We start from the raw sequence: 68,289 nt of genomic DNA on the forward strand, positions 1-68,289 counted from the left end.
TGTCGATACTACCCAAAGCAATCTACACATTCAATGCAATCCTAATCAAAATAGCACGAGCATTCTTCACAGAGCTAGAACAAACAATCCTAAAATTTGTATGCAACCACAAAAGATCCCAAATAGCCAAAGTAATGTTAAAAAAGAAAACCAAAGCTAGAGATATCGCAATTCCAGACTTCAAGCTTTATTAGAAAGCTGTAATCATCAAGACAGTATGGTAATGGCACAAAGACAGACACAGAGATCTATGGAACAGAATAAAGAACCCAGAAATGGACCTACAAATGTATGGCTAACTAATCTTCAACAAAACAGGAAAGAATATTCAATGGAATAAAGACAGTCTCTTCAGCAAATGGTGCTGGGAAAACTGGACAGCAACATGCAGAAGAATGAAACTAGACCACTTTCTTACACCATACACAAAAATAAATTCAAAATGGATGAAAGACCTAAATGTGAGACAGGAAACCATCAAAATCCTACAGGAGAAAACAGGCAGCAACCTCTTTGACCTCAGTTGCAGCAACTTCTTACTTAACATGTTCTCCAAAGGCAAGGGAAACAAGCAAAAATGAACTATTGGGACCATGTCAAGATAAAAAGCTTCTGCACAGTAAAGGAAACAATCAATAAAACTAAAATGCAACTGATGGAATGGGAGAAGACATTTGCAAGTGACATATCAGATAAAGGGTTAGTATCCAAAATCTATAAAGAACTTACCAAACTCCACACACAAAAAACAAATAACCCAGTGAAGAAATGGGCAGAAGACATGAATAGACACATTTCCAAAGAAGACATCCAGACAGCCAACAGACACATGAAAAGATGCTCAACATCACTCATCATCAGGGAAATACAAATCAAAACCACACTGAGATACCACCTCACACTGGTCAGAGCGGCTAAAATGAACAACTCAAGAAACAATAGATGTTGGCGAGGATGTGGAGAAAGGGGAACATTCATGCACTCTTGGTGGGAATGCAAACTGATGCAGCCACTCTGGAAAACAGTGTGAAAATTCCTCAAAAAATTAAAAATAGAATTACCCTATGACCCAGCAATAGCACTACTAGGAATTTATCCAAAGGATATAGGGGTGTTGATTCATAGGGGCACATGAACCTCAATGTTTATAGCAGCACTATCAACAATAGCCAAAGTATGAAAGGAGCCTAAATGCCCATCAACTGATGTGTATACAGACATACACACACACACACACACACACACACACATTGGGGGGTAGGTAAAATGGGTGATGGGCATTGAGGAGGGCCCTTGTTGGGATCAGCACGGGGTGTTGTATGTAAGTGAATCACAGAAATCTACTCCTGAAGCCAAGGCTACACTGTATGTTAGCTAATGACAATAAATTATTAAAACAAAAATCCACCTAGTTCTTCAGGTAATAAATTCTTGTCCTATACTGTCATCTACTTGGAGGCAAGCAAATCTGTCTAATAGCACCTTTCCTGGATTTTCTATCAAGTATTTGTTGAGCATTATTATGTTCCAGGTATTATTCTAGGTGCTGAAGATACAGCAGTAAACCAAAAAAAAAAAAAAAAAAAAAAAAAAAGGTAAAAATCCCTGCTATTGTTTCCAGTGGAGGGAAACATACATTATAAAATTAAATAAATGAAATACATAGCTCAGGAAATTGTGTTGTTGGAGAAAAATAAGCCAGAAAAAGAAAATAAGAAGGACTTGGGGAAAAGTAGAAGCAATTTTAAATAGGTGGTCAGGGAAGGCATCACTGAAAAGATTCATTTGAACAAACTGGAAGATACATATAAGATGCCCTTTCAGAAGCATTTTGACTTCATGTCATTTCTTCTCTAAAGACATATTCTCTGTGGTGGTTTTAAGGAAACATATTTTTGGCACAAAAACAGACACAAAGACCAATGGAATAGAATAGAAACCCCAGAACTAGACCCACAAACGTATGGCCAACTCATCTTTGACAAAGCAGGAAAGAACATCCAATGGAAAAAAGACAGTCTCTTTAACAAATGGTGCTGGGAGAACTGGACAGCAACATGCAGAAGATTGAAACTAGACCACTTTCTCACACCATTCACAAAAATAAACTCAAAATGGATAAAGGACTTGAATGTGAGACAGGAAACCATCAAAACCCTAGAGGAGAAAGCAGGAAAAGACCTCTCTGACCTCAGCCGTAGCAATTTCTTACTTGACACATCCCCAAAGGCAAGGGAATTAAAAGCAAAAATGAACTACTGGGACCTTATGAAGATAAAAAGCTTCTGCACAGCAAAGGAAACAACCAACAAAACTAAAAGGCAACCAATGGAATGGGAAAAGATATTTGCAAATGACATATCGGACAAAGGGCTAGTATCCGAAATCTGTAAAGAGCTCACCAAACTCCACACCCGAAAAACAGATAACCCAGTGAAGAAATGGGCAGAAAACATGAATAGACACTTCTCTAAAGAAGACATCCGGATGGCCAACAGGCACATGAAAAGCTGCTCAACGTCGCTCCTCATCAGGGAAATACAAATCAAAACCACACTGAGATATCACCTCACACCAGTCAGAGTGGTCAAAATGAACAAATCAGGAGACTATAGATGCTGGAGAGGATGTGGAGAAACGGGAACCCTCTTGCACTGTTGGTGGGAATGCAAATTGGTGCAGCCACTCTGGAAAACAGTGTGGAGTTTCCTCAAAAAATTAAAAATAGACCTACCCTATGACCCAGCAATAGCACTGCTAGGAATTTACCCAAGGGATACAGGAGTATGATGCATAGGGCACTTGTACCCCAATGTTTATAGCAGCAATCTCAACAATAGGCAAATTGTGGAAAGAGCCGAAATGTCCATCAACTGATGAATGGATAAAGAAATTGTGGTTTATATACACAATGGAGTACTACGTGGCAATGAGAAAGAATGAAATATGGCCCTTTGTAGCAACATGGATGGAACTGGAGAGGGTTATGCTAAGTGAAATAAGCCATACAGAGAAACACAGATACCATATGGTTTCACTCTTATGTGGATCCTGAGAAACTTAACAGAAACCCATGGGGGAGGGGAAGGGAAAAAAAAAAAAAAAGAGGTTAGAGTGGGAGAGAGACAAAGCATAAGAGATTCTTAAAAACTGAGAACAGGGGCGCCTGGGTGGCTCAGTCGGTTGAGCGTCCGACTTCGCTCGGGTCACGATCTCACGGTCCGTGAGTTCGAGCCCCGCATCAGGCTCTGTGCTGACAGCTCAGAGCCTGCAGCCTGCTTCAGATTCTGTGTCTCCCTCTCTCTCTGGCCCTCCCCCCGTTCATGCTCTGTCTCTCTCTGTCTCAAAAATAAATAAATGTTAAAAAAAAAAAAAAAAAAAACTGAGAACAAACTGAGGGTTGATGGGGGGTGGGAGGGAGGGGAGGTTGGGTGATGGGTATTGAGGAGGGCACCTTTTGGGATAAGCACTGGGTGTTGTATGGAAACCAATTTGACAATAAATTTCATATATTGAAAAAAAAAAGGAAACATATTTTACAGCCTGTGGATCACTTTACATAAATTCAAATATGCTAGCTCAAAGATGACCACTCTCACCATTATTATCTAACATTGTTCCAGAGGAGATAATAGCCAATGAAACTGGTCATTAGAAATTAGGTATAAACATAGCAAATGAGGAGGTAAATATCACAATTTGTAGATTATCTATCAATTGCTTCACTTAAAGGCAAGGCGGTAGGGAACCAATTACAACCAAAAGAGAACTCAGCAGTGTGAACAGTTACAAAATTAATATACAGACTTTAGTTGCCTTCACATGTATTAATACAAACAACAACCAGTCTAAAAATACAAAGGAAGATAAACCCCATTTACAATAAGAAATAAAAGATGGCAAATACTTAGGAATAAATTTGACCAAAAAATGTGCAAGAACTATGAAGGAAATTTTGAAAAACACCACTAAAAAGTACAAACAACCATGAACACATGAAAATTAGTATCAAACTCATGATTAGGAAGATTCAACATCATGAAGATAGCAATTCTCCTTAACTTAGTTATATAGATTTAATACAATCCCAATGAAAATACCATCAGAATTTTTGTTGGAAAAATAGGTAAGTACATTTAAAGTGCATATGCGAAAAGAAAGCCAAAAGACTTTAGAAATATTTTTATATCTGAAAATATAAAATTAATAATAAAAGGGGAACAAGTCTACTTTATTTTTTTTTGAAACTTAAACAAATAAAATAGTGTGGTGTCACTGAATGAGTGACAGGTGAATAAAACATAATGGGAGGTCTAGAAATAGACATCAATATATTAGGGAATTGAGTATAAAGGTGGCATTGCACATCACTGGGAGAAAAAATGGATTATTAAGTAAATGATTTTAGAACCACTAGGTTAGTCATCTATAAAAAAATGTATGTCATATCCTTTATACTAAAATAAACTTTTGGTACGTAAAAGTTTTAAACTTAAAAAAAAGCACTAGAAACAAGAAAGAATTTTGCAAAAGTAGGTAGGGTCTTACTTACTAAGTATAACACAAAACCTGGAAATCATTAAAAACTGATAAATTCAGATACATAAAAATTTAAAATTTCTGCATGGCAAAAACTTTCGCAAAATTAAAAAACACACACACACACAACAGATTTTCAACAAGTATAGAAAGAAACATCCATACATTGCTGATGGAAGTATAAACTGGTACCAACTCTACTGAGAGCAATCTGGTACTCTTAAATTTTTAAGTGTATGTATCTTCGACTCAGAAATTCCTTCTAGGATTGTATCTCATTTGATGCATGTGAGAAAATATATGTCCAAAGATATTTATGAGGTATTATTTAAAATATCAAAATATTGGAACAATTGGGATATATCTATATAATGGAATTATATACAACCTTTGAAGAGTGAGCTCCAAGAAGAATGATTTGAAGAATCATTGAGGATGATTTGAAGAACCTTTGAAGAATGATCTGCAAGATCACAATTATCTTCCCTTAGCCCAGGAGCAGAAGCAGAGACCCCAAAACCCAATGGATTAAGTGTGAGACAGAAAAAGTATGGATGTATGCTTCCAGTTTTTTTTGTTTGTTTGTTTCTGAAGAATAAACATGCCTGAAGCTGAGATCAGGGCAAGTGGAGATGGAGAACAGACTTGGATGGAGTCCAGGACTGGAGGTCCTTTCAAAGTGGGGGTGGGAACTTTTTAGTTCCAGGAACAAAGAAAAGGACTCAGTGATGAGTTATTCTTAGTGTGGACCTCACACTGATCCTTTGCCTGTGGACATTAACTATTTTACCAACCTGGATACTCTTAAAACATCCCTTGAAGAGAAAGTGGGACTTAATGTGGTGACTTTGGACATCCTATGTAGAGATAGATAGCTAAGGGAAAATTCTGTCCCCTGACCAATGTGGAATTGAGTGGAACAATTTGGGAATTTGTTTTTAAGAAGCAATGGATACCCCACAACTGTTAGATATGTCATCCCAAAGAATCTGAACATACTCCCAATTCTCATGATGTCTTCTGGGAAAAGCACTGTTAAAAACAGCTGTCCTGATGAAACTCATTTATAGTGGTGGAATCAGAATAGTGGTTATCCTTCGGAGTAGGTAACATAAGGGAGGGCATATCCAAGAGCCTTTCACAGTACTGAAATGTTCTCTATTTTGATGAATGGTGGTTAGATGAATATGTACATACTTTAAAATGTTTGCTTAAAACTTGCAAGCTTACTATATATAAACTGTACCCCAATTTTTAGGGATATCCTTCTATTCGACCACAACCTACATGGGCCTGGGTTATCCACATTCCTCTTTCTCTCCCATAAAGAATAAAACTAATCTATTCAGCAAAATTTCAATGCCAGACAGTACAAATGCAAAGTCACAAGGAAAACAGAAACACAAATATATTTAGCTGACAGAGAGATCAAAAAAAAGTAAATAGTGACTGTGGCTTCATCAAACATTTACAGAACAGTACGGGCCACAACAAAGTAGCTGATAATCAAGATATATGTTAAGATTATATTTGCTTTAGGGCAATTTATTTTCAAATTTGCAATTGGTTTTAAAGTCTTCATTTAAATCTTAACATTTTGTTAAGAGATTACGATAAAATTTTGGTAAACTGTGGGTTTAGAAAACTATAATCTTTTAATGCTTTAAAAAGTACTGTTTAAAATTTTTGAAAAACACTTTCTCAGTTCTGAGATTTTTGCATTTGCATTGCCCTACAGTCCAGGAACAGCTGCCAAACACTCTAGTGGGACTAAGAAAATAAAGTTTAATTCCTTTTCACACTAAATTTCCTTTTCTCTGCATGTATGGAATACTTCTCCACTCTCGGAAGGTATTGTGATTTGCTTCCTTTAATACTGGGTCTCTTCCTGTTTCAGTCAAAACCAAAACACTCCCCACTACCCTATTCTCATTCCCCTTCTCAAAAGAAGTAAATTTTGGCAGAAGAGTAAAGAGCAAAAGTAAGTCATAGGCCAAGGGTGACCAAAGTCAATGACCTCCAGGGCAAACCCACTAAGCTCCCTCCTACCAGAAGCCACAATTTGAGGGGTGTGGGATAAACAAAGTAACTGCAAAACAAACTGCTACAAAGAAGGAGACTGCTGTAGGAAGAAGGTGCTCATCAAATTCACCCAACAGCACCATTTTGTCCCATCAGCAGTAGTACCTTCTGTAAGGATCCTATGAATTCTGAGCTGATAGCAATAGGAGGCCAAGAAATAATCAGACATCAAAGAGAAGAACTTGATAATATTAATAGCAATTACTCCCAACTTTACTTACTTTTCTTTTTGAAAAAAAAAAAAAAATGACAAGGAAAATACAGAATTTATTCCAGCCCTGCTAAAATACATCTACCTGAAATTGTTTCTATTATTTATGAATCAAAAACTCCTTATCAGTTTTTATATTTTCAACATGTAACCATTTTTGTAAAGACTTTACACCTTTGAATCCTCCAGAACAAGACAGCTGTGTTATTGTGGAAAGGGAATTAAACCTAGATCCAGAATATCTCATTTGAAAACCATGGCTTTGTCACTTAGGAAATATGAAATAGGAGAGAATACCTGACTTCACAACGCTGTCATAAGGAGAAAAAAGTTTTATAGCCTGTAACAAACTATACAAATCTAAAGTATGAGACAGGCAGCATTAAGAGGAAAGAAGAGAGGCTTAGATCCAAAGAGATCCTGGTTCGGGGCCCCTGGGTGGCTCTGTCAGTTGAGCATCGGACTTTGGCTCAGGTCATGATCTCACGGTCTGTGAGTTTGAGCCCTGCATTGGGCTCTGTGCTGACAGCTCAGAGCCTGGAACCTGCTTCGGATTCTGTGTCTCCCTCTCTCTCTGACCCTCCCCTGTTCACGCTCTGTCTCTCTCTGTCTCAAAAACAAATAAACATTAAAAAAGAGAGAGAGAGAGAGAGATCCTGGTTCAAATTTCAGTAGTATCACTTTGACCACGTAAGTTCTCTGAACTCAATTGCCCCGTCTGGATTGTTACAAGGATTAAATATTAACTTATGGAAAGCCCCAGTCACTTAACAGACATCCAATAAATGACAGCTATTATTTTTAAGCTTTTTTCCCTTTCCTTTAGTAATTTTTCATTCATTTATTCAACAGTTACTGAGTAAAAGGCACTGTGCTAGGGTACAATGTTAAGTAAGACATATACAACTCCTATTTTCATGGAGTTGTCCTCTAGCAGTGGGCACAAACAGAAAATTAAAATATAATTTTATGGGGAAAGTATAGGGTCCTAAGGGAACCCAGAAAAGAGACATTTAATCTAGTCTTAGGTTAGTACTGCAGAGGCTTCTCGGAGAAAGTGACACTGCACCAAAAACTGAAAGATGAATAGGAATTAACAAATGGAGGAGAGGTGATAAGGGAAATTTTCTAGGCAAAGATATGTACAAAGACCCAGAAGCAAGAGAAATCACGTTTGTCAAAAAATACCTCAAAATACCTACCAACACATACCCTCTGTTCTGGGATTAGAATACAAATACTACCATATAAGTCTTTCTGACCTTTCCTTGTCCACTGACATGTCTTTCAGCCTTTCATCTGATAAACAACCATTTCTCCATTGCAGACCTCTGAAGAAAATTTATTTTCATCAACCAAAATCCTATCACAACCGATCACCATTATCAAGTATAAATTCCTGGTTATGTGGTCCAATAATTCACAACATCTATCCTTATTCCAATCTACTGTTACTATAAGCATAGCCTCAGACTAGATGATGATGAATAAATACCACTCTCCACTCTCAATGAGTTTAACGGTCCAATTAGAAAAATAAAATATAAAATAGATTATGCCATAAAACAATATGTGATTAAATATCAATCACAACTGAACCATAAATGTAATAGCCTTTGGTTGGACAATAAATGTGATAGAAATTTAGACAAGGCTAGATCATGATAAAAATCTTATAAATGTCAGTGCAGCTCGGGAGTATTTTTTCACATCATTCAGTGAGGCCTGTGGACTTTTATATACAGACACTGGTAAGTTCATTTGTTTAGTCTTTCAACAAATATTTGAGGGTCTCCTGTTATATGCGCACAACAGGTACAAAGGCAAAACAAAGGTCTTACCGTACAGATCTTGTATTTTTGTTGGCAGAGGAGGCAATAAACAGAACAAAAAATAAAAACTTTACATGTATATCTTATTCAATCTTTGAAACAACTTCACCAAATAGGACTTATCATCCTCCTTTCACAAAAGAGACATGGGATGTCAAATAATTTGTCCAAGATCAGAAAGTCGTGTAGCCAAAATTTTAACCTGTATCTATCAGACTGTCAAACCCACGTCCAATGTGAGCCATTCCACTCCACCGCTGAGACTTCCATTTCCCTGAACCACAGAGATTGCTGGAGGCTTCTGTGGTACATGGTTGGTCCTGAAATGGTGTGTCCAGGATATAGCCAAGTGATTCTCATACTCTCCCTCCCACTGAACTAGGTTGTGAGCTATTTCTTACTCCTGCAGTGTTCTTTCTCCCATCTGCATTGCTTTCAATTGTGATTTTGGTTTCCACATCAATGTATATATCCGTGGGCTCCATTCTATGCAATTCCCTTCTCTGCTTTTAACATCTTCAACAAATTCTCCATTCATTTTCCTCATTCACCCAAAATACCAGATTCCTGGTATTCCTCATTCACCCAAATTCCTCATTCACCCAAAATACTAGATTATAGCACTGTACTCCCCTTCAAAGTTATGGCACTAATGGGCAATGTAGCAACTGTGCTATGTTGGAAGGACTATTGTCTTTGGACTTATACCTATTAACAATAGCTCTACCATGAAGCAGTTAAGTGCCTGGTCCTCTCCTACACTATCTCATTTCATCTTTTCAATAACACTGTAAATTATTAAAAACTGTTCATGTTTTACAGATGAGGAATGAAGGTTCAGAGAGGCTGATTACTTGTTGAAGGCCAAGGTATAGTAAATACACGTCTTCCCATGTGCTTCCTACTATACCATGCTGCCTCCCACCTAAAACTACAGAAGTCAAGGAAATGTTCATTTGAAAGATCTTTTAGGGGCACCTGGGTGGCTCAGTTGGTTAAGCGTCCAACTTCAGCTCAGGTCATGATCTCACAGTCTGCGAGTTCAAGCCCCGCATTGGGTTCTGTGCTGACAGCTCAGAGCCTGGAGCCTGCTTCAGATTCGGCGTCTCCCTCTCTCTGCCCCTCCCCTGCTCATACCTCTGTCTCTCTCTCTTTCTCTCAAAAGTAAATAAACATGAAAAAATTAAAAAAAAAAAAAAAGAAGAAAAGAAAGATCTTTCATAAGATCCTTTCCGGTGCAGACATCATACAGGCATCCTTTCTACAGAGCACTTTCCAGTGATCCAGTCTCTTCAATTCCTGGCTTTGTCACATACAAATTGGAACCACGGTGAGCCTGTTTTCTCATCTATAAAAGGGAATACTACTATTTACCTCACAGAGTTATTATGATGATTTAATGACAAAGTATGTAAAAGTCCTTTGCAAACAATAAAGCAACTTACAAATAAAATGTTCCTTAAACTTCTTTTACAAGTTAAACCTGTAAAAAATCTCGTCTTTGAATTTGTCATTGTAAATTGATTCCCCTTTATATACATATACATATATATATACATGTATATACATACACATATATATACACATATACATATGTGCACATATATACATGTATATATATAATAAATATAAATTATAAATTACAAATCAGTGATATATATACATATACACATATGTATATATATCACAAATCAGTGATACATACATATATATATATATGTATGTATCACTGATTTATAATTTCAGATTTAGAGGGTGCCTGGTGGTGGTTCAGTTGATTAAGCGTTGAACTCATGATTTCAGCTCAGGTCATGATCTCTGGTTCTTGAGTTTGAGCCCTGCGACCGGCCGTGTGCTGACAGTGCAGAGCCTGCTTGGGATTCTCTCTCTCCCTCTGCCCCTCCCCTGTGCGCATGCATACTCTCTGTCTCTCAAAATAAATAAACTTTAAAAAATAATAATTTCAAATTTAAATAGAGCAATATATCCACAGCTTTTCCTACTAGGCAAACTTGTTTTACATTACCACTAAGACTAACCTTGCAATATAAGTTTTCCTCAAATTCTTTTAGAAATGGAGGAAAATAGTCAACTTTGGAACAGCTATAAGAAAATGAATTTCATCTTAAATGTGCAGTTATATAAATTAAAATGGCCTGCAATAGGCCTAGTTTTCAATCAATTTTCTTATAGTTTTATTAAAAGTTACACATATATTTAAAATGCCAATATAATACAAAACATTCATTAAGCACTTAACATTTCTTAATCCATTTAATAAAGTTCTTCAGTTATAGGAAAAGGATAATTTAACAAAGAAAAGTTTAACAGTTAAAGGAAAATTAGTGTAGAAACTATAAACTATAAAACAATATAGTCCAGAGAAAAACTATAGAAAGTATAGATAAAATAGATTACATTTTATTACCTATAAAATGCCGACACGTATGCTCATTTAAAACTGATCCATGGGTATTATATTATGTCCCTTTATTCATGTAAATGGAAAATTAGATCTATTCACCTTCTATTTAGTTAGCTTTCAAATTCATTTTAGTATGTTAATCTTAAAGTCTGTCATTTCCAGGATTGTTTTTGTGCTTCTTTCCTTGGCATTCATATTGTTTCCCTTTCTTTTCCAAGAATTTTATTCTAAAAAGCACATAAAAATGTGTGAGCAAATACATATGTGTGTGTGTACATGCACAGTATTTGCATCTTTTTCTAAATTAATATTTTTATTGACAATATAAATCAAATCAGGACAGAAGGTTCATCCCTTCCTCACCCCCCATTAAGGCAAAAAGGTGGAAATAAATGTCTTTTGTACTGCATAAGCCCATCTCATTAAATGAAAACTCTTAGTGTTTTACTTACAGCTAATGTCCTTCAAACTGCTTTGTGGTGATATGTTTTTTCAGCAATGACATCTGGAAAATCAAAGAAATTCAGTTTTCTACCTTTTAAGCTTCTTATATCTCTCTGAATGATGCAGGCTCAAGAGTTGCCAAATGAGATGGGCAAAGGCAGCCAAACAGGGCTTCCTAGCCAACCTAAAAATAGCAGGTGGTGGTGGGCAGATATACCATTTCTCTCTTGCTCTTTTTCTTCTTTTCCCTAAAGCTAGGTACCATAAATACGGCTTATTCAATATTAAAACAGTACAAAAAGAACTATATTCTCTCTTGTCCTAATCTCTAAACATGTGGTCAGTTAGGAAAATTTGCACATTTTGCTAAGGAAGATGAGAAAGTCAGGGCAAAGCTATATTCTGTATTTCTTACAGGAAGGTTTCCTTCCATACCCAACTTCCATTTGTTCTGAAAGTAAATCAGACCATAACTTCTGGAATCAAGAATTGCCTTTGCCTGTTGGAGCACTTTGAATAGTAACTATTAACATGTGTACGTTTTATAGTTTAAAAAGTCTTGTCACTGATTTTATGTTATTGGCTCCTTACAACAAGCTTATGCTTTGGAAAGGTTCTAGCATTACAATTTGAAAAATGAGACAACTGAGGCTCACAGAAGTTGTAGCTTGCCCAAAACTATCCAGATTAAAAAAAAAAAAGGTAGATCTTCTGTTTTTCGATTCTACTTTTGTGACACACACACACACACACACACATAAACACACCTCCCTAAAGATTCCAACATAATGAAATTTAAGGTTTTAACTTGTAAAGTTTCACACATATGTATGTACATACATATATTATAAAATTGATATGTATATCAATTATGGGGAAAAAGTTTTCCTTGGATTAGCAGTCCTTTACAATTCAAAAGTTTAAAAAAACATGAAAATATGAATTTACTAATGATATTAAGCATAAAATGATTTCTTTAAAGAAATTCATTTTTTAACTTATTATCACTTGTGCTTGCTTCAGCAGCACATATACAAAATTATTATCATTTAACAAAAGAAATAAAATAAGGAGTTATGGGCATTTAAGTTTTGTTTGTTGAAGATGGGAGAAAAGAGCCTAGAAGGAAATACTAATGTGCGAGTTGGTTATCTCTCAGTGGTAAGATTACAAAGACTTTTTTCTTCTCCTATTTTCTGCACATTTCAAATTTCATATAAGCAAGAAATTATGGTCGTGATTGCATTTTCCTCTTTTCTTTTAAGTTTATTTGAGAGAAGAGTGTGTGCAGGGGAGGGGAAGAGAGAGAGAATCCCAAATGGGTTCCACTCTGTCAGTGTGAGCCTGATGTGGGGGTTCAATCCCACCAACCACGAGATCGTGACCTGAGCCGAAACCAAAGAGCTGGCCGCTTAACTGACTGAGCCACTGAGGCTCCCCATTAATCGCATTTTCAAAAATAATTTAGACATAAAAAATTTTCTACAATATAAGGGAAAAAAGCAGGACACAAGATTGAATCTACAATACGATCTCAATTTGGTTTTAAAAAAATGTGGTTTTCTTGGTAGATTCAAGTAGCTAAAGCTGGAAGGTAACAGTTTGCTAGGATAGTGTTACCTCTGAGAGGATCCAAGAATTATCTTCTTTTTAAAAAAAATTTTTTATAAACATTTTATTTATTTTTGAGAGAGAGAGAGAGAGAGAGAGATTGTGAACAAGGGAGAGGGAGAGAGAGAGAGAGACACACACACACAGAATTCTAAGCAGGCTCCGGGCTCTGAGCTGTCAGCACAGAGCCTGATGTAGGGCTTGAACCCACAAACTCAAGATCATGACCTGAGCCAAAGTCGGATACTCAACCAACTGAGCCACCCATGCCCCTAAGAATTATCTTCTTATTTGAACATCTGTGCAATCTGCAAATTATTCTAACAAGCATATTGTACTTTTATAAAGAATAGGACAATGTTTAGGTTTATTGTCATTTAATTTCCAATGAAAATTAAGTGGAAGTAAAAAAAAAAAAAATCATCCCAAATTATAAATCAGCAGAAAAATATTAGTATACCCAAATTGTAATTTTTAAAACTTTTAGCTTTATGTCCATTAAGTTAGGTACAGTTATCTGTCACTAAACATAAAAGATGAGGGTCAATATATTTTGTCAACAACCAAATCTTTAAAAAACTCTGAATGAGGGGCACCTGGGTGGGTTGAGCATCCAATTTCAGCTCAGGTGGCGATCTCACCGCTCAAGTTCAAATTGCGCATTGGGTGCTCTGTTATCACCAGACCCTGCTTTGGATCATCTGTCCCCTCTCTCTCTGCACCTTCCTTGTTCATGCGCTCTCTCTCTCAAAAAAAATTAACATAAACAAACAAACCTGGTTACATTTTCAATATGGAATTCAGGATTTAGAGTCTGAATGTAAACAAAAGCCCTCTAAAGATCACAAATATGTACAAATATAGAAATTAGGTCTATGTATATACATGTGCACACACATGAGAATGTATACACAGTGGATGGGTGTAAGGAAGTGGAATTTCTAGTAGACTGTACTTTTTTCTTTATAATTTTCTAGATTGTTTAATTTTCCATACTAAACACTGCTCTAGGACCCATGAAGTTAGGAATGCTCCTTCTCTCCTTTTCATTGATTACTTTGTTTGCAATAAAATAGCAACTGCAGAAGACCAATAGAGATGAAAGGTTTCATTCACTTTCTTTTCAGTCCCTATTTAATAATATCAATTATTACCTTGGTATTACCTGCACTGTTCCACCAAAGATGGCATTCATAAACTGTCTGAATAGTACTGAGGTCCTGACCAGGTAAGAAACCAATGCAGGATTTTTGCCTGCAGCCTACAACCATGCCCTTGTAGGAACAACTGGGTGACAGTTTGGGTGGGATGGGGAATAGTTTTTATCACTAACCCAGGGAAGAAATATTAGACTCATAACACTAACCATAATATTCTTTTATTCAAATAAGAGAAGAGTAATAGGCTTCTCACTTCTACAAAAATAAAAGAACAAGGGCAATTTCAAACAGACTTTAAAGATAATTTATACATACTGAGAGTTCTTTTTTGCAACCCATGTTCTAGTAAGGAGTACAAAGATCTGTATGTACTTTGTTTAAAAACAATGCATAAAAGCATAAGCTATTAATCTCATCTACTTCCCAAGAGAAGGAAGGTCTCTTGGTGTTAGAGGAGTATCAAGTATCATTTCCCCTGAGAGTTTTCCATAACAAACATTTATGGTTTTTATAACCTGAATACAATAAAGCTACTTGTATATTTTAAAATATACTTTTATATTTTAAAATATACTTTTAAAAGTAAAAGAAAAATATCAAGAATGTAGGTAGCAATCTATCTCCTTTATGTACCTTCCAACTTCCTCAAGGGGGAAAGTAATTCCTTTTCAAAAAAAATTTTTTTAAATGTTTATTTATTTATTTTGAGAGAGAGCACGTAAGAGAGCAGGGGAGGGCCAGAGTGAGGGGGAGAGAATCCCACTTGTCAGCACAGAGCCTGACACGAGGCCCAATCCCACCAATCATGAGATAATGAAATGAGCCCAAATCAAAACTCAGACACTTAACAGACTGAGACACCCAAGTGCCCCCAAAATATATATCCTCTTTTGTTATTAGTATTTTTTTTATTTTTTATTTTTAGTAAAACCAATTCCTAACAACTTACGAATGTAGGAGATTAATAAAATATTTTCAGAATGATGAATTTAATATTAAATGAAGTGCCTAAGTTTTAATTTTTATACCAAAGACATTCTCTGGAGAGTCTCAACCACCACTCCAATCCCACTCACCAGAGGTAACCACAATGAATGGTTTGGTGAATCTCTCTCTACACAAACATATACCATACATACATACCATATACCGTAAAACCTTGGATTATGAATAACTTGTTCTGAGAGTGTCCCACAAGACAAGCAAACATTTCTAATAAATTTTAACTTGATAAACAAGCAACATCTTGCAATACAAGTAGTACGTGATGCCAAATGTCATAAGATCACAACCGAGCCAATGGTTCTTGAAATTCGCTTTGATATACGAGTGCTTTGGATTACAAGCATGTTTCCAAAACTAATCAGGCTCACAAACCAAAGTTTTACTGTATATATGTATATGTATGTATAGAGGCATATAGAGATACATACTATCTATAGTAATTGATGGATATAGATCTATCTCTATATCTATCTGTCTATCCATCTATGGAGAGAGAAAGGGGATCACACTGTAACTATTCCACTTAAAAATATATAGTGGATAGGGGAGCCTGGGTGGCTCAGTCAGTTGAGCATGGAACTCTTGATTTTGCCTGAGGTAATGATCTCACAATTCATGAGTTTGAGCCTTGTGTCAGGCTCTACACTGACAGCATGGAGCCTGCTTGGGATTCTCTCTCTTTGCCTCTCCCCTGTTTGCGTGTTCTCTCTCAAAATAAACATACACACACACACACACACACATATATCCATATGTATATACATACATATACAATTTCATATACAATGGATATCCTACCATAGTTCCACCTTATTCATTCTTCTGTAATAACTCCACAAACTTACCAATTTTCCAGATGCTTTCAGCCACCAAGACACTGAATGAAAAGAAATAACAGTACTAATAGTAATAGCTAACATTTATTGAGAATTGTTCTAAATACTTCACATATACTACACATTAAAATTGCACAACTTTACAGATACATACTATTACTTATGTCCTTCTTATAGGAAATTAAAATATATTACCTGTCCAAGGTTATAATGACTTTCCCAAAATTAGTAAGTTTAAGGGCCAGGAATTGAAGCAGCAATTTGTCTTAGGAGCCTGTGTTCTTCACCAATACTGACTCTGTGATGTTAAAAATATTAAAAATAAATTCTTACTTAACAATGACTGACTGTTGGTATGTATCAGATGTAAAGATAATAGAACACAGTGTTTTGGTGTTTTAAAAACTATACCAGAACCTTCTATACTTAGTAGTGCCTTCAAAGTAATCATACCAAGAGGTTATATACAGTTTAGAATCTGCCATTAGTCAAAACATTTGAATTAGTTAAAAACATACAAATTTGCTTTACATATATTTCATAGACTGAAAAAGGAAAGAGATCTAAGTGTCTTACTATTACCTTCTTTTATGGCTCAAAGAGGCTTTTTCCCAGTTTTACCAGCCTTTTAATTCACTAAACTGTCACTAAATGATTTATGGTCATGAAAAAACAAAAAACAAAAAAAAACTATATAGTCACAGAAAAGATCCTGAATCACATTTTTGAAATCTATGACCCAGACTCTAAACTCAGATCCAAGAGTGTTATGAATAATGGCAGAATCTTTGAAATAAATAGTCTCTCAAGGTAACTATTCTGAAGAGGACAATACTCTGTTGCTTGTTTAAGGTCAAATCTGTTAGAAGCTGATTACCATACTCAACAGATTTATTTCATTCACTAATTCAGCAACCAGTTCATGTCAGCCATTAGCAAAATAATAACTTATGCCCATACTGGCTATTCTGTTCCCGAGCCAGATTTGCTAACTAGTATTCTAAGCGCTGTATAACATAACAAGATAGCATTGCTGTACCAAGTGGAGCATTAATTGTTTTATAACATTAGCCAATTTCCTAATTTACTCTTTTAACATAAAGTGATTCCATTCTAGCTGACCGTAACAGCAAGGACAAAATGGCAGTTTTAGGAGATGCTTTACCTTTGAATGAAACTTACTAGTTTTGAACAAGGAATGGCAGTAAAAACAGTGCATACGTACGTATATAGATATATTCAACACCGCCAAAGCACCCTCACTACCAACATTTTGAAGTGATGCCAATTAACATTTAAAGGTGTTATGTCTCAGAAGATGGGTCAAAGATCAGGTTTCGACTACTTCTGTTACCCAATCACTTTCTTGACAGTAGTTTTGTTAAGAAAATCTTTTTTCTTGAAAAAATAGTCATCTTATTTAAGCTTCGTGTAGTTCCACAGAATAGTAAAAATAAATGTAAGCTTCTTTGTATACACAATTGCTAAATAAATGGTAAACAATTTTGCAAGACAGCCCTTAATATGACGTCTAATTAGTAAATATTAGAATATTAAATTCCCTGTCAACCTGTTAAGCATAATTATCTAACCATAAAAAACAACTGGTATTCCTCAATCGAATACTTGGAGAAGCAGCTGGAAGCTGTATAGTGGACTTTCTTAGAGTAAAATATTTCTAAAAGCATTGCCTTTTGATTGCCTATATTTTAATCTAGCAGCTCATTTTCTCTCCCCGACCCCTCTGTATTTGAACATGTAAAATCTCACTCAATTAAGTATTTATTAATCAATTAATGCTTTTCTCTGGCAATAGAAAAGACCTCTCATGAGCTCCTATCTTATTCCAACCACTCACCATAAAAATAATTTTGCTTGGACTACAGCCAGAGCAGAGGTAATAATCAAGTATATAATGACCTCATGTGGCAAATGACGATAACTACTGATTTAACTATGAAATAATTATAGGCTTAAACTACTTTTGCTATAGAATTTTCAGTTTTCAAATTGTTATTTGAAATGGGCATTAAATACTGCCTAGAATTAAGGAAGAAAAGAAAAATGACCTTACATACAAAGAGCAGAAGTTTAAAAAAAAAAAATAAAAGGAGAGGTAAAAATAGAGTCACTATTGACTAAAATAAAATGAACCTACATGGTAGAGTCAAAATATTTGGGTCTTTGTTTCAGCTTTAATTTTTGTGGGATCTTGAGAAATCCCTTAGGCTTTCACATCTGTGAAATAGTGTTAAATTCTGTCTACTAGAAACTTGTAAGGCTAAAAGATGGTTATATGAAAGGATTTGATAATATCTTGTATTCATATGGTGCTTTTATCTTACTTATGGTACTTACTATTCTACATATAAAACATTTTTAAGCTCATCTGAAAACTAAACCAAAAACGAAAGTACTGTTACCTAGTTTTACTTCTAATTGTCACCTCTTATTCTAGTGCAGTGGACATTGATTGGTGTAGTACTTATCATATTCTATGCACAGAACTAATATTAAATAAATTCAAGGAATAGCCATATTGCTAATAACTTCCTTGAGAATGGTCTTAATTCTTAAAAATAAAAAATGCTTCAATATTTATCAATTTAAAATTTGCCAAAGCAGAATTTGGTGTTATTTTGCGAAATCTGAACCAAATCCACATCCTCTTTGATGGAATATGTTCTGAGAACATTAATATCACATTAAGAATTTATAACTCAATAAACATACAATTATAGAGCTGCAGTCACAATAATCTAAAAAATGGTGGGAGAAAGGGAGTAGGTAAAATTTATTCAAATTCAAATTACATACCTATCCTTCACTTAATGTCTTTATTCCTGAAAGCACCTCACTAAGTAAAAAGCTTTAAATGAAAACTTTTCCCATTCATTTTAATAGGACCCATTATATTATATACCAAGATACCAAAAAAGCATCGATGAAAAATAACAAGTTTATAAGCAATAAGTAAATGGACTGTACATAAAATATATTGTAAAAACGGTTTATTGTACGTGCCAGGTGGAAAATTTGATAGTGGGGGGTGGTTAGTAGAGAAGAATAAAGGAATCATTCTTTGGAATCTAAATTATACTTTCTGTACCATTTCCCTCCACCAATTTTCCACACTTTTGGGGACTAATTTAATGGTTATCTTGCATTCAAACTGCACTTAAAATTAAGTTATAACAACAACAACAACAAAAACACCCTTCAGGGAACTTCAAAACACATGGAAATACCATCTGAACATAACAGAGTCTTACAAGATGCAACCTCTTCATTCTTCTCCTTTGACATGCTTATGCAGAGCAAAATAACCTGACACATAATTCACATGTATTCAAAGTGATAATCTCTGTATAGAAAGTGTTAAGTAAATTAGTATGTTTTTGTCTGAGACAGGAATGTTTAAATATTGATTTTTATTGCATACTTGTTTAGTGTGTTTTGGAGTATGAGTTTGAGTAGGGCAAGTCTTCGCACCCAAAGAGAGAAAAGAGTGATTCTCTATAAAATGACATAACTTTCCAAGAGATATTATGGCAAAAAGTTATTAACTGAACAGTTCTTATGTGGCGGGGTGGGGGGGGAGTGGAGACTGTATTTGGCATTACTAATCTCAGTACTTTTTATAATTAATGACAATATTCCAAGGAACTACACAGAATAAGGAAGAAATTATATCAACCTTGCCTTCATTTCTCAATATTAAACTATCTAACTGATGATGAGAAAAAATTTCATTGTAGAAATACATACTTGAAAGAAAAAAAACCTTATTAGGGTTAGCCTTAAAAACCCTCCAAAGTATTATTAAACCTAAGTAGCTCAGGCCTCTAGGAAACACAAAATTATACAACTTCAAGACTTACTATAAAGCTAATCGAAACAGTATGGTATTGGCAAAAGAACAAACAGATCAATGTATACACAATCAAGTGATCTTCAACAAAGGAGCAAAGGCAATATGATGAAGCAAAGATTATCTTTTCAACAAATGATGTTGGAACAACTGTATATCCACATACAAAAAAAAAAAAAAAAAAGAAAAAAGGAATCTAGACTCTGACCATACACCCTTCACTAAAATTAACTCAAAATGGATCATAGACCGAAATGTAAAATGCATAGTTCTAAAACTCATAGAAGATAACACAGGAGAAACCCTAAATGACCTTGGGTATGGCAATGACTATTTAGAAGCAATACAAGATATAATCCATAAAAGGGGTGCCTCGTGGCTCAGTGGGTTAAGCATCTGACTCTTAGTTTTGGCTCAGGTCATGATCTCACGGTTCTTGAGTTCAAGCCCCCCATCAGGCTCTGCACTGACAGTGTGGAGCCTGCTTGGGATTCTCTCTCTCTCCCTCTCGCTGCCCTTCCTCTGCTCACATTGTCACCGTCTCTCTCAAAATAAAAAAGATAAATTTTTTTTAAAAACTTAAAAAAAAAAAGAAAAATAGTAATCTTTAGGAGAAATAATAAGCTGGACTTCATTAAAATTAAAAATTTCTGCTCTGTGAAAAACAATGTCAAGAGAGTAAGCTAAATCACAGACTGGGAGAAAATATTTGCAAAAGGCACATTTGATAAAGAAGTGTTATCAATAGTATACAAAGAACTCTTAAAACTCAATAAGAAAATGAACCCAATTAAAAATGGGTGAAAGACCTTAACAGACATCTCACCAAAGATATACAGATGGCAAATAAACATATGAAAAGATGGTTAACATCATGTCATAATGACATTGCAAATTAAAACAAGATATAACCATATACCTATTAGAATGCAAAAATCCAAACCACTGACAACACCAAGTACTGACAGGGTTGTGAGACAACAGGAGATCACATTCATTACTGGTAGGACAGCAAAATGATACAACTATTTTGGTGGACAGTTACCAAGTTTCTTAAAAACCTAAACATACTCTTACCATACAATCCAGCAATTGCACTGGTTGGTATTTACCCAAGTGAACTGAAAACCTATGTCTATACAAAAATCTACACACAGGGGCACCTAGGTGGCTTAGTCGGTTAAGCCTCTGACTCTGGCTCAGGTCATGATCTTGCAGTTTGTGGGTTTGAGCCCCGCGTTGGGCTCTGAGCTAACAGCTGGAGCCTGGAGCCTGCTTCAGATTCTGTATCTCCTCTCTCTGACCCTTCCCTGCTTGCACTCCGTCTCTCAAAAATAAATACACATTTTAAAAAATCTACAGATGTCTGTAGCAGCTTTATTCATAACTGCCAAAACTTGGAAGTAACCAAAATGTCTGTCAGCAGGAGAGTGGATAAACTATGGTACATTGAGACAATGGATTATTCAGTGCACCCACCTCCAAAAAAACCCCCCCAAAACAAGCTATATGAAGGCATGGAAAGAAGCCATGGAGGAAACTAAAGGCAAATTGCTAAGTGAAAGAAGCCAATCTGAAAATGCTACATACTGAATACTTCCAATCATATGACCCTCTCAAAAAGGCAAAACAATGGAGACAAAAAGATTAGTGGTAGCCAGAGGTTGGATGGGGTGATGAACAGAGCACAGATTTTTGGGGGCAGTAAAACTATTTTTGTATGATACTACAGTGGTGAATATATGTCATTATTCATTTGTCAAAACACACAAATGTACAACACTGAGTAAACCTGAATGTAAACAATGGACTTTGACTGATAATGTGTCAATGTAAGTTCATTGATTAAAACAAATGTACCACTCTGGTGGGGGATGTTGATAGTGGAAAAGGCTGTACAAATATGGGAGCAATGAGTATATGGGAACTCTACTTTATACTTAATTTTCTTGTGAACCTAAAACTGCTCTAATAAATAAAGTCTATTAAAAAGTTAAAAAAAAAAAAAAAAAGGATAAGACTGGTAAAATCCAAAGTCTGTAGTCTAATTTAGCATTTTCTGGAGGTAATAAAATTTGTATCTCTATATAAAAAAATGCTTTGGGATGATTTGTCCCTTAAAATATGACAGACCTATTTTCTAGGGGGCTCAGTATACAGTACTTAAAGTTTCAGACACAGATGAGAATATCCTGAATGAGGGAATGTCTTGTACAATTAAAATTACCTTCTTAGAAGAGTAAAGTATAAAAAGTAGTACATGCACTCTGATGAAACATGAAATGAAACGGGAAATAGGATCCAAGAGATAATACAGACCACTAGGCTCAACACTCTTGTACCCACTCAATGGCACAGCTTTTATTTTGAATCATAACAAATAAATTTTTTAAGCTTTTTTTTTCAATTCTACAGATATAAAGTCATTAAGTTAAATATTTCTAGAGGTTACTAAAAATCTCTAAATTATGTCTAAAGCAGAACAATGTAATATATATAAACCTTTGTTACCTTTTTATATTCATAATATTTTCTTCAAAAGTAGAATTTTTAAAAGATGTAATCATTTCAATGAGTATAGCTCCATCACAGTTCATGAGATTGTATTTATTTATTATGCTAATATTTAAACAAATTCATTTGTATCAAACACAAACAAAAAATACCCATACAACATCATGAGACAATTTCAATATTCATGAAGAATATAGGATTTGAAATAAAGTGTCCCTTACAAAGATCAGTGCATCTAGACTGTTTAACCTACAAAATCATCATCTTAGACTATCAAAAAAAACCAAAACAAAACAAAAATGACATTTTAAAAAGGAAAATGATAGTTTCAAAGGCAAAGTGTCTCTTCCACTCATTTCAAAAACAGAGCTTTTCTAAAATCTAAGTAGAAAGGTTAAAAACATAGAAAAAACACTGCACCTTAACTGAACAAACTTGAAAAAACATTTTATCTCTAGACCTAAAATGAAACCATGCAGATTTTTAAAAATTACAACTATTCTACCTCCTTGTCTTCCTAATGTCTTTCCTAATATATATTTAACAAAAATGATAATGCTTTCAAAATACAGAACATATAAAGCAAGACCATTATTATCAGTAATTTAAAGGAAGAGAAAAAAAATCTAAGTTATAACCCTACAGAGAAGCACAGCAAACTGTGAAGTAAAGAATGATCATGATGTTCTCAAAGCAGAAATGTTGTGACTTTCATTTAACCTTTAAAAGAGCTGGCTGCTGGGGTACCTGGCTGGATCATTTGGAAGAGCATGCAACTCTCGATCTTGGGGTCGTGAGTTTGAGATGAATATTGGGTATAGAGATTACTAGAAAAAAATAAATAAAAACTTAAAAAAAATAAATTAAATAAAACAGTAGGCTACCTAATTAATCCAGACAGTAAGGAAAGCAGGATAGGGCAAGAAGTAAGAGCTGGACAAAAGAGGGGCACCTGGGTGGCTGCTGGTTGAGCATCCTATTTTGATTTAGGTTAACATTATGATTTCAGGGTTCATGAGATCGAGACCCACATGGGACTCTGGGCTGACAGCATGGAGTCTGCTTGGGATTCTCTTTCTCTCCCTCTGTCTCTGCCCCTTCACTGCTCATACTTATACTAGCTTTCCCTCTCTCAAAATAAACACTGGGGGGGAAAAAACCCTACCATGTGACAAGCTATTTTCTTAAAAAAAAAAAAAAAAAAAGAGCTGGACAAAAGAGACTACACCGCTAAGAAGATAATCTACCTTGTGTCTCTTTTAACTTCTTACCACATGTAAAGTTAAAGAAAAACTAGTTCCCATTACAGGGGACATTCCCAGTATAGGGTCAATAAAAAATAAAATGGAAAAACATCCCTTGCTATGTTCCACTAACGTTTTACCTATGAAAATGGGAAGAAATTTAGGGAAAACTATACTTTCACCTCAAATAAGTTAAAGACAGTTATATTTTAAACCAATCTTTTAACTATAAGACTAATATCCCATTCTAAAAAGAATGGTCTGAGAAGACAGAAAGTAGGTAGCTACTAAGCTCCATATAAATTGAACCTTTATACTCATTTATCTTTTAATTACAGAAACATTTTAAGTTATCATTTCCTCTTTAATCCTCTAAAATCCCATGCAAAAAGATGAATGAAGCCTCACCCATACCACAGATGTAGAAATAAAAGCAGAAAAAAGATTAAATGACTTATAAGCTAGGCTTCACCATTACAAAATGGGAACAAAGTCTGACCTGCTCCTTTGTTAATGTGTTAGAGGCCCATTAATAAATATCAATGAAGTGATTAAATACTAAGCTGGTATTATCTTCCACATAAATTAAAAGGAAGGGAACACATGTGATCAAAAGTATTTAAAACTTCATAATCCTTTTTTAGGGATTCTTTAAATTCCACTTTTCACTTTTAAAAGGTACACTAATTTACACAGGACACCTTACCATTTACTATGTAACATTAAAGTTCTCAGTTAAGACACTGGTCACCAGTGAAATAAGAAGCACCAGGAAAAGAAAAAGAAAAAAAAAGCCAACCTGCTGAAGGGAAAGGTAGAAGGAGGCTGGATCCTTTATGATGTAATTTAGCCAGCACTTACTCTGGAAACACCTACCTCCAGACTTCTGTCGTGAGAGATAATTAAATGTCTTTATTTTTGTAAAGCAAAAAAGAAAAGAAACTACTCGTAAGCTTTTATATAGAATTCATCAAAACAATTATTTTTTTCTTGAAACAAAAATGGTAAAAAACCTGGGTTTTCTAGAGATTTGTATGAATATGGAACGACGAAGATACACAAAGCTGAAGTATCTGGAATCATTTGGCTGCCTGTAGTCTTCAGCAAAATCACAAAGTGCTCAAAAATTCTTTGACCTGAAGGGAGGAAATAAATATTAGTATAATTCCTTGACAAATTTGAAATATCTAATATTCATCCCTATTTTATAGTACATAACAGTTGAAGACCCCAACTGTATAAGTAACTCTATCACAAAGATACAGCGTTTATTTTCAAAGAAATATTACTAAATACTTCAGTAGTAAAAGATAAATGACTTAAAATGTCATTACAGGAGTTATTTATATCTAAGATTAATATAATTCTTTAACAGCCATAACACTAATTTCATAATCTCCTTATAATAACATAGACCAATGACATGCAGCTTTAGCACCAAAAATATTAGTAATCGTGATGGTTTAAACAACTCTGAAAGGTCCAGACATGCAAAGTTTGTAATTTTTCAGAAGCACAAATTTGAATCATATTTACAATCTGTAATATTAATATGTAAGGAAGGGTCATGTACATTGTGAACGTAACCAACTGCCCAACATCACAATGCAACAAGATTCTGTTCTCTACAAATTCTAGATGACACAGTAATTCTTCTGAAGAAACAAAGATTCTGCCTTAAACACTGTGGAATATATAGAACTGTCGAATCAATATGTTGTAAACCTAAACTATATATAACATACTATGTCAGTTATGTATTTCAATAAGGAAAAAGAGAAAGCCAACTACTAGCATTATTAATGAAAGTAAAAGTAAACAGTAACATTTAAAGGTGATTCTTAGTCAAAACACAAAAGTGTTAGATAAAGAAGCTGTCCTATAGATCCACTCTGAAGGCAATGGCCGGTTTAATTTTCATTTATTTTAATAGTATCATAAATGAATTGTATCCTATATTTTTAACATCATTAATGGTATAAAGAGGTCATTTGAATTTTCCAAATATGCTTTACTTTATATCATGGGAAAAGCAACTACATGCTACAGAGTAGTTAAATAATAAATGTTGACATTTTCAAAATTCTTGAGATATAGCCTTTATGAATGTCAGGTTCCTGTTAAAGTAAATATATATTTTGTGAAGGAGAAAAAAAATCAAATTTCTCTCAAAACTAAACAAAGTAGGGGCGCCTGGGTGGCTCAGTCGGTTAAGCACCCAACTTCGGCTCAGGTCATGAGCCTGAAGCCTGCTTCAGATTCTATGTCTCCCTCTCTCTGACCCTTCCCCATTCATGCTCTGTCTCTCTCTGTCTCAAAAATAAATAAACATTAAAAAAATTTTTTTTAAAAACTAAACAAAGCAAAAAACTGTGGCTTCTTTAGACCTTGGATCATCACCAAGTTAATTAACATGGATAATGGGATCTTTATTATATGATTCCCATTATTATTCTCTCTCAAGTGTACATCAATAGGTTTTCTCCCACTCCCTTTATCATTACAAGCAACACTCATTAATAGAATATAGTCAACTCCCAAATATGTGGAGGATAGATTAACTATGAATACGACAATGATTCAATGATCAGGCATGCCAATTTATCACTGACAAGGTCCCACATAAAAGTCAAAACTAAAAATTCTTTAATCTGAAGACTTGAGCTAATATAAAAATGGATAAAATCCATATCCTACAACTTCAAGTATCTTCCATACTGAATTTAGTTGAAAAAGATAAATTTTATTTCACAAGTAGTTTGTTATGAAAGTACCTAAAGATTGGTGATACAGAGAAGAGGAGAAGAAAAGGAAACAAAGCAGAGAAGGGGATGAGCAAGAACTTTTGTTAATGTGATCATCCCTGTATTAGAGATAAAGGGACCAAAGGATAAAAGAATCTCCTTATTTTAGCTAAGGTCACAAAGCTAGAATTTGACGTTAGGATTAGAGTCTAAAGTCTAAATCCATCTGAAGCTCTTAACTGTCTCTTACTGTAACGTTACATATTCTTTTCTGTTAGAAAGTTGTTTTCTCACAAGTTACAACACTTTTCTAGACAAGACAAAACAAATGTTAGTGTAGAGTCTTTGTACAAATCTACCTTTTCAACTAGACTGTCGTGTTTGTCTTTAAAGTCTTCATTAATATCCAGTGTTAAGATGGGGATTTCTTGTAGAAAATCAAAGTCGGTTCTGTTTTTTAAAAAGAGAGAGATGAACAAAATAATTAGAAAAAACAATAAATAAAAGAGAAACACTAAAAACTCTTATGCCATCTCTGGAAAATCAAAATGTTGTCAGTCATTTTATATTAAAATCATCCTGTCAGTAATTTATCTGGTAGCCCCTTCTTTTTCACCTTGATTTACTACTAAATAATAATATTAATAATATCTAAAAATCTCAGGTATAAAATATATAAAGCTAGGGCTTGTGACATGTAATTCTTCTCAAAAACTAAAATCATACCATAACGTAGGAATGTTTGCATTTTAAAGATGTGAAAACTAAAGACCAGGGAGGTCAGTCTGGGGCTCAGAGACTGCCTAAGGTTGCACACTAGTAAGTCTGGATTTGAACCAAGATCTGACTAAGGACAATGAAGTCCATGCTCTTAACAACTGTGCTATACTACTACCTAAGCCTTGATCTAAAAAATAAATTTAAAGTATCTTATCTTAAATTCTCTCTGAAAGACAGTACCTAAATAATACACACAGATATATTCCTACTTTACCACTTAAATTCCATATATTATGCTGTCAATAACACTGGGGGAGATTAACTACAAAAACTTTAAGGAAACAGAATCTCATTACAATAAAAAGAATCAAAATTCACACCTAATTCTGGGAGATTCTAAAATACTAACTTAAAAGAAAAAGGGCTAAAAATGAAAACTTGTACATGTTTTAGATTAAGATTTGTTAAAGATCTTTGAAATGGACAGTAAGTGAGAATAAGGAGGTCTTACTTCAGGGTTCTATGCAGGAGCCAGCTCTCATGCTTTTCGTGAAGCTTCTCTAAATACTCAAGAGGAATGCCTTGTTCTTCATTTCTTCCCCGTAAATATATTCTATTCAAGCATTTCTAAAAGCAAGCAATAAGAAAGGGGTGGGGGGGCAAAGAACAATTATTCTTGTCTGCTGTCATTAAAGTTTTCTTCTCTAGTGTCTCTTTAGTTATGCTAGCCAGCATCTCCATTTATTCCTTCTAGAAAGTTGAAATACTTCATTTTTCCCCTCCTTGTGCTTTTCAATCATTTGGTGGCTATAAACCAAGTAGTACGATCAGAACAAGTCTATAAACTTATGGGATCCATACTTGAAAAATACTGTATAAAATAAGTTTGGTAAAAAGTTCAATATATAAAATGTGTTTCAAAATCTATTATAAATCCTCTTTTCAAGTACTTAGTTGATCTTCCAATCAAAAGACAGTATAAATAACACTGATGAAAACAGCTTTGTGTTAGACTTTAAGACATTGACTATATCTTATAGCATTCTTTATGTTCTTCAACATTTGCGCTTGCTATATTCGTAACTAAAAACAAAAAAAATTCTTTTCAAAAATAAAAGTGAATTTCAAAATTACTGCTAAATTCTGGCTTTCTTGAATTTAAAAAGAACAAAATCATCACTTGGAATCAGAAACCTAGTTTCTTTGAAAATTCCGATTCAATAGCCACACAGTATCCTTTCAGACTAGAAGTCATGAAATTTATATTCATCAGAGCCTACTTTGTAGCTTAGGGAAGACACAGGAATAAAAAACAGCAAAACTGAAATGCAAGCACCAAAACCAGAAATGTGTTAATAAACGTAAGCTCTTATTTAGGTTAGCTTTATGAAGGGCATCCACTTAGTCTTCCTGGACTCATGACATAATTTCATATAAAAACAAGAATAGCTATATTACAAACTATCATGAAAGGCACATTTTCAAGTAAGCTCCCTTAAGTGAAAATGGCAATGGTCCTCTAAGTCTCTTCTCACTTGAAGCTGCTACTACCTACCCATTCCAAGCCATGAACTATAAAGGATTTCTTAAAATGGACCTCCATCAACTTTGTTAATTCATTCACAAATATTTACTGAGCTCCCACTACGTACCCAGGCCCTATTCTAGGCATTGGAAATTCAGTAGTAATTAAACACTCAAAGTTTCACACCAAGAAGCCTAAACTCTAGCAGTTACTTGAGCAAAATTTTTATTTATTTTTTTTTTAATTAATTTTTTTTTTTTAACATTTTATTTATTTTTGAGACAGAGAGAGACAGAGCATGAACGGGGAAGGGGCAGAGAGAGAGGGAGACACAGAATCAGAAGCAGGCTCCAGACTGAGCCATCAGCCCAGAGCCTGACGCAGGGCTCGAACTCACGGACCGCGAGATCGTGACTTGAGCTGAAGTCGGACGCTTAACCGACTGAGCCACCCAGGTGCCCCTTGAGCAAAATTTTTAATCTAGCTGTGATAGATAAGAGCCCTTCCAAAAGTCAGGAAGGAATAAAGAAGAAAATGGAGAAAGCACAGAGAAAAGGGCCTAAAAGAGCAACTTGCCAATGTGGGCTTCTACTTTGCTGAGGAAAAGAGAATGCCTCTCTCTACAGTTATGAATTTCTAATTTGCATGTGGGGAGTAGAGCAGGGAGTGGAGCTAAACTAAATTGCCTTCACTGCACACCACTAAAAGGACTTCTAAATATTACTTTAAATTGTCAATGGAGTAAACAAATTTTAAGTCTCACCTCTGGTGTGGCTCGAAGATAAATGATTCCATCCAGTTCAAGGCTTTGACCAAACTGGTGATTCATCCAGTCATGCCAGTCTTGATAAATTGTCCACTCTGTTTCATTCATGCAGTCAGATTCATACAAATTAGATGCAAAAACATACCTGAAAGAGAGTCTACATCAACACATAATTCCTTTCCAAAAACACAAAGAAATAGAAAGGAGATCTACTAACTGGACATGGAACATTCTCCCAAAATCCATGGCAAATAATAACTTAGCAGGAAAAAAAAATAGAGTATCTCCAACTATAAGAAATATGTTCTTGGACAGCAGTTCTCAAAAATATAGTGTAAGAATGCCTGGTAGTCCCCAAGACCTTTCCAGAAGTTCTGTGAGAGGCCAGATTACTTTATACACTAGACTTCAACCAAAAGAACATAGTATACAGATAGAGAAGGCTTTAATGAGAATCTAGCTGTCTTTTATTAAGTTAGATATTAAAGAGATTTGTAAAAATGTAAAACAATCCTCTTCTATCTAATGTTTTTGTTTTGAAAAATACAATTTTACAAGTATGTTATTTACACTAATACGTAATGGGCTTAGTACTACTAATTTTAAATAAATAAGTGTCCTTTATATTTCTCAACATTAATTTCTAATAACATAAATATCAATAAGACACAAAGCTCTTTGGGCTCTTTAATAATTATTAAGAATAGAAAGGGATCCTGGGGTGCCTGGGTGGTTCAGTCGGTTAAGTGTCCAACTCTTGATTTTGGCTCAGGTTGTGACCTCATGGTTAGTGAATGTGAGCCCAGTGTACCCTGCTTGAGATTCCCTCTCTCCCTCTCTCTCTGTCCCTCCCCCACTCCTCCCCTCCTGTGTGCTCACGTGTGGGCGCACTCTCCCTCTCTCAAAAATAAATAAATAAGAAAGAAAGAAAGAAAGAAAGAAAGAAAGAAAGAAAGAGAAGGAGGGAGGGAGGCAGCGAGGGAGGCAGGGAGGGAGGAAGGAAGGAAGGAAGGAAAGAAGGAAGGAAGGAAAGAAGGAAGGAAGGAAGAAAGGAAGGAAGGAAGAAAGAAAGAAAAAAAAAGAGAACGGAAACGGGTCCAGAGACCAAAAGTTTGAGAACCGTTGTTCTTAGCCAACACTCTAGCTTAAAAGAATCTTTGCATAAACAAGGTAACTCTAAGGCTCCCTTAGAGATTTTTGATCTGGCTCAAGATGCAGTCTAGAATATAGATCCAGATTTAACCAGAGTAGATGAGAATTTTAAGAGCATTAGAGGAAAAAAACCTTCTCTGCAAATTTGAATGAAATGGCTATCATATTCCCTAAAGCTTCCATGGAAGCTATAATTATTAATACTAGTACTTCCCTAATGTCATGATTACCAAATTGCTGAAGGTAATTTTTCTCCTCAACACAGCCTCTCTTATTACTTTGATTACCAGGAAACAGAAAAAAAAAGTCAATTCCAAGCCACGATTCCAAAATGATAAGTGCAAGTTATTTATATATACCTATCACTATATATAGATCGTTCAAAAAATAATACAGGTTTCTCTGCATCTTTGAGCTTGCCATTGAGACAGGCAAGCTGGGCTCGTATTCGACTGAGGCAGGCATATGACTGGAAGGTAAAAGACCATCGTTCAGGTTTCTCATACATCATTTGAAGAACATTCCCACCACTTTTCTGAGACGGTGTCAGTTCCTATTTTGAATGTGAAAAAAGAAACAAAAAACAAAATTAATGATCAATAGAGCTATTTAAATTTTTTAAAAAGCTCAAAAAGAGAAGTTAGATAAATAAATGCATCATGATTAGCAAAAGCAAGATGATTAAGTCCTCTTCCTCCTACTCTTTCCCATTTTATTTTTCAGTTTGCCTGAGGTCTAGAAGGCTAGCTTAACCATCAGTTCCTTAGAGCTCTTCCACAAGAAGTCACAAACTAATGGCCTATGGAAGAAAATATTTGTTTGGTCCAAATGGGACTTTTAAAAAATTTGAATTAGTTGTCAATATTTAAAAGCTAAATATAAGTTCACATAATATATCTGGATTTGTGACTTCTTTTTAAAAATGTGAAAACCACCAACAGCATTTTTTTACAGAACTAGAACAAACAATCCTAAAATTTAAATGGAACCACAAAAGACCCTGAATAGCCAAAGCAATCATGAGATAGAAAAACAAAGCTGTAAGTATTTGCCTGTGTTGCCTTAGCCCTCTGGCCAATTTAGTAGTCTGTAAATTTTAGCAAGCACCTTTAGCTGAGTGATCAATTAACTAAAACTTTCTTGGGGCGCCTGGGTGGCGCAGTCGGTTAAGCGTCCGACTTCAGCCAGGTCATGATCTCGCGGTCCGTGAGTTCGAGCCCCGCGTCAGGCTCTGGGCTGATGGCTCGGAGCCTGGAGCCTGTTTCCGATTCTGTGTCTCCCTCTCTCTCTGCCCCTCCCCCGTTCATGCTCTGTCTCTCTCTGTCCCAAAAATAAATAAAAAACGTTGAAAAAGATTAAAAAAAAAAAAAAAAAAACTTTCTTGGTATATCTATAGATCGTGTATTGTTTCCTAGAAAAACCCTGAAGGAAACTCTCGTACAACCTCTCTCCCCACTGCCCCAGGCATTGTGATAACATCTGTAGCTGGCACCACTGAATCTGCATGCATGCAACCAAGAAGTATTACAGATCATTGTGCTCCCCTTTCACTGATTAACTGCCCTAAAGTTCTTTTAAAAATCTTTGGGTCAGGTAGAAACCTCAGAATTGGTTTTTGGACAAGGGTCCACCGTCTCCCCAGGTGGTGGGCCGCCTGAATAAAGCTCATATTCCTTTCCAACCAAAACTCGTCTCTTGAGCATTGGCTTTTTGTGCAACAAGCATCTGAACTTGGGTTTTTCAGTAACAGTATCACAATCCCACACTTCAAGGTATACTACAAAGCTGTAGTAATCAAAACAGTATGGTAGTGGCACAAGAACAGATATACACATCAATGGAACAGAACAGAGAGCCCAGAAATGACCCCATGTTTATACGGTCAATTAATCTATGGCAAAGGAGGCAAGAATATACAATGGAGAAAAGGCCATCTCTTCAGTAAATCGTGTTGTAGAAACTGGACAGCTACATGTAAATGAATGAAACTGGACCACTTTCTAACACCATACACAAAAATAAACTCAAAATGGATTAAAGCCCTAAATGTGAGATCAGAAACCATAAAACTACCTAAAAGAGAACACAGGCAGTAATTTCTCTGACATCAGCCACAGCAACATTTTCTGAGATACATTTCCAAAGGCAAGGGAAACAAAAGCAAAAATAAACTATTGGGACTACACCAAAATAAAAAGAAAGCAAAGGAAATCATCAATGAAACAAAAAGACAACCTACTGAAAGATATTTGCAATGATATTTGAAGATATGTGCAAATGATACATCCATCTGATAAGGGGTTAGTACCCAAAATATATAAAGAACTCATACAACTCAACAACAAAAAAGAATCTGATCAAAAAATAGACAAAGGACCTAAATAGACATTTTTCCAAAGAAGACAGACAGATGGCCAAAAGACACATGAGAAGATGCTCAACATCACTAACCATCAGGGAAATATAAATCAAAACCACAAGCAGATATCACCTTACACCTATTGGAATGGCTAAAATAAAGAAACAATTACAAGGATGCCTGGGTGGCTCAGTTGGTTGAGCATCTGACTCTTGATTTCAGCTCAGGATTTTGGCTGAGGTCATGATCCCAGGGTCATGGGATTGAGCCCTCTGTTGGGCTCCACACTGACCATGAAGCCTGCTTAAGATTCTCTCTCTCTGGAGGAAAAAAAAAAAAAAAAGGAAAAAAAGACAATAACAAGTGGATGAGGATGTGGAGAAAAGGGAATCCTTGTATACTATATAGATGGGAACGTAAATTGGTATCACCGTTGTGGAAAACAGCAGGGAGGTTCTTCAAAAACTTAAAAATAGAATTACCATATGACCCAGTAATTCTACTACTGGGCATTTACTAAAAGAAAACAAAAATACTGATTCAAAATGATACATGCATCCTTCTGTTTACTGCAGCTTTATTTACAATAGCCAAGGTATGAAAACAACCTAAGTGTCCATGAACAGATGAATGGATAAGGAAAATGTGATGTGTGTATATATACATGTATGTGTACACACATATAAAAAAAGTATATATATATACACACACAAATGTATATGTACAGTGGAATATTACACAGCTAAAAAAAAGGATGAGACTGCCATTTGTGACAATACACATGGACCTAGACGGTATCATGTTAAATGAAATAAATCAGAGAAAGATGATTTATATTTATATGATTTCACTCATATGTGGAATCAGGAAAAAAAAAAATTTAAAAAAACCAAAAAGCAGAATCAGACCTAAAAATGCAGAGAACAAAATGATGGTTGCCAGAGGGAAGGAGGACCAGGGACGGGCAAAATAGATGAAGGGGAGTGGGAAGTACAGGTTTCCAGTTATGGAATGAGTAAGTCATGGGAATAAAAGGCACAGCAGAGGGAATATAGTCAATGATACTGTAATAGCACTGTATGGTGACAGACAGTAGTACACTTGTGGTGAGTGTGGTATAAGATATGTATTTGTGGAATCACTATCCATACAACTGAAATTAATGTAACATTAAATTTTTAATGTGGAAACCAAGCAATACTGTGCCTGTATTTTATCTCACTAAAAATCACCTGGGGCCAATCACACATGCTTCCATTAAGCGGGACATATGCTCTCCAGTTTATCAGCCCCTGCCATTCTCTGTTTATCAGCCCCTGCCAATCTCACAGCAGGCCTGATTTATTTGTTCAGTTACCTGGTCCCTTTAGGTATTTTAGGCCCCAATCTTCTAATAAAACAGAACAGGTCCTCCCTAAAATTTTGTGATTTAATAACCACATTGTTAGAACCAATATTTTCAGTGTTAAGAAAAAAATGTATAATAAAAAATAAAGTAAAATCTCTGTAATCTTACATTTGAATTTGAAATAGCATCCAGAACTCATGAATTATTTTCCTTCCTATAAAATATAATTTCCCTAGCTCTGTCCACCAAAAGGCCTATCAATAATGACAACCTTGTAGGAATGAATATAAATGTCACCCGGATTATGATATCTAAATACCATTTCCCACTGAAAGGAACTAGGGTCACATTCCTTATTCGTGTCTGGAGAAATAAATGTATAAGATGAGCTTAACACATCTTGTTCCAGGAAATAAGTAAACGATCAAAATCTCCTGAGGCTGTGCCAAAGGCAAGAGAGCCAACGTCAAAGGGCTTCAATTTGTCAAAAGATAGGACAACTATGAATTCCAAAAGGAATGATGAAGGAAGGGAAGGCAAAAACTGTAAATTCAAATCTAAAGAAAACCAGAAAACAAAAACCCAAACTCTCTAATCATCTTTGGAAGTTGCTAGGGTACCAGTTAATTATTCTGGAAATTTGCATATAAAGAGGAAAAAATGTCAAAAATTTTATTCTGGCCCTTTCTATACAAATGTTATTTCAGGTTAATGAAAGAGTAGATGAAAGAACAGGTCTTCTTTACTGAAGAATCCCAGCTAACAGGCTTGATTATTAGAATATCATCTTTTGCAACACCAAATGATATACTGGATTAGGGCAACAATTAGCAACAGATCCTAAAATCATTAGAGAAAAGCTAATATGAAATTTTATGGTGTATGAATTAGGCTAACAAAACCTGAAAAGACTGATTGATTTTACCATCACAAAAGACATCCTCCTGGTGGAATGTGAAAGAAAATACACATAGTCACCTAAGAAATTTAGCCAAAAAAGAACTAAAACCAAATATAATCAAGGCTCTACAGATCTAACTACAAATTCACAGGAAATACAGAGATTGAGAAACATGTTAAACTATGCCACAGAGATGCACTCAGCCAAGACCAGAAAAAGGGAAACTGTACAAGGACAAATGACCCAATTTCTTCAACTAATAAACTACAACGAAAAAAGAGGAAGAGGAACCAACAGATTACAATTTAAAAGGCATATCAACCAAATGTAACATGTAACAAGTGTAACCTTGACTCTTGATATTAATAAACTGTAAAAAAACTATGAGACAATAGAGAACTATGAACACAAACTGGATGTAATGACACAGTGCAATTACTAATCTTTTAGATGCAGTTTTTTTCAAGAAATCTTTTTATCTAGAGTTTCTTCTGAGTCTTTCATTTCTACAGATGTATATATTATCTAGAACAGAGGTTCTCAAGGTGTGGTAGGGGAATGCCTAAGAAGTCCCTGAGATCCTTGCAGGGGTCTACAAGAAAACAAAAAACAATTTTATTTTGTTTATTTAAAAAAATTTGTTTAATGTTTATTCATTTATGAGAGAGAGTGGGAGTGGGGGTGAGGGTGGGAGACACAGAATCGGAAGCAGGCTCCAGGCTCTGAGCTGTCAGCACAGAGTCCCATGCAGGGCTCGAACTCACAAACTATGAGATCATGACCTGAGCTGAAGTTGGACACTTAACCGACTGAGCCACCTAAGCGCCCTGGAAAAAAAACTATTTTAATAACAAATATACCTTATTCCATTCTCATTCTCTCATGAATGTATAATTTTCCAGTAGCTATATAACATGTGATAAAATTGCAATAGTCTAAATGTAAAAGCAGATATAAGAATTCTGGTTTGCTATTAAGTCGGGCATTAAAGACATATACAAAATGTAAAACAATGCCACTTTTATCACTAAAATTTTTTTTTGGAAAATAGTTATGTTACATATGTTAACATGTAATGGGTTTAGTACTATGGTTTTTATTTTTTTTTCAGTACTGTGGTTTTTAAATGAATTAACTGATAAATTTTTAAGTGTTTCAAGTTATATTTTTAATATGGTAAATATTGATAGACCTACTTAAAAGTCTTTGGTTCCTCAATAATCATTACACATATATATATATATATATGTGTGTGTGTGTGTGTATATATTTATATATATATATATATAGTATATATATATATATATATATATATATATATACTATATATATATTTAGTTAAATAAAGTAACATTAGCTTTTAAATGAAGTTGTCTTGGAGCAACCTGGGTGGCTCAGTTGGTTAAGTGTCTGACTTCAGCTCAGGTCACAATCTCATGGTTGGCGGGTTTGGGCCCCACGTTGGGCTCTGTGCTGACAGCTCAGAGCCTGGAGCCTGCTTCCAATTCTATGTCTCCCTCTCTCCACCCTTCCCTCGTTTGTGCTGTCTCTCAAAAATAAATAAATGTTAAAAAAAAATTTTAATAAAATAAAATAAACGATGGGGGCACCTGGGTGGCTCAGTCGGTTAAGCGTTGGACTTCGGCTCAGGTCATGACCTCACAGTTCATGGGTTCGGGCCCCACATCAGGCTCTGGGCTAACAGCTCAGAGCCTGGAGCCTGCTTCAGATTCTTTGTCTCTCCCTCTCTCTCTCTGCTCCTTCTCAGCTCACATTCTGCCTCTCTCTCTCTCTCTCCAAAATAAATAAACGTCAAAAAAAAATTTTTTAAATGAATAAATGATATTGTTTTATATCTTAAAATAATTAAGAATTCACACGATTAATCTGTTCAATAAGCAATTTACTGCCTAAAAACTTCCCATATATAGTATCTACTTCAAATGTCTCTATTAAATAATGTGACAATATAGTCACATATTCTGTGTAATAAGCATAAATAATATAGAAAAATGCCCAATTAAATTCCTAATTTTAAATTATCATAAAAATGGAACCTCATTAATATAATCAGTGAATTTGAAAAATACCTATCAGGGTTATTTCAAAGTCTAGTGCTCTCTGGAGAAAATAAAATTGAGCCAACTACTTGACAAGTGATTTAAATGGTGAATTTGTATAGGCCACCTTTCCTTGTGCCTGAGAAAAAAAGGCAAATAAAGCCTCGAAATTACTGTGTAGATAATCTAGCTATAGTTAACTAAAATGAACAAGAGACTGACAGAACTAGATATGATCAGAAAAGAGATGGAACAAGATCCTAAAGAATATGTATATATAGACTTGTTAACACCAATTCCATGAGAATCAACTAAAATTAGAAAAAGAACATTTAGATCCAAATTTTAAGGTGTGATTTTGTTCCATAATCAATGAACATTCACAGCTTAAATAAGTTTTCAAAAATGTTAAATAAATTCACACTGATAAAGGTAAATGTACTCTTGACATAACCTTAAACTTTGGAGTGAAGGCAATCACACATTTCCACATAATACTCTGTGATCATAATTACAAATCAAATGCTGGATAGATTTAGTCATGACTTGACCCAACAGATAAAATTCTTGTTTTTGCAAATTGTTAACTCAATTTCTAAATGGGATTACTTCACTCCTACTCAAGCTTTTGACAAAAACATGTATGAATATGACATTCTGTAACTATAAATTTTAAAATTCTTCTCAACTATTTGATCTCTGGAAGCAGTAAAATTACTAACTACTCTTACAAAATATCACAAAAGTTTACTACTAAAACGTTTCAATGCTTTGCTCAGATCTCTGGCCTAGCACCTACTCTGCACAAAGTACTATGTGTTTAAATAATTAAATAGGCAAGGTCATCTTAGGTCCCTTCTGGTATTCCTCTCACACTTAAAAACTCCCAATACCTAGGTAGTATCTATTTGCTAATCTCTCTCCAGCCACAGTCTCCACTAAAATACGCTATATAGGGGCACCTGGGCAGCTCAGTTGGTTAAGCGTCCGACTCTTGATTTCAGTTCAGGTCATGATCTCACAGTTCAGAGCATCGAGCCCTGCATCAGGCTCTGCGCTGACAGATTCCCCTTCTCTCCCTCTCTCTACCCTTCCCCTGCTCATGCTCTCGCCCTCTCAAAATAAATAAATAAACTTAAAAAAATAAAATATTCTATATAATCACATTTTGTTATTAGATTTTTATATAGTCGGATTAAGGTAGATTACATGAAGGGATATCTAATTCAATAACTTGGTATTCTAAATGAATCTCTAATTTGTAAAATACATAGGAAATAGTTTTGAGCATCCGAGGACCACTACTATAGTCAAAGTCAGTAAACCCTACCTTTCCTTGCTTTCCATATCAAAATAAGAGAATGAAGAGAAAGAAGCAACTGAAAATTCTTCCTTTTAGTGACAATATTCTTTGTTTCACAGTCATAGAATACATTAGAATACTATAATATTAGAATTGTCAGGTTAAGAAAGAAAAAATAGGGGCACCTGGGCGACTCAGTCAGTTAAGAATCTGATTTTGGTTGAGGTCATGATCTCAGTTTGTGAGTTTGAGCCCCAGTGGGGCTCTGTGCTGACAGCTCAGAGCCTGGATGGAGCCTTCTTCACGTTCTGTGTCTCCCTCTCTCTCTGCCCTCTCCTGCTGTCTCTCTCCCAAAACCAAATAAACATTAAAAAAAATTTTTAAAGAGAAAAGAAAACCCAGGACCTCCAGTTAAATTTGAACTTCAGATAAACAACAAATAATATTTTAGTACAAGAATCTCCCAAATATTGCACGTATTTTAATACAATACCTTACCTTACTATATAGTCTTTCCAACACAATGGACTTTCATTTTTGTTTTTTATTTAATTCTTACACAAGCTTGATTTTTCCTATTATCATTCCCATTTTACTGATAAAGAAAAGTTTAGAACAACTAAAGTGCTAAGATTACACAGCTAACTAGTAGCAGAATTAGGGCTTACATTCAGATTATATGTAAAATTTTATTGCAATAGCATTTAATGTAACTGAATTTCACCTACAATCTTATTACTAAGCATATCCTTCCCTTTTTAAACAGTTAAGCCCCATCCCATTTTAGGAAGGAAAATAAAACCAATTCCAATTTTATCTATAAGGAAAAGGGCAATCCCACATACCTTGGGGTAGGTCAGTCACTCTCACTTCCCTCTCTCTAAATTCCAGTGACTCAACAGTAATCCTTAAAAGGATCTACACATGCCAAATCAAACTTATAAACCTAATGCTTCCATTTACAGGAAACATATCCCACTATTATTAGTTCAACTGCAACTGCTTTAGCAAAGAAGAGCTTTTATTCATAGCCCAGAGAAGCAGAAGCCAAAACATCCTAGGAGACAAGTCCTCCCTTTGTGGACTAGGAGTGATCATTTCCCTGTCAGAAAAAAAAAGACTGAGCTCTGCCCTAACAGTTGACTATCTTGAATACTATTGTTTTCAGAAGAAAGATACTTTAATCCACCACATGCACTGTAGGATCAAATATTTATAGTCCCAGACCAAAGGAATAAATAAGGAGCTGCTTTCATAGGTCCTTATGGTTAAGGGCAAAGGATGCTTCCTCAGTCTTTTCTGTAATATCAAGCTATATGAAGGTTCTCCAAAAAGTTGTATAAAGTCTTTAATCTTATATACTAACTTCTAAGAAATAAAATATAATTCCTGTTCTCAATTCTAGTCCAAATAAACACCCCTGAACACTTCCTAGAAGTTCATGCTCAAAGTAGGTGGTTTTTCTCTGGGGGGAAAAAATCCACCAAGTGTAAATATTGACCTCAAAGTTTCAGTTAAGAACTAAAAACCACACAAACACATGGCACTTTGAGGCAGAATTTAAATTACATACCGCAAACCACATAATTAACTGAATCTTCTTCCCAAAATTGAAAAAAAAAGCATAAAATAGCAAGAAGTTAACTGTCAACAATAAGTCTGTTTAGAAAATACTCTTAGCACATCATCAACTGAAATAAGGGTGTAGTTAGCTGCCTTCCCAAACTGCTTAAAGAATAAATTTATTTTTATTAAATTTCATTAAAAAGGCTTTGTTAACTTAATTATAAACTGACTTTCCACTTATTCAGCATCCCCCAGGGGAAAAAAAAAATGTTTCATACAAATGAATCTTTTCAGCTAAATGAAGTTTATCAATTTAACCACGTTTTTTATGTATTATTTTTATAGGGAGAAGACATTAGTATATATTTTATTTTTGTACCCTCAAAAGGATAGCATTTCAAAAACTACTCAGTAATAGACATTACTCTTAAACAACTTTATAAATACCAACTGCTGGATTTATAAAAGAAGTTAGCAATAAAGAACAAGTTTCCACTGAACACATAAAATACTAGGCACAAACTGTAGAAACTGCTATTCAATCTTACACTAAACGAGACCAAATTGGTATTACTTTTTAGTTCTTATCTAGTTTTCAGTTTATTTCCTCCTTTGATGTCAGGTCAGTGACATGACCATCTTTTAACAGTCCCTCCCTTGACAATCCTTCTAATCAGAAAATAAGTTTATCAGACTGTGTCAAAAGTATTAAGTAAATACTCTTTGAATAAGCCACATTAATTTTACTGCATAATTTTGTGACCTCCATTTGGTCCACTCTGATGATTGGTTTCCTTCCTTATTCTCAGCTTATTTGTGTGTGCCTTATCAACTGTTACAAACATTCCCTCTTAGGGCACCTGTGTGGCTCAGTTGGTTGAGTGTCCACCTCTTGATTTCAGCTTAGGTCATGATCTCACAATTCGTGATAGAGGCCCTCGTTGGACTCTGTGCTGACAGCACAGAGCCTGCTTGGGATTCTCTCTCCCTCTGTCCCTAACCACACCCCTCAAAATAAATAAACCTAAAAAAAAAAAAAAATTCCTCTTAAAAGAAAAGGTAGTTAAATTTGTGTTTTTAAAGCACACTTTCATCATGTATTGTCATTCAGGTTTGGCAGACATAAAATAATTTGGTAAACTTTTGACCAATCAACAAGCATTTTCTCTTAACCAAACTTTCTCTACCTTTCTTGTATGTCAGCTACTCCTTCAGAGAGGGTCTATGAGTAGACCAAAAAAATAAGTATATACCTACAATGAGGAAAAAAAAACAAAAAACAAACAAACCTCTCCAACAAAACAGAAATATCAGGTCACATTACATTTCTTTGAGTACTGACACCAGCTTTTAGGCACACTTCCCCAGTTCTTCAGAAAGGTGGCAGATGATTGTAGTTGTTTATTTTAAAGCAATTGAACTTCAAAAATAGTTTCAGGGGGGAAAAAGTGACATAGAGTAATGAAGAAATAAAAAAATAATAAAGTGAAAGAGTCTCTAGGCTTTCTCCCTTTGTACATTAAATTAACCAGAAAAATAATTTAGTATCAACTTTTCATGAGTTACAGCTGATTTCATGATTGGTGCTGGTATTTATTTAGAAGCAAAGTAGACTCCCTGCTTAATCCTAACATATTATTTTTTTTTAACATATATTTATTTTGAGAGAGAGTGTGTGCTTGTACTGGCCAGAGCAGGGGAGGGGCAGAGACAGAAGGAGAGAGAATCCCAAGTAGGCTCCGCACTGTCAGGGCAGAGCCTGGGGGGCTCAAACTCACAAACCCTGAGATCATGACCTGAGGCAAAGTCAAGAGTTGGGCGCTTAACCAACTAAGCCACCCAGGCGTCCCCTAACATATCATTTAAAGAAGTGTCTTCACTTTGCTAAAGGAATTACATATATTTGGTGCTAATGAAGAGGAGCAGGGTGGGAGTGGTATCCATGTATATATGGAATTCTCTGCAGTATAAATAGTAATTCAAAACACAAAATTTAATTCTTGGATTAGTATGCTCTATTCCTGGTTACATTGTCCCTGGCATGTTTTTAGAAAACGAATGTGCTTAGGAATGTGAGCCAAAGGGCATATTTAAGTTTTCTAAGAGTTTAGTTTTTAGAACTGAGAAGTAGAAAATAGAGAACATCTGTTGAAGACCTCTTCCACATAAATGAATTAAACTTGGCACCGTGGGGTTTCAGTTACATTAAAAAATAAACTTAAGGGGCGCCTGGGTGGCTTGGTCAGTTAAGCGTCTGACTTCAGCTCAGGTCATGATCTCACGGTCCGTGAGTTCGAGCCCCGCATCGGGCTCTGTGCTGACGGCTCAGAGCCTGGAGCCTGTTTCAGATTCTGTGTCTCCCTCTCTCTCTGCCCCTCCCCTGTTCATGCTCTGTCTCTCTCTGTCTCAAAAATAAATAAACGTTAAAAAATAAAAAAAATAAAAAAAATAAAAATAAAAATAAACTTAAGGTGCTCCTATCTTGAAACGTGTGTGTGGCAGACACTGCTATGTGTCCCCTAAATCCAAGTTGTTTTTCTTCTTGGACACAAACTAGGCTTTATTGACCAGCCTCCCTTGTAATTGAGTGTGGCTATGTAACTCCATTCCAGTCAATGGAAGTAGGGCAGAAACAATGTATACCATTTCCAGGTTTCACTCTAAAAACCTCTGGAATGTGATGCTTTTCTCTCCAGCAGCTAGAGGAAGCAAAGAACACCAAGACCCTAGAGCAGAGGCTCTCAAATTCAGCTCCAGGGGTAACAAAGTATGGTCCCCATAACAGCAACAGCACCATCACTTGAGAACTTGTGAGAAATGCAAATTTTCAGCACCAACCCCACAGCAGACCTAATAAATCAAAAACTGGGGATAGGGCCCAAATGTGTGTTTTAAGTCTTCCAGGTCATTCTAATAAACACTAAAATTTGAAGCATGGTTCTAGAGGTTGGATGAGTCACAATTTAGAAAGGGCCTGGGTCCCTGAGTCACAGCATGGCATGGCATCCACCAAATGCCATTTGCACTATTCTCTGAGAAATAAAATTTTATTATTTTGAACTACAGGGTTTTAAGAGCTTATCACAGCACCAAGTATTACCTTAAGTCTACCTGATACACTTAATAAAATTTATTAGAAGTGAACTTGGTTCATTTGAAAAATACTTAGGATAGATTTGCTATGCACAGAAATAACAAAAATAGGTTACGTATGTAAAATTAAATGGGCTTATTACATACTGAGAAGTTTGAAACTTTTCCTGGAGAACTTGGAGGACAATATGCTATGTGACATAAGCCAATCACAAAAGGACAAATACTGTATGATTTCCAATTATACAGGGTATCTAACGTAGTCAAATTTGGGGGCACCTGGCTGGCTCAGTCAGTGGACCCTGTGACTCTTGATCTTAGGTTTGTGGGTTCGAGCCCCATGTTAGGTGTAGAGACAACTTAAAAATAAAATCTTTAATAAAATAAACAAAATCTTAAAAAAATAAAACAAACCAACAAACAGTCAAATTCATAGCTAGCTATAAAAGAACAAAATGGCAATTCCTAGGGGTTGAAGGAAGGGGGCAAAGGAGAGTTGTTTCATGAAATAGCTATAGTTCTTGAAGATGAAAAGGTTCTAGAGATATTTTACAACAATGTAAATACCCTCAACACTACTGAACTGTACATTTAAAAATAGTTAAGATGGGGCACCTGGGTCGCTCAGCTGGTTGAGCATTCGACTTTGGCTCAGGTCATGATCTCCTGGTTTGTGAGTTTGAGCCCCGCATCAGGCTCTCTGTTGTCAGCACAGAGCTGGCTTAGGATTCTCTGTACCCACCCTCTTCCTGCACCTCCCCCGCTCATTCTCTTTCTCTCAAAAATAAACATAATAAATAAATAAAATAGTTAAGATGGTAAAATTTATGCTATGTGTTTTTGATCACAATACAAATATTAACCACACACAAAAAAACTACACATCTCCTTTTATTTGGATTTTCCAATAAATGTAATCCCTTTTACCCAAAGTCTACTACATGAAAATAATTCAGAGAACCAATCCTAACTCATCACCTACTGATAAAAATAATAATCAGCTAGTTGCTCTAAAAATACAAATGTTTAAATTAAAACTAAATAAAAAGTCTGTAGTAGAATTTTACAGCTTTGAAGGTGTTAGTTGTTGTCTGAGTTCAACTTTGAACCAAATTAGAAAATAAGCCAGGATATCATTTTCTAGTTTTTCAGAGGGGCTGAGAGTCAGCCCATACAAAATGTTTTCTTTTGATTCTATGCATTAAGTTTTTAACACCACAAATTGCTGGGTTTCTTGCATGCAACTATGGAGTCAAGCACAAAATTATTAAAAATTTATCTAAAAAAACACTGTGTATCATCTTTACCATATTGAGTGTAATTTTATCTGTTTTCCCCCCTCTGAAAAAGGACCCAGATAAAAAATGTGAATGGGTTAAGGTCAAATTATATTATGTAAAAGTTGACAGAACGTCTCTAGAAAGCAGCTTAGCTATATTTATTTTTAAAAGTCTATATCCTTGGGCCTACTTAATTTCACTTTTGGAAATTTGTCTTAAAGAAATAATCTAGAATACAGATTTAACCACAAAGATGTTTATCACATTACTAAGCAAATGGGCTATTGTTTCACTATTACTAGGCATTTATATTATGTAAATACTAGTACATGCACACAATAAATTAGGCTGCCTTTAGAATTGTTTACAGTAAACTTTTAATGACATTTTTAATTGCCTTTGATATAAACATTATGGGAGGAAAAAAGAAAAGTACAAAATTATATACTGCTGTGCCAAGTAAGATCTCTAGTTTTCTCCGGGTAATAAGGTTACAGGTAAGCTTTATTTTCTTCCTTTGGTAATCTATGATATTTTAAGTTCAAACAATGAACATGTATTACTGTATAACATTTTTTTTTTTAATTATGTAGCTCCCCAAGTGCCAAAACTGGATATAGTAAATTATTATCTCAACTGTATATAACATACATACAGGGTAGTGGGATTATGGATCACTTTTACTCATATCTTTAATTCTGTAACTCACTTCATGATAGAACACTTTATTATTTTGCAGAAAGCACAACTTATTGTCAAGATAAGTGAAAACCAGAAATATCAAGTAAAGATACAAAATCATTAATCTTTTAACTCTAACTGAACTTTGTAAACATTGCAAAAGAGGTGAATTAAGTTCAACCAAAAAAGATCAGAATCGACCAAATAAGATAATCGTAACATAGCCAACAAAAGTTATCAAGTGATCTCAGAAGGTATGAATAGAAGTACTTTACCAAGCATACCTAATTAATTTTCAAGAATGACTTATCAAAAAATGCTGTTATTTGAAAAACAGGTATCCCCTAAGACTTCATCTCGATAAGAAAAACATGACAGAGCAGAGATATGTCCCTAACAGTTTGTCCAACTCAAAAATAAGTTAAAAGAAAGCAATTAAATCAAAGCTTTGGGCTGAAATAATATAAACCACCAAATAAGTGATTATTTGAAATAAACCTTCAATTTAAAGATTGAAAATCATCCGAGTGGTACCTTTAAAAATAATCTTATCAAGGGGAGGGAGGAAGAGGGGAGACAACATAATCTCTTTAGGTACTTTGCCTCATTATTTTGGTAAAATTGGTGCAGCTTATCAACAGTATAGCAACATTTCAGCCACTAGATGGCAGGTACAAAAATAAAACAGCTAAAAAAAAGCATGCACAGCATGCAGGTGCAAATTAAGTTACTGACTAGGGGAAGAGATCAAAGGTACCAATAACCCAACTCTTCCAACTCTACAGCAACTGTCAAGAAGTGTGATTAAATGGAGAACATCCAAAGTAGGACTGGCCTTGTCCGGGATGGTTTCTATAGACAGTCTACTTCTCAATATTGACAGCCTTCTAAGAAAACAGATTTGGACAGTTGGTGATCCATACTTTAATACCAAGAAATAGATCAGAAATGGGTCTGGAGAAGAAAGGCTCCAAGATGATGGAAGAAAATCCCATTTCTTGAGTTTAGTAGAGGTCCAGGATAAAAGAAGAAAATATCCAAAGACAGGGAACCCATACACCACTATCCTCACATTCCACAACCTTAACCCCAAAATACTATCCCCACCCTGTCCGAAATGCCACCTAGAAGTACCAAGCACTAAGAACATAAATAGACCCCAATACACGTACAAATATAAAGCAATCCTCCAAGAATGTGCACCAAAACTCAATTAAGGTAATCAAATTGTAACATCATGGAGACATGACTAGATTATAGTAAACTGTATGACAAAACTATTTGTTAATAATATTAGGATTATTGACGTAGTAGTTATAAAGGTCAATTTGGAATTTTGACTTTAGTACATGGGGAGAAAGTGCCCCTGCCCATAAACATGAGTATCAATCAGATCCATGAAACCAAGTCTTAAAATAGAGACAGATGCAATTGATGTCTGATGACATCAATTAGGATAATATAACTAATTACCCTGGGCTCTGATTCTAAGCTTTTTTTAAAAATTTTTTAATGTTTTTTTTTTATTTTTGAGAGAGAGAGAGAGAGAGGAGAGAGAAAGACAGAGAGTGGAGGGGTGGGGGCAGAGAGAGAAGGAGGCTGCAGGCTCTGAGCTGTCAGCACAGAGCCCAACGGAAGGCTTGAACTCAGACTGAGAGATCATGACCTGAGCCGAAGTCAGGGGCTCAACCGACTGAGCCACTCAGGTGCCCCTGATTCTAAGCTTAATAGACAACCTGCTTACTATAAATCTGCCTTCCTATATATATTACTGCAATGTTTTCAACCTCTCCTCTCCAACATAACTAAAAGGGTCAATAAAATCCCAACACTAACAGTGATTTGCTAGGGCAGTCATTTTTAAGTAGGAGGCATCCCACATATTAAAATTCCCAAGGCACTGTTTGTCATTTTATAAAGCATCTCAAAACTTTGAGATTCTTAAGGGTTCCTTCCACTGGTTGAGAATTATGGGCCTCCATAGAGAACAGAATGACCTCATTCAGTGAATCTGATAATTACACTTCTCCCTACAGATTAAAATTCTGGGTACAGTAGGGGTGGCTGCCTAGGTAGTTCAGTCGGTTGAATGTCCAACTCTTCAGTTTGGATTAGGTCATGATCCCAGGATAATGGGATCTCTCTCTCCCTCTGCCCCTCTCCCCTGCTTGCATGTACCCTCTCTCTCTCTAAAATTAAAAAAAAAAAAAAATTTAATAAACTTGTGGCATTTTGGTGTTTATGTATCAGTTTCTGCACCCCAGGTTAATTATATACATACTACAAGGGAGAGATAGTTAAAGTGCTAAAGAACCAGTTACACATATTTAAAAGGAGTTGGCAGCTTATGATACTAAAACTAGAATGGGCCTTTAATGGAGGTCAACTAACCCAATCTAGCCTGACATTACTCCAATGAAAGAATCCCTTCTGTATTTCTGACATTGGTTTAATTTGTCTACTTTCTACTAACACCTGAGAATAACTGCACTGATAGCTGACCCCAGAAATGAGGGGAAAAGAGGGGTTGGTAGAACACAGGTCTTTCATTTCTAAAGGTAAGTAAACCTAAGCCAGGCACTTCAGTGAAAAAAGAGGCCACAAGACATACTTTGGGAGATAAAAATGCAGAGTGGACCAAAGACAGAAAACTAAAGGAAAATGACAAAAGGACCTGAACAGGGACTTAACAAAATAAATCCAAACAGCAAATAAATTAATTAAATAAAGGAGCACAATCTCATTAGCAACCAAAGAAATACAAAATTAAAAACATAGAAGACATTAAATACCCAACAGAATGACAAAAATTAGGAAGCTGAATAATACCACTTTGGAAAATAGGCATCATACAAAAACCCCACCAACCAATGATTTTATTTCTTCTTTCTAGAGAAAGTCTTGCATGTGTGCACCAGGTTTCATGTTCATAACAGGGCTGTTTTTACAACAACTAAACTAGAAATCACTAAAAAATTAATCAAAGGCATAGAATGGAAAACCAGTGATGTCTGAATATAATTGAATATTATATGGCAATGAAAACGTACAAACTACAGCTGTATGCAACAAATGAACAAATTTCATAAACTTACTAAGCAAAGAAAGCAAGAGGGAAAAAAACTGCAACCAACTGATTTCATTTATGTAACATTCAAAAACAGAAAACTAAATTTTATTTCTTAGTCATATGTTTGTGGATAATTAAATTACTTTTAGAAAGCAGAAGAATTATTATTGCAAGAGGTATTTTATGTGAGTGATTACCCCTAGCGGCGTTGTTACCCAAGGAAAGGAGATACTGTGACCGGAGGACAAACAGGGAGAATAAGAGTAATATTCTATTTCTTGACCTGGTTGATGGTTAACTTTCAAATTGTTCTTCAAACTATACATAAGTTTCCTATACTTTTCTATAGTTATATCATATGTTAATAAAAAAAATGTTGAAAGAAAAAAACAAATTTACCCACTTTAAAATTCTACTTAAGGATAATCTTACCTTCCCCCCAAAGACCAAACTGAAATATCAATTTCTTAAAACAAAAAATGGAGTCCATGGGGCACCTGGGTGGCTCAGTCGGTTGAGCATCTGACTTTGGCTCAGGTCATGATCTCACAGTTCGTGAGTTAGAGCCCCACACTGGGCTCTCTGCTATCAGCACAGAGCCCACTTCAGATCCTCTGTCTCCCTTTCTCTGCCACTCCTCTGCTCATGCTCGCTCACGTGCTCTCTCTCTCTCTCAAAATAAATAAACATTTTTTAAAAAATGGAGTCCTATGGAAAGGAAGTCTCTTCAAGATTCAGTCCTGGATTATTCTAAGGATCAGAATATTCTAAGCACACCCTTACGTTAAAGTTAACTATGCTTGGCAAATAGGTATGTGAGAAAATATTTTTGGTTATTCACAACCATATATCCTCAAATTCTACAGAGCATCCTGCTAATGATTTACATTTTAAATACTCAATTATTATTCCCAGACTCCTCATACCAACAGCTAAACTTTAAACAATAGACATTTTTGTTCAATCCTGTATCCTCAATTCTAACAAAGTAAGTTTCTACCACACATTTCCATTCTGATGATTTCTACTATGCTACTTTCAAGTTCAATTCTCATTTCTCCAGAAACAAAAGTCCTAGCAATCAGATCCCTTTCCTTCGTACACATACAATATAAAAATTTTGCTATAAAAAGTGAAATCTAACTGTTATTCCTTATTTCTTATTTGCAATGTCGAATGGAAAGTGCTGGGAAATTCAAAGTTGTGTCCAGGGTGAAAGTCTGGCAAGAATGAAAAGTAAAACAAGTAAGAGATAAATGCTTCTCTCTAATACATATAAAAGACTCAAAAGATAAACTAATAAAAAAGTTATTGGGTAGTTTTTTTTGTCTTTGTTTTCTGTGTTTGCAAGTTTTTAAACAAAATGTAAAAATCTACTCAAGGAATTTAATTTGCAATTAGATTTTTTGACTTTTTAATTAATTCTTAAAAACTTACAATTCTACTTGGATGCAATGAAGTACATATCTTAACTGCATCGCTCAATGAATGTTTACACACACACACACACACACACACACACACGTGCCTCCCCCCACACATACACACATTCATCCATATATGAAGGTGAAGAGACAGACTTAAAGCTAGATTTGAAAATTTTATTGGAAAAGGGAAAACAAACAAAAACCCAAAGGTTAAATACTACTGGTCCTCTAAAGCAAAAAAATTTTACTTTACTTAGTTAATTTTATTTTCATACCTCACAGTCATCTTGTGCACTTTGAACATTGCACCATCTGGCAACAGGTTCAGGAACCACTTCCCAATCCTCACAGACCTGTTTAAGGATATTCACAAATGTTGTCTTCCCTGAAGCTGTTGTGACAGGAAAAGGAAAATTGAAGGAGACTTAGAAAAAAAAAAAAAAAAAAATGCCAAAACAGTCATCAGCTTTTACAAAATTTATACTAGCAAACAATATAAAAAAACAAAAATATTCAATTTCCTAAATGTTCTCTTAGATTTGCTTTCTGAAAGGGTCCCTACCCACTTGTATTATGGACATTTGTTTGTTATTGTTTTTAGTTTATCAAAGCCATGGAACAGAAGAATTTTAAACCTGGTGACATTGTAGGCAAGGTGTTACAGCAGAAAAAAAAAAATCCTAGTCTTAGCCTCACTTTCCTTAACCAAGTAATTAGAGACAACTTTGTGGAAAATAGTTAAAACTATTCTTCCACTTAGTTAGATATGTGATTTTGGGCAAGTTACTGAATCTCTGTGAGCCTGTTTCTTCACAATACAATGGAAATAATAATAATACCCTCTTTATGGAAACCACTGTGATAAACAAGCTATGAGTACAGTGACAATAACAGGCTCTTGCATTTTCAAAATTTTCCTCTCTACTTGCTCTATTTTCTCAGTTTACAAACAGGCTTACGTCCTTCCTATCTAAAACCAACTTAAAAATGGCCAAATGAACTATAAAATCAATATAAAGATGCATCCAAAACCTAGAGCTTTAGAATGAGAAATAATATGATTATATGACACTAATCATATGACACTATATGACATTAAGCCATAGTGTCTAACAGAAATTATAAAAACGTTTTTGCACAGCACCCCTGTAAGCAAGCAGTAGCCATGTTTTTTCTGCTTCACTTTAAAGGTTCTGTGCACTTTATCCAATCCTTAAAAAAAACATGTTGTACTTTGCTTCTCCCTGATCATTCACTAGTTTCTGAGACACCTAGGAGGGAAAATAAAGGAAATAGTTCAGGTATAATCAGGGCATATTATATTCACTACTTTAACATTACCTGGGAATACATTCCATTAAATAGTAGGGAAAGTCTTGATCTAGAATTTAACAGGGTATACCAATACTCCTAATGACCACCACACCCTTTCTATCTTAAGTCACCAAATGCGGTTTATATTAGGCATCTCTGGTCAACATAATGTGTGTGTCTCTCTCCTCTCTCTGTCCATATGTATATAGAATTACACATACACACACACACATAGATCAAAAAATATAAAAAAAGCAGCTTCTAAAAGCTTTTTTTAAAAATTTTTTAATGTTTTTTTTTGAAAGAGCGCATGTGTGAAGGGGAGGGGCAGAGAGAGAGGGAGACACAGAATCCAAAGCAGGCTCCAGACTCTGAGCGGTCAGCATGAAGCCTGACCCAGAGCTTGAACTCATGAACCACGAGATCATGACCTGAGCCGAAGTCGGATCCTTAAGTGACTGAGTCACCCAGGCGCTGCAGCTTCTGCAAGCTTACAAGGAAAACTTCCTCATCTTTATAAGCTGGATTCAAAGAGGGCAAAAAGAACTTACCTTTCATGTGAAGAACCATATTCAAACCTAGGACATTATCTAGGCAATAGAAAAGAAGAAAAACCAGAAGAACTTTAAAGGATCACACATAGGGCCAAAACAGGGAGTGGGGACAGGGGTCAGGGCCAATAAGAAGGTAACACAGAACAAAGAACTGCTGAGAAGCAAAACACAAAGTCATATTATTACCACAGGGCAGAAGAAAAACTTTTAAAGATAAACTAGATGATCACTAGATTTAATCACAGGAAAAACACTGGTGACCACAGATTTTGTATGGGGAGAGTAATTACAGGGACTGTGAAGTATTTAGAATGGTAAGCAGAAGCATATATAATGATCACTGGACATTCACTGAGCTAGATGGAGGAAGGAAAGGAAAATATGATGTTCAAAAAGAGGATCCAAGGAATGTACTAAAAAATCAGGCATCACCCAGAGTCTGAAAGCACTTTTTTTTTTAATTTGTTTAAGTTTATTTACCTATTTGGAGAGAGACAGAGACAGCACAAGTTGGGGAGGGGCATAGAGAGGGAGAGAGAGAGAGAAACCCAAGCAGACTCTGTGCTGTCAGATGTGGGGCTCGAACTCAGGAAACCTGAGATCATGACCTGAACTAAAAACAGAGAGTCGGACACTTAACCGACTGAGCCACCCAGGGGCCCAGAATCTGAAAGCACTTAAAGCTAGAGCATTCAGCTTTCTTCTGACACGCCTATAAATAGAAAAATTTCATATGGTCATACTCTAAAATTTTAAGAGCAAAAACAGTTACTCTTTAAAATTACTTTTAGTTCAAGCAGAGTAACAACAGTTACTGTAGTTCCCAAATTAATCTAGTCCCTTGACTTTTTAACGTTTATTTATTTTTGAGACAGAGAGAGACAGAGCATGAATGGGGGAGGGTCAGAGAGAGAGGGAGACACAGAATCTGAAACAGGCTCCAGGCTCTGAGCTGTCAGCACAGAGCCCGACGCGGGGTTTGAACTCACGGGCCACAAGATCACGACTTGAGCCAAAGTTGGACGCTCAACCGACTGAGCCACCCAGGCGCCCCTCTAGTTCCTTAACTTTTGAGGGGAAAGTAGGGAGCTGAAAAATAAGCTAATTAATAAATTAATATTCTATGAAAGCAAAGGAGAACAAGAACCAAAGACACTGATGTTAATAACTTTAAAAAGTCATGTGGAACCTAACAGAATTACTAATGGCAAACAAGCATTACGATCCAAAAATCATCTGTACAAACTATTAATATGAAAAGAAGCAGGTAAGGCCTCCATAAATCTAACAGAAGGGAGCATTATAGTAACAGAAAACATGAGAAGATGAGTTACGTGAGTATAAACTAAAATGACCAGTTAAAGTTCAAATTCTAGGAATCACAAAATATTCTTCTACACACACATTAGCAATTTGTACGTTTCTACTTATTTGGGACTGGCAAATAAGGTGGAAGGGACAGGAACAGCAGTGCAAGCACATTAACAACAACTAACAAACCTCAGTGTCAGGAAGACAAGACAAGTTGGAACACAACTCATCCAACATCCAAATTGCAAACTGTTATCTTACAGAAACAGAAGCCCAGTGTTACCAGATCTTTAGATACCGTACAAGACACCAAGAATCTAGATGTTCAAAAACAAATCTCAAAAATGTTAAATGCTAGAAATTCATTAAATTTGTTTTTCAAGAGCGCCTGGGTGGCTCAGTGGTTAAGCGTCCGACTCTTGATTTCAGCTCAAGTCATGATCTCACGGTTCATGGGCTCAGTCCACATCAGTTCCATGCTGGTGGTGTGGAGCCTGCTTGGGATTCTCTCTCTGTCCTTCTCTCTCTGCCCCTTCAGTGCATGCCCTTTCTCTCTCTCAAAATAAACAAACTTTAAAAAATAAAATATTTCCAACGTTCTAAAAAAAATGTTCTTAAATAAATTTTTTTTTCAAGTCTATGCCAGCCACTATTGTGCAAATGCAAGGCATCAGTCTGCAACTCTTTCCAGTGTAGGTAATGGAGAAGTCAGAGAAGAATTTTAAGCAGGGGAGTAACACAATTACATTTATATACAGAAAGTCTGCTCTGGAGCTAGGTAAGAGAAGATGGAGATGGGGTGACACATTAGGAAATGATTCAGGTGCTGGGAAGATTAAAGATGCTTAGGGAGATCTAGATATATGTTGCTTAACTGGATTTAAGGAAGGGAAGAGGATTAATTCAGTGTGGTATCTAGGAGATGTTGTTGTTCATTCAAAGTTACTTTTGAAATGGCTTTGTTCAAGTACTTCCTCCTTTATATATGTTCTTCTTTACCCAAAAAGTGGCTATAAGGACTCACACTAGTAAACATTCACTTTCAAAGAATTTATCCTAGGAGAAAATGAGAATCTATTATATGGATCTTTTCCACTGGTGCCTTAATACTGGAGCAATGCAACAAGATGTCTTTGAGGGTGTGTTCAGATATTTTCTACTAGGAATACTGTTAAAGCGTCTACTTTGCCTGGTCTTTTTAAAGAAGTACAAGGGCTTTGAATGTGGTAAGAATTCAAAAACATTTGCTGTATGCATGAATGGCCAGTACCCAACTTGGAGCCAAAAAAATTCTATCAGAACAGGAAGTATCAGGCATAGGTTTCCTGTGGTAGGAAATACAGAAGAATGTAAGTTCAGATGTACCTTGTAAAATGATATGCATGGTATAGTCTGCCCTCATCCGGGTTAGGAACAGAAAGGGCACTGGTCTTTGAATCATAAGCCAGTGTTTACTTGGAAATGGGGGAAGGGGTGAGGAGCTCCATGATATTAAGATCATTAAAAACTCTTTCCTTGTACTGGAATGTTTATAGCTATTTTATCCCTAAGCGTTAAAACTGGAAACCATCCAAATGTTCACACCTGGGGAAGAGATAAACTGTGGTATATCCATGCAATAGAATACTACTCAGCAATAAAAGAGAACTACAGACACAAGTATAATAGAAGATGGGATTCAGTAGGCAGAAAGGGAGAGGCTAAGTAAGACTTGAAGGTCACTGGGTGGGGAAAAACATATTTTAAAACAATGCTGGGAGTGTCTGACCACAGCAGACTCGCTGAGGTGTAGAGTTCCTCTTAAGAAATGTAACAGACATCGCCTACTCCCCTCAGGAATTTGACAAAAGATGTGACTAAAAGTAAGTGGTAGACCTTAGAACATAAGACCCACAAGGAACAGTATGGCCATACATAGATCACCTCCCACACAATGGAAACAAGCCACTCAAAAAGTAATGACTAGGCATTTAGTTACATAACCAATAAGGGTAGAACCTGAGAAGGAACAAAGGGGAAGAACAAGTGGGGGGGGGGGGGGTGCAACCAGAACCTATAAAACAAGGACTCTTGCCTACAGTGGCTGGGCATTCACTTGCAAATGCCCCCTCTCTGTAAAGAGAGCTTTTCTGCAATTCTTACCTTTCTAATCTTAGATTCTAATAAACTTTTGCCTGCTGCTCATTTTATTCTGTGTCCACCTCTTCATTCTCCCAAGCGGGGAGACAAGGAATCCCGGGTACTGAGCAACATGAAAAAATCTAAAAGCATTATGCTAAATAAAAGAAGGGAGACACAAAAGGCTACATACTCTGACTCCATTTATATGACATTCTGGAAAAAGGCAAAACTTAGAAACCAGATCAGGGGTTGCCAGGGGTTGCCAAGACACAGGAATGCAGAGGGAACCGACGACAAAGGAGCACCGGGGAACTTTTTGAGGTGATAAAAATGTACTGAATCTTGACCATGGTGGTAGTAAAACAGCATTATATGTTTGTCATACCTCATAGAAAAGTACACCTAAAAGGATAATTTAATGTATGTAAATTACACCTCTAGAACTAACACAGCCTCAAGATAAAAACAAAAAGCAAAAAGCCCTCCCCTTGCGCGATCCCAACAAAAGGAGGAAACGTGCCCAAAGTGCATCTTTCGAGGCCCCCATGCCCGGGCATGCACCACCGCCTGACGCCCGGGGGCTGCGACGATCCTCGGGCACGGGAGGGAAACAGGGCAGGACAGGGCAAAATGCATTGGGTGGGAAGGGAATTAGAGGCCCTGCCGCATCCACACAGACCCGAAGGAAGCCCTCACTAAGGGGAAGCCCCCCTGCTTGGGGGCCAACATTTCCCGAGGCTCCTTACCAATGTTCCCTTCGATGGCAATCTTCTTGATGCGGACCCCCTCAAAGCCGGTCGCGGGAGACGGGCAGCTCCTCTTAGGTGGGGTGGCCATTCTAGTCTGGTGGTGGCCCGAGTGCATCCAACAGGGAAGGCTAGGAGGCGGCCACAGGTGCGCGCGCTGGGGCTCGCGCCACTGCCGAACGAGACTAGACGCGCAGGCTGAGCTCCCGCCGGCAGCTAGTACCCGGGACCGCGGGTCTTGGGGTTTGATTTTGGCGCGCGGAGGCTGCCGACGGGGGCGGGACTGCGCCGCGACCGCCCGCCAGCGGGGAAGCCACGCCCCCTCCGTCTCCCCAGCTGGCAAAGTCTCTAGCGGCTCCTTGGCCTTGGCCACCGCGGGCGGGGCTCCTGCGTGCGCGCCCAGCACGTCGGGTCACGCAGGAGCACAGGGCGGGACGGCGCGCGCGACGACGCGCCTCTTCCCAGGACCCGGGGGTGGCGGTTCCGGAGGACTAGCGCCGAAGCTGGAGGGCGAGCGAGGGAAGGGGTTGCCACCCGCTCTCGTCACCAGGATGGCCGGCCCCGACTCCGGAGAGTTCGCCTCTCCAGCGGGTCGTGTGGAAATAAACAGAGCATCTGGAACAGAACTGGCTGTGACGCAGTGTATGGTAGAAAAACCAAACGGATTACCCGTGTAGTCCAGTCCGAGGACAACGGTCAGGCTAGGTCAGGCTAAGTGCTGGCGGGCAACCCAACCCTCAGGAAGTGTATTGCACTCTTACTGCGTGCCAGACACTGTTTCGAGCGCTGTTCTTGAATTAACTCGCAGCCCAGTGCAGGAAATCCCACCATTAGCCCGATTTATCAGTGAGGAAACAGGCACTGAGAAGCCTACTTGTGCAAAGTCTCAAAGTCCGTAAGTGGATCTGGCATGGGAATTTACGTAGTCTGACGCCACTACACAGCAAGCTTTTCCTGATGTCTCAAACCCCTGTCCCGTTTGATTTGAGTCTCTTTTATGCTCATAGAGAATACGTCACACCAAAATGTGCCACTATGGCATACAGATTATTTCGAAATAAAGGAACTTTAGAAATAGCGCAAGGATACTCTGCCTCTCCCTTGTCCCCCCTGAAAGCAGATGAATCTATATAAAATGTGCCCTCCCTGTATCAGGAGGGCAGAAGACCTCCTTATCGCCAAATAGGGAATTGAGGGCTGAGAAGGCCTATGAACAGAACTTGCTACTTACCAATTTACTACCCCAAGCCCAAACCCCTTTGTCTTGTCAGTTCTTCACTAATTTATTGTTTCTTTGTCTAAAAGATGCAATGACCTACTTTGGTTATTCCTTTGAATTTATTTTTATGGAGGTCCTGTATGTGCCGTAATTAAATCTGGTTTCCTCCTGTTTATCCTGTGTCAATTTAATTACTAGACCGGGAAAAGAATGGAAAACGTAAGAAGGGAAATTTTTCCTGCCCCTACAATGCTATGCAGACGTTACCACACCACGTAGGTTTCTGTTCAGCGTGGCAATACGATAGTTTAATTTTACATTCCCTATACCTGACACATAGTTAGTAAATGTTGAATTTTTGAATGCCTACCTATGTGCCATGAACTCTGCTAGAAGACTTATCTAGCTGGCAACAGATGCAGTGTAGAAATACTCTTTACAATTTGTTTTTAATCTTGGTAAAGATCTGGTAAGCTGGCACTATGCCATCTAGGAAGTTCCTGGGCTCAAATGGTCTATGGAAACCAAACGCCCTATTTACTCTTTGTTACCTTGAAATTACCATCAGACCTGAAATGCATCTAATGGTAGAGTCAGAAGTGGTGTAATGGTGAATCCATTCTAAGAAAAGGCAGAAATCAAAGTGTGAATCCATGGGGAACTCTAGGATAAAAACAGTAAAAATCATTAACTTCCTTATAATTATTTTGTTATTATTTTATGTTTATTACTTTTGTTTATCCGCATAGTAATTACCAGCAGGATCCTTGAAATGAAAAAAGCCTGAATGCTTGTCATCAGGGATGGCAAGGAATCTGGGGAAGCCACTAGGTATTATATTCCACATCCAAGCATGGGGGGAAACCCATGAAATGGTAAAGGTATTGGGCGATACTGAGAGGAGTAAGGCAGGGTTAGTCTCTGAGACCTTCAAATAGGAGGTAAGTAGACGAAGAGGAAGAAATCCCAGATGGATCTGATAAAGATGTTTAGAGTTGAGGAGCAGAAATAGCCAAGAGTGGTTTCCACAAAAGGCACACAAGAAAAGTAATACAGTGCCGTGATTGAGAGGTTTAAGCAGTGGAAAACTATAAAGACTAGTTTCAAATTTCAGCTCTGCCAGTTTCTGGCTGTGAGAACTTGAGTCCCTCAAAGCTTAAAAGTGTTCCTTAAAAAGACAAAGTAGATGGGAGAAACAGGGAAACCTACCTTTCTTGGCATCAAGTTCAGCATAATTTCCCATTTTCCTACATAAACCTGTGTATAATGCAAGTAAGAGACAAAAGCACTTTTAAAATCACCTTCTTGATTTTTGTACACAATCCTTTACCTGCAACCCTTGTAACCAGATGTTTGAGAATGCAAACATTTTTGGATTTCAGAAGAACAGTAGTGTGAATGGAGTATTACTCAGTAATCAAAAAGAATGAAATCTTGCCATTTACAACAACATGGATGGAACCAGAGTGTGTTTTCCTAAGCAAAATTAGAGAAAGACAAATATCGTATGACTTCACTCATATGTGGAATTTAAGATACAAAAAAGAGTAACATAAGGGAAGGGAAGCAAAAGTAGTATAAAAACAGGGGAGCCTGGGTAGCTCAGTCGGTTAAGGGGAGTAAGGCTCCCCCTACCCTGACTTCGGCTCAGGTCACGATCTCACAGCTCATGGGTTTGAGCCTCACTTAGGGCTCTGGGCTCAGAGCCTGGAGCCCGCTTGGGATTCTGTGTCTCCCTCTCCCTCTGCCCCTCCCCTGCTTGAACTCTGTCTCTCTCTCTGTCTCCCAAAAATAAACAAACAAAAAATAAAAAAGGGAGGGGGGCAAAACATAAGGGACTCTTAAATACAAAGAACAAATAGGGTACTGGAGGGGTTCTGGGTGGGAGGATGGGCTAAATGGGCAAGGACCATTAAGGAGGACACTTGTTGGGCTGAGCACTGGATGTTATATGTAGGGGATGAATCAATGGAGTCTACTCCCGATATCATTGTTGCACTATATGCTAACTAACTTGGATGTATATAAAATAAAAAATAAATATGTGTATATATATTGGAAAAAAAACAGTAGTGTGGTACATATATTATGTAACCATCCCTCACCCTCCTGCAGAGGTGTTAAATCCAATACACAGCTATTTTGCCCTGAAACAGATTTCACATTAAATGGGATAAAGACTATTAACTTTATTTTTTTTTTAATTTTTTTTAATGTTTATTTATTTTTGAGACAGAGAGAGACAGAGCATGAACGGGGGAGGGTCAGAGAGAGGGAGACACAGAATCTGAAACAGGCTCCAGGCTCTGAGCTATCAGCATAGAGCCTGACGCGGGGCTCGAACTCACAGACCGCGAGATCATGACCTGAGCTGAAGTCGGCCGCTTAACCAACTGAGCCACCCAGGCACCCCAAGACTATTAACTTTAGATCGGGTTAAGTTTACACTAAATTCAAAAAAATACTTTGTTTTCCAAGCATTTCAGATTTTATGAATTTTGGAATTGCAGATAAGACAGGGTATTGGTGGCACCTGGGTGGCTCAGTAGGTTGAGCGACCAACCCTTGATCTCTACTGAGGCCATGATCTCACAGTTCATGGGATTGAGCCCTGAGTCAGGATCTGTGCTTGACAGAGCAGAGGCTACTTGGATCCTCTCTCCCTCTCTCTCTCTCTCTGCCCCTTCCCCACTCATGAGCACCCATTCTCTCACTCTCCCAAAAATAAATAAATATATATATTATTTAAAAAAGGGTATTGGAGTACCCAGCCAGTCATGAGCATGCTACCATCTTCATCCTTCCTCGCCCAAAATTTTGCTACCCCTTCAAATTGAGAATTCTTTTTCTTCTCTGGGAATGCTGGTATTACTAAAGAAAGAGACAGGACCTTGACTGATAACACATAGGTTTATTATGAAAACTCTAAAGTGAGAAATGAGAACTCAGAAGATGAGAACAAAGAAAAAAAAAGGCCTTGAATGTCGATATGTAGTGGTTATAGCCCATATATTGTATACATGAACCCAACAACTTCTGTAAAATGGTTATTTATTGACTTTATAATAAGCTTGGTTATGAATTTCTCCTTACAATCTTCTTTATTGCCTAGAAATACATGAATGCAGAAGCCATTATAAAAGCAAGAGTGGGAGGTCAGGGTGCTTTCAACCAATCTGAAGTGCAACAGCAAAATAACATGCTAGAAGGGCATAGCAGGAAACCGTCAGCCCTACATAAGGCCTTATCAAAAGAAGCTATATTATGCTGCATGCTTGCAAAGTAAATCAAGGTCATCAAGAAAATAGGACACTGTGGGGTGCCTGGGTGTCTCAGTCAGTTAAGCCTCTGACTCTTGGTTTCAGCTCAGGTCATGATCTCCCAGTTCGTGGGCTCAGGCCCAACGTTGGGCTCTGCACTGACAGTGCAGAGCCTGCTTGGGATTCTCTCCCTCTCTCTGCCCCTGCCCCGCTCTTGCTCTCTCCCTCTCTCAAAATAAATAAATAAACTTTAGAAAAAATGTGACACTGTACTCATTAGTCTGTTTAAAATAGGAGTATAAGGGGCACCTGGGTGGCTCAGTTGGTTAAGAGTCTGACTTCGGCTCAGGTCATGACCTCACAGTTTGTGAGTTCGAGCCCTGCATCAGGCTTTGGGCTGACAGCTCGGAGCCTGGAGCCTGCTTCAGATTCTGTGTCTCCCTCTCTCTCTGACCCTCCCCCGCTCACACTCTGTCTTTCTCTCTCTCTTGAGAATAAGTAAACATTAAAAAAAAAAATTAATAATGAAATTAAAATAGGAGTATAAGACATTTGTTTGTTTTTATTTAAGTAATCTATACCCCCAGTAAAGGGTTTGAACTCACAACCCTGAAATTAAGAGTCGCATGCCCTTCCAACTGAGCCAGCTAGGCACCCCAGGAATATAAAACATTTATTAATGGGGCGCCTGGGTGGCTCAGTCGGTTAAGCATCCGACTTCGGCTCAGGTCATGATCTCACGGTCTGTGAGTTCAAGCCCCGCGTCGGGCTCTGGGCTGACTGCTCAGAGCCTGGAGCCTGTTTCAGATTCTGTGTCTCCCTCTCTCTCTGACCCTCCCCCGTTCATGCTTTGTCTCTCTCTGTCTCAAAAATAAATTTAAAAAAACGTTAAAAAAATTAAAAAAAAAAATTTATTAAACATTGTTGCTTAAAGGAATATTTAGAACTTGATACCAAAATGCATCATTCCAAATAATATTATATAATGAAGAATTGACTATTTAAATGTAGTACAATAGAAGCAAATGAACATACTTCTCAAAATATAGCTAATTTTTATATGGTTATCTTATGTGTTTATTTCTTTATACACAGTAGATGCTTTATAGCTACGGTATGTGAAGAATAACAAGGTGCTTTTATTTAAGCATGCAGGTTGACAATCCACATCAGCATGGACTGGTATTTCTACTTCTGTTTTTTTCTTTTTTTTTTTAATATTAAATTTATTGTCAAATTGGTTTCCATACAACCAGTGCTCATCCCAACAGGTGCCCTCCTCAATGCCCATCACCCACTTTCCCCTCCCTCCCATCCCCCCATCAACCCTCAGTTTATTCTTAGTTTTTAAGAGTCTCTTATGGTTTGCCTCCCTCCCTAACTTTTTTTTTTTCCTTTTCCCTTCCCCTCCCCTATGGTCTTCTGTTAAGTTTCTCAAGATCCACATAAGAGTGAAAACATACGGTGTCTTTCTCTGTATGACTTATTTCTCTTAGCATAACACTCTCCAATTCTATCCACATTGCTACAAAAGGCCATATTTCATTCTTTCTCATTGCCAAGTAGTATTCCATTGTGTATACATACCACAATTTTTTTTTAATATATGAAATTTATTGTCAAATTGGTTTCCATACAACACCTAGTGCTCATCCCAAAAGGTGTCCTCCTCAATACCCATCACCCACCCTCCCCTCCCTCCCACCCCCCATCAACCCTCAGTTTGTTCTCAGTTTTTAACAGTCTCTTATGCTTTGGCTCTCTCCCACTCTAACCTCTTTTTTTTTTTTTTTTTTTTTTTTACTTCCCCTCCCCCATGGGTTTCTGTTACGTTTCTCAGGATCCACATAAGAGTGAAACCATATGGTATCTGTCTTTCTCTGTATGGCTTATTTCACTTAGCATCACACTCTCCAGTTCCATCCACGTTGCTACAAAAGGCCATATTTCATTCTTTCTCATTGCCACATAGTATTCCATTGTGTATATAAACCACAATTTCTTTATCCATTCATCAGTTGATGGACATTTCGGCTCTTTCCATAATTTGCCTATTGTTGAGAGTGCCGCTATAAACATTGGGGTACAGGTGCCCCTATGCATCAGTACTCCTGTATCCCTTGGATAAATTCCTAGCAGTGCTATTGCTGGGTCATAGGGTAGGTCTATTTTTAATTTTCTGAGGAACCTCCACACTGCTTTCCAGAGCGGCTGCACCAATTTGCATTCCCACCAACAGTGCAAGAGGGTTCCCGTTTCTCCACATCCTCTCCAGCATCTATAGTCTCCTGATTTGTTCATTTTGGCCACTCTGACTGGCGTGAGGTGATATCTCAGTGTGGTTTTAATTTGTATTTCCCTGATAAGGAGCGACGTTGAACATCTTTTCATGTGCCTGTTGGCCATCCGGATGTCTTCTTTAGAGAAGTGTCTATTCATGTTTTCTGCCCATTTCTTCACTGGGTTATTTGTTTTTCGGGTGTGGAGTTTGGTGAGCTCTTTATAGATTTTGGATACTAGCCCTTTGTCCGATATGTCATTTGCAAATATCTTTTTCCATTCCATTGGTTGCCTTTTAGTTTTGTTGGTTGTTTCCTTTGCTGTTCAGAAGCTTTTTATCTTCATAAGGTCCCAGTAATTCACTTTTGCTTTTAATTCCCTTGCCTTTGGGGATGTGTCGAGTAAGAGATTGCTACGGCTGAGGTCAGAGAGGTCTTTTCCTGCTTTCTCCTCTAAGGTTTTGATGGTTTCCTGTCTCACATTCAGGTCCTTTATCCATTTTGAGTTTATTTTTGTGAATGGTGTGAGAAAGTGGTCTAGTTTCAACCTTCTGCATGTTGCTGTCCAGTTCTCCCAGCACCATTTGTTAAAGAGACTTTTTTCCATTGGATGTTCTTTCCTGCTTTGTCAAAGATGAGTTGGCCATACGTTTGTGGGTCTATTTCTGGGGTTTCTATTCTATTCCATTGGTCTATGTGTCTGTTTTTGTGCCACACAATTTCTTTATCCATTCATCAGTTGATAGACATTTAGGCTCTTTCCATAATTTGGCTATTGTTGAGAGTGCTGCTATAAACATTGGGGTATAAGTGCCCCTATGCATCAGCACTCCTGTATGCCTTGGGTAAATTCCTAGCAGTGCTATTTTTGGGTGATAGGGTAGATCTATTTTTAATTTTTTGAGGAACCTCCACACTTTTCTAGAGTGGCTGCACCAGTTTGCATTTCCACCAACAGTGCAAGAGGGTTCCCGTTTCTCCACATCCTCTCCAGCATCTATAGTCTCCTGATTTGTTCATTTTGGCCACTCTGGCATGAGGTGATATCTCAGTGTGGTTTTGATTTGTATTTCCCTGATGAGGATGATGTTGAGCATCTTTTCATGTGCCTGTTGGCCATCTGGATGTCTTCTTTAGAGAAGTGTACTCCTAGCTTTTTCTACAAATACCAATTAGTGACACTGGGATACTTTGGTGACTTGATGTTCCAAACACAAAAGCTTCTAATAAATCTCTCTAGAATATGAGAATACTCTAAAATACATACTTTCTTTTAGAACTTAGGTATCAGGGTAAAATGAAGATCCTCCAATACTGTTTATTAATATTTTTTTAAAAAATATTTATTTACTTTTGAGATAGCACAAGCAGGGGAGGGGTAGAGGGAGGGGAACAAAAGATCTGAAGTGGGCTCTGTGCTGACAGGCTGACAGCAGTGAGCCAGATGTGGGACTTGAACTCAAAACTGGGAGATCGTGACCTGAGCTAAAGTCGGATGCTCAACTGACTGAGCTACCCAGGTGCTCCTGTTTATTAATATTCTTTAATGGTCTATAACGAAGATAAAATACTTGATAAAACCTTGACAGAAAGGTCAACAAATAATTATTTGTTGTAGTAGAATATTTAAAGAAAACAAACAAAAACATTAGCTTCAGGGTCAAGACTATTTGGATTCTAATCCTGGTCCTAATCAGTGATTTGTACAATTCCCGAGCTTCAGTTTTCTAGCATGCAAGATACTGAGATACCAACCTCTGAGGTTGTTGTAAACATTAGAAAAAATTTAATGTTCAACATATTCCAAACTTACAATATTTTTCTAGGAATGTGTTCAATGTGGGAGCATCTACAGCAAAAATAATCAATAATGCAGGATTCATGGCCAAACATAACTATTTATTAATTTTTTAAATAAACATTCAGTTTCTTCCTTTAGAAAAAACCTAGAATTTAAATATTTCCCATCCCATCACATACAAGTCTGTATACATTATTTACATCTTTCAATTAAACATATTACAGATTTTCTGACATTCAGTATCCCTTTTATTTTTAATTTTTTTTTTTTAATTTTTTTTTTTCAACGTTTTTTATTTATTTTTGGGACAGAGAGAGACAGAGCATGAACGGGGGAGGGGCAGAGAGAGAGGGAGACACAGAATCGGAAACAGGCTCCAGGCTCCGAGCCATCAGCCCATAGCCTGACGTGGGGCTCGAACTCACGGACCGCGAGATCGTGACCTGGCTGAAGTCGGACGCTTAACCGACTGCGCCACCCAGGCGCCCCTCAGTATCCCTTTTAAAGTAAAATGATGAAGCAGTTAAACTTTGATCTGTAATAACTAGAATTTGAGTAATCTTGGCACACTTTTCAATACAGCATTCATGTTTCATTTCATATTTCAGACCATTTTTCCCCATCCAACTACTTAAAAATAAAGAGAATTGTGTGTTTCCATGAGAGCAGGATCCGTTGTCTTGCACATTCTCTGCGATTACACAATGTGAATAGGCTTCCATTATATGGCACTGGCAGGATTATGCTTTTGTCATCAGAAATTATCTCTACTCAAACTTTAAGAGTTGTCATGTTTATTGTACTCTCTCTCAGCCTAGATTTCATGACACTGTTCCTTGATAATTTTAAGTAATAACATATGGAAAAATTCAAATAGAACAAAAGTTAAGCATTCCCTACAGGATTAGGGCCCTTACCACCTTAGTTATGCATGTACAAAAATAACACATACAATTTAGTGACTGTAAAAAACTATTTCCCCCAAAAATAGTTATTTCTGCAGAACAATTTAAGGAGAAATGTGTTCTTAATATGGAAATGCACTAATCTATTATCTCAGAAAATGAAAATGAAAATATGTACAAACCTGTAAGAAACACCAACACATAAAAATTTAATACACAGAAGAAAAATTAAATATTAACAAAAATTTTAAATTACTAATAATCTCAGCTTCAGTGACATAACTTCAAGAAAGCTGTCAACCAGAACAAACCAAAAATGCTTATGTAAGTTGCACCTGCCAACACTTCTGTCAGTGGGTTACAGAAAGTGCTTCAGAACCACTAACAACAAGGACCTGCACAATCAACCCATCTGTTTTGTTCTCCTAGTGCAATGGAGGCTGAGAGGTGGGAAGTCAACAGCGTAAGGAAGTAATTTAAGGAAAAGGAGATGACAAGCCAACAGAGCTAAAAACAGGCCAGTGCTTTCATTATCTATCTTTGAGAACTGTAACCCAAAATGCTCTATTGTATAGCATTACACACAGAAAAGGAACTGGCATCATACTTGCAAAACTGAGATTATTCAATACTTTAATATGCATTTCCTGTCTTTTGTCAAAATTTAGGTTTTGTTCAGCTATAAGTGGCAGACATGGAACATAGTATTATACCTTTACAATAAATTATTCTCTATGATTAACTTGTTAGGAACATCTTAAAAGTTTAAATTGTTTGTAGTCAGAACTGTTACTATACCTTAAAATTAAATTTTTCCAATAAATCTTAAGATATCTTTACCTCTAGTAATATCATACACCATTAAACTGAAAAACAGTAATTGCTGTGGGTGAATCTTAACATTATGACAAAACTCTACTATTTAAATTATTTTAGGAGTGGATCTAGAATAGCATGTCTAAAAATTGGTATATTCTTTAATATTTCAGAAAAGTTTCAAAATAACTTTTCCCCTTGGTATGCAGTCACATTTTCAAGTTACAAATATACTTATGGTCCCATATCTTTTAAAAAGACATTCAAAAATTTTAAAGTTATAAATGATATATGAAATGATTATACAATTTTAAATATTTTATCTGTGATACACAGGTTTAACATTCAGCATAATTATTATATAAAATTTATTCCAATTTCTTTGTACAATGATCTGCAGTCTTTTCATTTGAGTGAAAATAATGTTTAAAAAAAAGGACAAAGGTAAAGGCTATTGTTATCTTAAGCTACTTCTATATTAAATATTGGATCCATTTTTTCATACTGTCCCTTCAATCAAAATTATCTTATAGTAGTTGAGATAAAACTCAGAAGCTATCAGGGAAAGAAACGAAAGTAGAAAACAAGAGACAGACCTTGATTTTTTAATTATTATATTTAACAATAAGGTAATTAAACTAAATTTGTAAAAATTAAATAAAACCTATACATCCAAATGACACTGTGTACTTCAAAGTAGAGACAAAGGAAACTATTCCTTTATTAAATGGTGCTACCAATGCTCAAAACATTCTCTTCTGCAAATTCAGAGCCTATGGCAGTCTTTTGAACTTCCCTAATGGTTTAGTTCTAAGAAAACAGCAAAGTAGAGTTAAGTTTGGTGAATGAGCTAGGTCTTACTAAGCTGCCAAAAAAGTCTTCGGTGCAACTAAAATGATGAAATAGATTTTCTTGCATAGTCATAAACCAATTCTCAAGGCATCTCTGAAAATGCTCCGAAAACATTACACCCTCAAAGCATAGCTAGAAAGAATAATGCTCCCACAGGAACCACTCTGAAGATCAACTCTCATTTGGATGTTTAAGGTATGACATACTTATTTGAAAAGAAAGTCCTACAACTAACTTAATAATTGTATCTCACATTTCACCATTTCAGTGGTTATCAAAACCTCTCTCAGAGAGGGTGTACACAAAGGTATAAAAGAAATGTCATTTTGCTATTTTCCCATAAGCAAGGAAAATGCTAATACATAAAATGGAGTCTGGTGATTACATGTAAAATATAAATATCCACATCATCTGTATTTCCTGAAGATAAGAGATTGTAGTGTTTTATCTTTCCTGATAAGCCAGGCAGTAACTTAATCTGAGATATATTATACACTAAACCTGTCTTCCCCCAGCCAATACATTTTATGCTCACCCTTTACCATTTACAAATAACACAAATAGAAAGAGTAATGTAAAATCTTTCGATGTAAAGTAAACTGACCTCCAAAGCCTCTACCAGCCAACTAACACATGCTTACTCTTTTAATGAAGTCTAATGCCATGGTTTTTATGGGCAACAGAACAATCAAGTCAGCAAATGAGAGCCAGTAGCACCATCTACTGCTTACCGAAAGATTTTCACTCTTGGATTATTAATTTTCCATCATTTAAAATAACTCCTAAAACTTGCTTCATTTCAACACTTAACCAAAGCATTGTGATAATAATACTATGTTAACTTATTACTTGATATTTTATGCTTTAATTAGTGGATGAGAAAACCAACTTCTGCTTTAAATCTCTGTATAAAGAGCAGGGGGGAAATCATTATCTTGGTTATTTATAAACTAAATTAAGAGATCTGGGAAGAATCCAATACACATTCGTAAGCAAAGTGCTACAAAACCAGGATTTGATGCTTATTTTATAAAGGGCATCTTATTAACGCTCATGGAAACTAATCAAATCAAAGCAAGTTCTGTTAAACTGGTTATTTCTCACATGCTCTGGTGGGTGTTTCCTTACCTGTGGCCATGTAACCCCATGTACAATGCCAGGCCTCTCCCTGGGAGAACTTCTTTACTTTGTTACCATATCCATGCGTACATTATCTCCTTACTTCCTAATAACACCTCTGTTTAAAGGAATACTCAGAAGCAGGCACCTGAGATTCTGACACAGTGACAACAAACTCCTATCTACACACAGTAGGAAAGTAGGGCCTAGTACTAAACATTAT

General features: G+C 36.4%; 1 protein-coding gene across 3 annotated transcripts; it reads right to left on the bottom strand.

Annotated features, from left to right (window-relative positions):
- Nucleotides 1-11,184: 11,184 nt before the first annotated feature.
- On the bottom strand, nt 11,185-56,115 carry DCK (deoxycytidine kinase). Of its 3 annotated transcripts, XR_006201919.1 has the most exons (10): nt 55,816-56,115; nt 50,045-50,160; nt 31,041-31,234; nt 29,527-29,674; nt 27,750-27,865; nt 26,878-26,968; nt 24,788-24,910; nt 16,341-16,443; nt 11,542-11,594; nt 11,185-11,316 (listed from the first exon to the last, which is right to left on the bottom strand). XR_006201919.1 is itself a non-coding variant. In XM_042936219.1 (7 exons), the coding sequence occupies exons 1-7, from the start codon at nt 55,931-55,933 to the stop codon at nt 24,884-24,886; spliced, it is 810 nt and encodes a 269-aa protein (XP_042792153.1). In that variant the 5' UTR covers nt 55,934-56,115; the 3' UTR covers nt 23,725-24,883. The 3 variants fall into 3 exon arrangements, 1 of the variants encoding a protein (XP_042792153.1); XR_006201920.1 differs by lacking the exons at nt 11,185-11,316; nt 11,542-11,594 and adding an exon at nt 16,160-16,186 and having other exon boundaries at nt 24,651-24,910; XM_042936219.1 differs by lacking the exons at nt 11,185-11,316; nt 11,542-11,594; nt 16,341-16,443 and having other exon boundaries at nt 23,725-24,910.
- Between the last annotated feature and the right edge of the window lie 12,174 nt (nt 56,116-68,289).

Source organism: Panthera leo, chromosome B1, assembly GCF_018350215.1.
Source record: "Panthera leo isolate Ple1 chromosome B1, P.leo_Ple1_pat1.1, whole genome shotgun sequence".
NCBI lineage: Eukaryota > Metazoa > Chordata > Mammalia > Carnivora > Felidae > Panthera > Panthera leo.

Excerpts from the sequence above, each read along its gene's own strand:
- DCK (XM_042936219.1), bottom strand. The coding sequence starts at position 55,933 with ATGCACTCGGGCCACCACCAGACTAGAATGGCCACCCCACCTAAGAGG. Across the intron at positions 50,161-55,815 it reads TGCCATCGAAGGGAACATTG|CTTCAGGGAAGACAACATTT; the intron begins GTAAGGAGCCTC and ends CTGTCACAACAG. Across the intron at positions 26,969-27,749 it reads CTCCTGCATAGAACCCTGAA|AACCGACTTTGATTTTCTAC; the intron begins GTAAGACCTCCT and ends TTTAAAAAACAG.